Raw genomic sequence first — 60,338 nt, forward strand, 5'->3', positions numbered from 1 at the left:
TGATTGGGGAAGTGATAAGTGTCCATGAAATCTTTACAATTTATGTTTAGAGATTGCAGTAAAGACAGGCATAAGAAATTACAAAAGTATTAATTTGGAGAGCTAATAAATGTCCATAAAATATTCATAATCCACGTTCTTCTTTCATGGTTTCAGCCGGTCCCTCCGTTTGGGGTCCCTGACTTCCCACAACAGGTCATTGTAAAAAATAAGTCATTCATTTAGTTAAGCAGTAACTCAAAGTTTTCAAAAACTAAAAGCCAAAACCTTTCACTCTTTGAGACTTGCTTTCCCAAACAATAAGAGCTAATAAAGACAGCATGAAGCCAATCAAATCTTTCTCAGATATTATAGACAAATCTAATAAATTTTAATCATCTTGACCATAAGATACAACTTTTATAAACCTTTTCATAATCTTTCATAATTTTTTAATAAGAATGGGTTAATGATCCATGAAAACATTGTTAATCTGACATGGGGTCCCACATGCTGGTCTTGCATCAGTGTTCCTTAGATATTAACGTTTACTTTATAGGCTGGCTGTGGTGGCTCGCACCTGTAAACTCAGCACTTTGGGCGGTCTAGGCAGGCAGACTGCTTGAGCTCAGGAGTTTGAGACCAGCCTGGGCAACATGGCGAAACACGGTGTCTACAAAAAATACAAAAATTAGCCATGCGTGTTTGTGCACATCTATAGTCCCAGCTACTTAGGAGGCTGAGGTGGTAGGATCGCTTGAGCCTGGGAGGTGGAGGTTGCAGTGAGCTAGGACTATGCCACTGTACTCCAGCCTGGGTGACAGATCTAGACCTTATCTGGAAAAAAAAAAAAAACTCTTTAAATTAAATTATCTATAAATTATACAGAAACTGAACTAATTTTATCTGTTAAAATAGGTCCTTACAAGCTTACACACCCACTTCTTCTTCAATAGTCCCTGGGACTAGAGGGTTTGAATAGTCTTAATTTCTGGCGCCATGTCTCATGACTGCAGCTTATTCTGATTTTCATCTTCTCCTAGATCTGAAGATGAGGCTTCAATTGCTCTCAATTTAGCGGGAGTTAGTGACCTTTTTAGACTCAGGAGTCAAAGCCCTGAAAATTAGTAGCACAAGAACTTTAAAAGAAATACAGAAAGTTACATGGATATAATAACCTTAATTAACCTTAATTTTTTAAAATCTCAGTTTTCTTTTCTTTTTCTTTTTTTTTTTTTTTTGAGACAGAGTCTCACACTGTCACCCAGGCTGGTATGCAGTGGCTCGATCTTGGCTTACTGCAACCTTCGCCTCCCAGGTTCAAGTGATTCTCTTGCCTCAGCCTCCCTAGTAGCTAGGATTACAGGCACCCGCCACCACTTCTGGCTAATTTTTTGTATTTTTAGTAGAGCTGGGTTTCACTGTGTTGGCCAGGCTGGTCTTGAACTCCTGACCTCGTGATCTGCCTGCCTCAGCCTCCTTAAATCTCAGTTTTTCTGAGCAAATAAAAACCTAGTAATGACATAGGAATTATTTTGATAAAATGTAAAATATGTTATTCTCAGGCTGGCTACCAAAAGGCATAAAAGGATGTGCTTTTCCATATGGGATTCCATTTAGACAACCTTCAAGTCAAAACTAATGAAAAGGGCACTTGAATTAATTAGACATAGGAAGAGTGTGTCCCAGGACATAAGTGAAGTTTTTTGGTTTCATAGAACAATTTAGATATATTTTAAAAAGTCAAGAGCACAGAATGTTATATTGGAAGAATACATTTCGTTTTGATCCTAAAGATGAAGTGTTTTTTAGCATCAGACTACAACAGTTAAAACCTAAGGAAAAAAGTTAAAGGAGCTGACAGAAAAGTTGAAGGGAAAGTTATTATCTCAGGCCTTAAAAAGGAGAGAGGCCTGGCGCAGTGGCTTAAGCCTGTAATCCCGTCACTTTGGGAGGCTGAGGCAGGCAGATCACGAAGTTAAAAGATGGAGACCACCCTGACCAACATGGTGAAACCCCATCTTTACTAAAAATACAAAAATTAGCTGGGCGTGGTGGTGTGCACCTGTAGTCCCAGCTACTTGGGAGGCTGAGGCAGGAGAATCGCTTGAACCTGGGAGGTGGAGGTTGCAGTGAGCCTAGATCTCGCCACTGCACTCCAGCATGGTGACAGAGCAAGACTCCATCTTAAAAAAAAGACAGAAAATAATATTAATAATAATAAATAAATAATAGAGAGAAAGCTGAAAACATTGAGATGCAATAAAAGTTGAAAATTTGGGTAAATTAAAATATAACTTATTAAGAGTAAATAATATTTTACAAAAATGTTGTTCTAACCAAGTCTTTTGAGTATTAATGTATTTTTTTGTATCAAAGCCCAATCTCTAGAAAGACTGTTGTAATTTCCTTTTATTTATAGCCAACTAGATAACATAATTTTTTTTTTTTGAGATGGAGTCTTGCTCTGTTGCCCAGGCTGGAGTGCAGTGGTGCGATATCAGCTCATTGCAAGCTCCACCTCCCAGGTTCACGCCATTCTCCTGCCTCAGCCTCCCGAGTAGCTGGGACTACAGGTGCCCACTACCACACCCTGCTAATTTTTGTGTTTTTAGTAGAGACGGGGTTTCACCATGTTAGCTAGAATGGTCTCGATCTCCTGATCTCGTGATCCATCCGCTCGGCCTCCCAAAGTGCTGGGATTACAGGTGTGAGCCACTGTGCCTGGCCTAATTTTTGTATTTTTGTCAGAGACGGGGTTTCACCATATTAGCCAGACTGGTCTTGAACTCCTGATCTCAAGTGATCTGCCCCCCTTAGCATCCCAAAATGCTGGGATTGCAGACCACCACACCTGGCCTATCTCTCTCTCTTTTTTCGGGTTTCTTTTATCTTGTTTCACAAATAATCTGTGAATTAGACAAAACTATTTTCCTTTTAATAAGAACACTTTTTTTTGGAAAAATGTTTTCCTACAATTTTTTAAAAATTGGACATGACCTGGACATTTAATGACTATTATTTAACTTTAAGATTCTAAATTGTATGTTTACTTATAAGCATTTATTCCATTACATTTACCTAATTAATTTATTTTTTAAAATAGTTTACCTAGATTACTTATAAAATCTGTGATATTAGACAAAGCTAGCTATCATTTAAATCATGAAACCAGCTTTGCAAAATTTTAACAGTGAGAAAATATTGACAGTGACAGAGACCTGACCTAACGAACTCCATCTTGCCTTTAACCTCCAAACAGCCCTTGATCTGGGCATGGGCCAACCTAACTTAGGGAGAAATTTAGTTTATAGTTTATATGATAATAGCCCTTCCCAAAACTAAACCATCTTTGTAAAGCTGATGAAAGCCCACCAGTTTAGGAGGATGAGAAGGGCCTGATTTCTGCTAAGATGTGGGCATAGTTAAAGGATTACCAGCCATTATTCCAGAGGTCACAAGATTTGCAACTTCCCTAATTACTAGAACCTAGGTTTGGCTTTTTGAGATGACTTTTCAGACTTTGATGGCCCCAACAGCATCAGCCACTCCTCTGTGGCCACCACTCAAGAAATGGACTGAGTGCAGGAGGACTGTTTTCCACACCCCTGTGATTGTTCCTCAGCTGAGCAGCAGCACCCTTCTGCCAAACTATCCTTGAAAAACCTTGGCTTCTGAATTTTCTGGGAGGCTGATTTGAGTAATAATAAAATTCAGGTCTCCAATTTAGCCAACTCTGCACATATTAAACTCTTTATTGCAATTCACTGTCTTGACAAATCAACTCTATCTGGGCAACAGGCAAAATGAACATATGGGCCAGTTACAGTTATGTCCCTGTCAACCATTATTATAGACTGTGAATATCAGGTGTTTACCTAAGTAAGAACCTTAAGGCTAAATAAATGGATTTTTCTCTTCTGTCAGTAACCCAGGATTTAGCTGTTTTCTTTAAACCAATGATATTAAATGCCTTATTTACCAAAATTACATGAACAAAGATAATTCTGTTTGGGGTTGCATTTATAGATTTATAACCTTCATGCCAAATTTTCACGCCTTATAATATCTAGCAGAGATAAATCAGAAACCGCTGACCAATAAATCTAAACAATAATGTATATTGACAATTCTGAAGACATTTCTAATTTTATTTTACTGATAATTTTAAATGCAGCTTATTTGTCAAAGATTTACTTAAATCAAGTGAACCTGAAAAATCATTTGGGCTTAAAGTTTCTATTTTTCTGATAAAGTATTTAATTGAAGCCACCAACAAGGGCTGGAAAGCAGTCCCATATTACAGCTGTCCAATGAGTACTCTCCCAGTACTGGATAAAAAGGGAGAGGCCACTGCCCACAACCTTCTGAACCCAGAGCAGGTGGAGGCTGGGGCTTTGGCGCCACCTCTGCGGAATCCCAAGCCCCCTTCGCACAGCCAAGAAAACGTTGCTCCACGCTTAAGCCTTAGAGCAGGACACAAGCGTTTGTGCTGATCAACGAGGCAGAGCCTTCAGCACTCCCATTAGCCTGGATATTTATGCTTTCCGGAGGCCGTGGGCGGAGGCAAGCCAGGTATTATGAAACTCAATAGTAATGAATGCACAAAAATTAGTAGACAAAAGAAAAACGATAACATTTTAGAGATTACATAGAACCAAAACAAACTAATTCCGACAGATAAACATAGCGAGAAAAGAAACCGAAATAAAACAGACACTAAGCAAACCTTGCAGAGAACTAGCTTTACAGATCGCAGCGCTTCAAGGGCCACGAACCATCTGTTCCAGGAAATGAGCATTACTGCCACCTGAAAACTGTCCGCTAGGGCTCTGAGCTACTTACTACCGAAAGAGAAACTGGCGGCGCTGGGACTCAGCAAGCGCCGGCAGCTAGCGAATAGTGCTGGTGTTGCCAAAAAATACTTGTTTTGGTGCCATAAGTGGTGCTGCCAGAGAGAAACCGTGCTCTTGGGAAACAGCGGTGCTTCTACGCCTAAACATCCTCTTCGGAGGAATGAACCCACTCTGTTTAAATGTGTTGTGTCAGAAAAATGTGTTGAGACATTTTAATGTTTTAATCCTCTTAATGTGTTTAATCCGCTTACAGTATTTTAACCCGTTTTAATGTGTTGTGACAGAAAAAGCGCCAGCTAACGGTGCTATGAAATTACTAGTGCGTACAGCGGCTCCGTGCAGTCACCGTTCTGCACAGTAAAACATGGTTTAGGAAGTTCTTTAGCAGATATTAGCTGTGCGAGAACCAAGAAAGTGACAGCACAGAGAATATAAGGACCTGGCGAATGGGAAACGTCACACTGGGCTCTAAGAACGGTGCCGTAACTGAGAAAACGCTAGTCGGCTCTACTGGCAAAAGCGCTGATGCAAAACCATCAGCTCCGCATACGAAGGAGAGCCACCAGACACAACCTAGCACCTGACAGCAGGGAGACTGAGACCGAGCTCGGCTCCCCGGATCCTGAGAGAATGTAAGTGAAGAAGCAGGAAGCTGAGACGCTCAAAATTAGTAGAAAAAAATACATAACATTTAAATAAAATTAAAATTAAAAAAATAAAGGCTAAAATGCAAGTAAACATGGAAAGCAAACACATCGGTAACGTCGTTCTCAGAGCAAAAGACAAAGAGAGAATTTTAAAATAAGCAAAAATTACAGAGAACCAATCATAGAAAGAAGAAATTACAAACCTTGCTAAAAGATGCAATCCTACAATTGTGATATCTCTGTCAGATCTAAACCGGTACATGTTACACCTAAGTCTACATTTCCTACGAAAACAAAAACAAAAACAAACAACACCAACAAAAAAAAAGCAGTCACGGTTAAACCTTTTTGACTACGACTTAAAAATCGCAGTAGCTGGTCTATTCAGACTTGGTCCACAAGAGGAAAAAGTCGCGTTCGGCAGGACTTGCTATTGCCAAACGGAGCTTGGTAACCAGAAATCGCGTTTGCCGACATTTCCTGACTTCCATGGGAGTTTAAAATACACACAAGCTTAGCTAAGGTGGGACTCAATATTGCGAAAACAAACTTGGTATAAGAGCTCCCAGGCACTGCTAAACTGATCATCGGTAAACCTAAAAAAAATCGCATTCGCGGATACCCAGATTTCTTTTTCTTTTTCTTTTTTTTTTTTTTTTTTGAGTTGGAGTCTCGCTCTGTCGCCCAAGCTGGAGTGCAGTGGCGCGATCTCGGCTCACTGCAAGCTCCGCCTCCCGGATTCACGCCATTCTCCTGCCTCAGCCTCCCGAGGAGCTGGGACTACAGGGACCCGCCACCACGCCCGGCTAATTTTTTTGTATTTTTAGTAGAGACGGGGTTTCACCGTGTTAGCCAGGATGGTCTCGATCTCCTGACCTCCTGATCCGCCCGCCTCGGCCTCCCAAAGTGCTGGGATTACAGGCGTGAGCCACCGCGCCCGGCCGGTACTCCGAAGCCCTCAGATCGGCGACCTGGGCGCTGTAGGCACCGAGAAAATACAGGCACCGAGCCAGGAGCAGTGCCGCAACCAAGAGACCTCGACTCGGCGAAATGGCGGCGTCTGGAGCCTGCGAGTGACGCCAGCTGGTGGGGCTGTCAAGGAGAACATTCGTTACGGCGCAACCAATGGTACTGTCACCAAGAAACCGCCGTCTCTGAGAAAAAAAGAGACGTTCGGCCGCCGAGAAACTCCGTACAAGTGCTGTGACAGAAAAACCGCCGGCTCCGCGCAGCTGGCAAAAGAGCCAACGGGAACGCCGGGTGCTGCGACCATGACCCCGGCACTGGAGGACGTGGGATGGAGAATGGGACACACGGAGCGAGAAGGGAAACGTTTCGTGCAGACCAACTAGCGCCGCCGCCACCGGAAAACTGACTCGCCAGTGCTGCCAATGAAGTGCGTATGAGAAACCGATGATTGGTGGGAGGAGCAGCGCTGGGCGCTGGACCCGCGGGTGTGAGAATCTGGCGGCGCTAGGACCCTTCAGGCGCGGGCACGAGGCGAAACCCAGCGCTGTTGCCAAAGACAAATGCGCGTTCTTTTGGGCGCCATCAACGGTGCAGCCAGCGATCACTCCCAGGCTCTGAGAAACTAGAGATGTCAGCCACAAACCCTCCGTTCAGGGAAAGTTTGCGGCGCCGTGACGGATCGACTGGCACTGGGTGCAACATTCTCTTGTGGCCTAGAGACTAGAATATAAAAACAAAAACCAAATACAAAACTGCTGCTGGCATTACTCCTACTCTCCCCCCTCAAGTCAGTGGCTTCAGGCTTAAGAAAACCTGTATTTTTCTTGGCTGTGCCATAATCCGTAATTACCGAGGCCCCCAGCGACCCACCCAGTGGGATTCGCAGAGGGAAAGGAGCTGGAATAAGGACCGTGAATGGGGCGGATGTGGCTCGTCCTGGGAGAGAGCTAAAGCTTATGCGGGTCGCAAACAGCATTACATTGCAGGAAACTGCTCTTCCAATGGCCGTGGCTGGATCCTTCCACACCATCCCTCTGCCCCAGACCTTTGTCCCCGTTCAGAGCCATCAGAGATTCTAGGAGAGCTGTCGACAACCGCATCTCTTCGGAACTTGGAAACTCTAGGTTCAAGATCTCCGTGGAGAATGAAAGGCACAGTCCCCTGACCCAGGCATCAGGCTTGCCCCGCACATCAAGTCCCTCCCCTACTGGATGGAACTCTGTGGCAATCGCTCCTTATTCTGATGGTTCACTCTGTCAGATATCCTCGATATTTGGGGATAGTAGTTCAAAAACAGCCAGGGAGGAAAATGGGCTGAAAGACTCCAGCGTTGGATGTAGAATTGACAGCGAGACATACACCTCCTCTCTAAACCCAGAGAAAAGCTCAAGTTGTGGTTCTCTGTCTCTAGCAGCATGATCTTCAAAATGCATCATTGATTTCTTTCTATCTTCTGGGAAATGCAATGCAGGTGAATTTGTAAGTGCTCAAATCCTCCATCTCCTCACTTTTCAGACTGAGGCCTTTTTTTTTTTTTAAATCTGAGAAGAAATATGGGACTGCCACTGCTCAGTAGGAAAATGTCCTTTCCCACAAGCATTTATATTTTAATAAAAATCTGCACTTTGTGAGTTGAGCCCCCTCAAAGAGACCTACAAACCCTGCCACAAGTATCTCCAACCACACTCATTATTTCCGATTTTCATCACTGCTGCTCCTGTGCAAACCAAACTATCCTTTCCCTGGGGCATCCTAGGTAGAGGCCATGCCAGGACAAAGGCAGAGATATGCCCTGCCTGGTAAGGAAATCCATTTTGGCCTTGTAATTCTCACCCTCTCCCAAGATGTTTGCCTCAATATCTCCTTCCCACCTTACCCCGTCTTCAGCTAGCCAAAACATTCCCTGGTATTTGAGGATCTTCCAATTTCCTCCTGGTTTTGTGGGTGGGAGAATAAAGAAAAAACTGCACTGTTCCCACCCACATAGTTACAGCCACTTTATCAAACAGAAGAGCAGTCTGGAGCCATTGCAAAACAAAATACCTGCCACAACTCCTCTCTTCTCGACTCCAGCTTTTCATCTTAGCAAAAAAGTTGCACTCAGCACCCCCTAGACGGAAGGAATATCCTGTCTTAATGGGAGTCCATAGGAGGCTGCAGGCTGCTCCCCTACAGAGACTGACATCAAGGTAGTTGCAGAATTCAGATTCTAATTACAGTGTGGTTGGAGGCGGGGTGGATTCCAGGGAGGTCAGGAAGAGGTAAAGTACAGAATTGAGCTCCTTGGGAGGAGGTCATAGGAACTTTGCAGTATGAAAATGGCTAGAGATTGGGTAGAATTGAGCAGGCTGGCAATGGCAGTTTTGTGTGGGTGGTAGGACCTAGGATTCAAACTTGAGGGCAAATTGTGGAGCACATACGACAAATGATGTAGAGCCTTTCCTATTTCCCTTCCTGGTGTGTCATCCGAAACAATAAATAATAAAGAATTAACAAAGACTGATATTTTCGTTCAATTTCATGAAGAAAAATCTCATCAAACTAAGATAACTATAATGGCAAATCTTGTTAGAATATTATTAACCAAATGAAAGTGACACAAAACAGAAAAACGGTGGGAGGTGGGAGGGCCAAGAAAGAAAAAGTCCCCAACACTCAGGTGGTGTGTACAGGTGAATCTTCTGGTCAGTTGGTATGTTGCAGAAAGCTGGGCAACTAATAAATTAGGAGGCAGGAATTCATATGAATACTTTCCTGATACAGAGAAACTCTTGGTTTTAACAATCTACTTCTTTGTCAGGTATTGGTTCTTGATTTTAGGCTCAGAAAAGATGGTAACAGTTATAACTGTAGTAGAGCAGGTAAAAACAAAGATCATGCAGGAGTCTAGACAGAAAGTAAAAGGCAAAAATGTCCCAGGGTAAGTAATCTAGAGTAAGAAAGTGAAGAATTCTGCTTGGTGCCAACGGAGGGCTCCACCATGCCTCTGGTTCACCTACAAAAAATGAACTATTTGCTGTTGGTCTCTGGGATTGAAGATTCACCCTCCCAATTTCCTGCCTGTCCTAAGCTTAACCTGTAACTTAGAGGGTTTTGTGTCTGTTTTTTTGTTTGTTTTGTCTGTTTGTTTTGTAAAACACTCTCTACAAATGTTTGATAGATTATAAACCGCAGGATCCACTAGACCCTGCAAGGTGCAGGGGAGCCCTGTGACTACCACTCCAATGCACCTCCACACATGTTCTTCCTTCTAGTTCCTCCACAGAATTTCTTCTTCCTGGTTCCATTTGCTATAGTAATTTGGGGCTGTATTCACTGACAAGTTCCAAAAGTTTACCCAATTTTGGTGACCGATAAACTCTTGACTAACAATTATGTGTGTGTGTTTGTCTTTCCTGTAGGAGGAAATCAGTGGTGCTTCAGGATATTGTGAATTTGGGCTTCTGAAAGCAGAATTCTGATTTAACAGTATAATGGAATTCATGAATGTCATGTTGCTAATTTGAACCAACAAGCACCCTTGTGAGAGGAATCTGCTTTTCCTCAAGTCTGAAGAACACCAGGAGAATCTTTCTGTATGGAGTTACCAGGAATCCTCTGCTAAGGAAAGAGAAAGGGAAGATGCAATTTCTCCTGGGAAGGGGGGATGCTGATGTAGAGGGTGACAAGTAATATGCCATGAAGGATTCAGTCACCTGGTTAGATTTAGAGTTAGAGTTATGGTTAAGGAAGAAGGAAGGAAAAAAGGCAGAAGAGGAAGAAAGGAAGCAAGAAAAGATAAAATTTATTCTAAGATAAAATTTGTGAATTTTGCTAAACTATATATATATATATTTATTTATTTATTTAATTTAATTAATTTATTTATTTTTGCTGTCATTAGCCAAGATAAGGAATCTTCAAGTTGAGTAAGGCTGGATTTAGAATTGTCTGGGGGCTTTCAAAAGAGCCATTCAGTAAATAAGAAAGAATACAGGCCTGCAGCACCAGAGTCTGAGCTGGGGGCATAGGTTTGTGTGAATTTGGGCATGGTGGCTCAGGTCTGTAATCCCAGCACTTTGGGAGGCTGAAGTTGAGGACTGCTTGAGCTCAGGAGTCTGAGACCACCCTGGGCAACATGGGGAGACCCCATCTCTACAAAAAAATAAAAAATATTAACCCAAGGTGGTGGCATGCACCTTGCTGCCAGCTACTGTGGAGGCTGAGGTGAGAGGATTGTTTAAGTCCAGGATGTCGAGACTGCAGTGAGCCCTGTTTGTGGCACTGCACTCCTGCCTGGTCCACAGAGGGAGACTCTGTCTGAAGGTGGGGAAAGAAAAGATTTGTATGAATTTGGTGTTGCTTTGTATTTCAAAATAGGAAAGTGGATATACGAATATATGGCATAAAAGGTCCAGATACTGGACTCCAGTGAACTCAATTGTTTTCAAGGTCTGACTTTAACCTTGCTAGGCTGAAGAATCTGGAATGGCTCAGATGTTTCTAGTGCAGCTATAACTTTTGCCTCCTTTAGAGTAAAGCTGTGGGGGACTTGAGTATACTCAGATTGGATCTGAGAGGTATCTGCTTCCAGAATGATTTAGAATTCCTGGATTTGAATCATAATCAGATGGCTATTAAGGGGTTATTGAAGACATATGGCTCTTAAGTTCACAATATTGAATTCAGGTGAACATTATAAATATTTGTAAGTTGGATTATATTATGGAAGCACTTGGTAAAAATTGCCGTGCAGGGATAAATGTAGGAAGGGGATTGCAGAGTCTGATATCTAAAAAATAAGTGGAGCAGCATTTGGAAACCCCTGTACACATTTCCAATCTCTTTTCTCTCATTAGACCCTAACTGCTATCCTCTAATACCTACTTTTGAAAAAATGTATTTAAGGCTGGGCGTGGTGGCTCACGCCTGTAATCCCAGCACTTTGGAAGGCCGAAGTGGGTGGATCACGAGGTAAGGAGATCGAGACCATCCTGGCTAAAATGGTGAAACCCCGTCTCTACTAAAAATACAAAAAATTAGCCGGGCGTTGTGGTGGGCGCCTGTAGTCCTAGCTACTCGGGAGGCTGAGGCGGGAGAATGGCGTGAACCCAGGAGGCAGAGCTTGTAGTGAGCCGAGATCGCGCCACTGCACTCCAGCCTGGGCGACAGAGCGAGACTCCGTCGCAGAAAAAAAAAAAAATATATATATATATATTTAAAAACTCAGCAAACATTAATGGAGATATTCCAAGAGCCAGGCTCCTGGTTCCAAGACCCCACTCAGAGGACTAAGCTCAAATCTAATAAGATGTGTAGGCTTGGGGCCAGTGGGGTGAGGGGATATCCACAGGAGGGCCAATCGAGCAAGGCCTCAGACTCATGAGCCTCAAATGCAGATGTTAGATTTTTCCTCCAATTGAGATTATACATACAGCCACAGAGCTTCATGGATGCGAATGAAAATGGTCATGTCTCAACTTTTAAACTGTGCTCAATTAGAGGAACTCATTGCCTATGGCATAGTGTCATGTAATAAAATGGTTTTTTTGTTGTCTAATCTTGTAGTTAGTACAGTGATAGTACATTGGGTTTTTGTGTTAAAAGAAGTCATTTGTTATCCCAGCACTTTGGGAGGCCGAGGCAGGCAGATTACCTGAGGTCAGGAGTTCAAGACCAGCCTGACCAACATGATGAAACCCCATCTCTACTGAATTAGCCAGGCATGGTGGCGCATGCCTGTAATCCCAGCTACTCGGGAGGCTGAGGCAGGAGAATCGCTTGAATCGGGAGGCAGCGATTGCAGTGAGCCAAAATTGCGCCACTGCAGTCCAGCTTGGGCAACAAGAGCAAAACTCTGTCTCAAAAAACAAACAAACAAACAAACAAAAAAAACAAAAGGCTGGGTGCGGTGGCTCACGCCTGTAATCCCAGCACTTTGGGAGGCCGAGGCGAGCAGATCACAAGGTCAGGAGATCGAGACCATCCTGGCCAACACGGTGAAACCCCATCTCTATTAAAAATACAAAAAAATTAGCCGGGCATGGTGGCGGCGCCTGTAGTCCCAGCTACTTGGGAGGCTGAGGCAGGAGAAAGGTGTGAACCTGGGAGGCGGAGGTTGCAGTGAGCTGAGATCCCGCCACTGCACCCCAGCCTGGGCAACAAAGCAAGACTCCATCTCCCCCCACCAAAAAAATCATTTTTAAAATTTAGCTTTTAAAACACATTTAGTCTTTATTTTACTGTGTTTATTCTTCGTGGTCAGGCACATTTATGCCTTTTTGTTTCCTCCCTTGAGTTGTGGGCCTGGACTCCTAAAACCTCCATTTCTAAATTTGCCTTACCAACAGGGTCACAATGGTAGGCAGGCTTAGTGGGACATGAGGCAATAAAAAGATGAACAGTCATTCTGGTTATGGCTTGGCAGTGGGATGGCAGCACATTAGCTTGGCTCTCACAGTGTGGGCTGCTTTGGTTTCTTTTCCTAACTGAACTCTGACAGGTAGTGTCCTCATGTCCAGGAATAATTCCAGAAAACAATTAAAAAAAAAAATTGGTTTTCAGACCAGGACACAAACATAACCATAGTAGATGAGGGCTCATTCATTTACTAAACTTGAATGTGGTTATTACTTCATTGCTATTGTAAACCAAAAATAAAATTTGAAGCCCCCCGCCACCAACATCTGAATGGACCCCTCTTCTCAGCCAAGGGCATTCCAAAGTTAGCCTGAAAAAGTAGTTTCAAGCCATGCTGGGAAGGGGGAGTCAGACATGCCTCATTATATTCTCCTCTCTTTTAAAATTATTGATAGAACAGACTCTTTAAGTCTGGTTAGAAATATTTACAATCTATCTCTCTGAAGTCTTCCACCTGGAGGCTTCATCTGCGACACCTTTGTCTCTGGAACACCTTATGGCAACCCAGGCATTCCTTTCTAGAGATAATAGTTATTGCAACAAATTGCCAATCATAAAATTTTTGAACCTCTCCAACTTGAAAGATCATGCTTCCAGTTATACTGCCTTTCTGGACTGACCCAATGTACAACACCTTAAATGTATTGATCTCGACTTCCTAAAATATATATAAACCAAGTTGTGCACTGACCACCTGAAGCACATGTTCTCAGGATCTCCTGATGGCTGTTTCATGGGCTAGTGGTCACTTACATTTGGTTCACAATAAATATCATCAACTATTTTACAGAATTTGACCCTATGTCTGCTGGACCTCCCAGAAGAGCAGCAGCACATGTGCTGATTTCTTTGGCTTTCAAAATTGACAACAGTCAATGGAAAACTGGATTCCAAATTCTACCGGAGAATACTGTGCCAGGTGCTTTCAGTGGGACCCTTGCTGTCTCTGGGATTTCAAGTGCTATTACAATGGTCTCCCCCAGGGCACATTAAAGGACTGGTGAGATCCCTAACTGTCATGGCTCCAGAAGTGATGTGGAAGTTAGGAAACTCAGGCAGTCATTGATTTCCCAGCCCCACTGACGCTTTTCCTCTATCTCCTCGCTGAGAAAAGAAGACCAGGAAGGGCCGTGAGGGACTTCCAGGGTGGCATGTGGCTGTCTCCAGCACACATAGATAACCTGGATTATATCTGTAACAAGCTATGCTGATGGATCAGCAGGTTAACCCAAGCTGAAAAAAGCAGTCAAGCACTTCCTTTGGTGTGTGAGGCAGAAACCAGGGCATCTGCTGGTCCACCAGGGGACAAAAATCAATCCTATTTAACCAATGTGTCTCCTCCGTGTGGGGAGTATAGGGCATTGAAGGTGGATGAGAATCACCATCCACCTTCTGCTGCACAGGAAAGACAAGGGAAGACTCCAGGGAAGACAGAGGAGGAAAACGTCGAGCAGCCCCAGGTGGATGTGTCTGTGTGTGTGTGTGTGTGTGTGTGTGTGTGTGTGTGTGTACCTTGACAGTGGGTAGAGGAAGGGAGAGGAGGGTTGAGGTCTTCCCACTAGAGGAGTGAAATGAGCAGAACTGAGAAAAGAGGTCAGAGAAAAGAAAGAAGAACCTACAAGCCACCAGAGAACTTTCTTTCCCCAGAGAATGGTCTCTTGCCCGACTAGGGGCTGGGTATCCTTGTGAAGTCACTGGAGGTTTTCAAGGGGTGGGCTTCCTGGCTTCAGCAGACTCAAGGTCCCTAGGGTCCAGTTAGGATAGGCGCCTGTGAGGGCTCCCGAGTTGGAATAAGAGTCGGAAGAACTGACAGGGCTGGGGGCGCACTAAGCACACTCTACTCCTGAGAGTTGAGGGTGGGGATGTTGGAGGGAAAAAGGGCTGCTTTTTCCTGCGTGCAGGCTTCAGATTCACAGGGGATGTGAGGAGAGGGCGGAGGAGGAGGAGGCAGCGGCTGTTTATGCTGGGAAGATGGCTCAATAGAGAAGTGAGGCAGATGTGGCCTCAGAGGGTCTGGCGGATGGCTGCCGGGATCACCGGGGGCTGGACTTTGAGATGTCCAGGACGAAGTGTTGCCCTTTCAGTGCTGCCCTCCCTGTGTCTGCTGGAACTGTTGGAGCCGCAGTGCAGCCTAATTTTGACTTCAGGTAAAATAATTCAATATACTGAGGCCCAGGGGGAACAAAGCAAGGTCTACTCCATATCTCTGAACAGCTGGTGTCTTTCAGTGCCTAAACTCAATCAGAAGCCTGGGAGCAAAAGTAGCTCTCCAGTGCAGTCCATGCAGGTTACTTCTTGCAACATAGAGGTGACTGAAGCATGGTAAGCAGATCTAGAAAGGCAAACATCTCTAGCAGATCTAGAGAGGCTAGCCAATGTTAGCTAGCAGTGTCTTTATGTTGATAAACCTATTCAGAATGTTAACTTTGTTTGTTGGTTTGTTTGTCCGTTTTTGTCTCCCAGGCTGGAGTGCAGTGGTGCGATCTCGGCTCACTGCAACCTCCAGTAATTCTCCCGCCTCAGTCTTTCCAGCAGCTGGGATTACAGGCTCCCCATCGCCACACCCAGAATTTTTTGTAGAGACGGGGTTTCGCCATGTTGCCCGGGCTGCTCTCAAACTCCCGATTTCTTAGTCTGACCCAGTCAGGGTTTAGCTATTTCTTAGCGTAGCAAGTTGAGATTTATTCCAGTTTCGATTTCTAGTTGTAACAATGCTGGCTTTAACCGTGCCTATATAGTCGTTGCAAGTTCCTGTTTTGTAATAGGAACCCCCATTATAGCCGTGCGTACGGTTTTTAAGTCTTGTAGAAATCTGGGTACTGGAGAATGTAATTTAAAAAAAAATTTAGCAGTGCCTGAAATCTTTTAGTCATACCAAGTGTGATTTCACAATAGAGATTCTCGCCCTGGCTGTGCTTGTGATTTTTCACTCATGCAGAAGTTGAGGTGTCTAGGCTACAGGAACTTTTTGGTGTCGCAAATACCGGTTTAGCCATGGCTGTTTCTTCTTAATCCGAGGAAATTTCGAATAGGCGCAAGAGGCACAGGTTTAGTGCTAATACAAATATAGCCGTAGGATCGCATCGTTCAACACTGCAATTTCTTTGTAGGGTTATTTGTATGTTTTGTATACTCAAAATTTTTTGATGTGTCTTTTTCTGGGAGCTAGGTTACTGGTGTATTTTATTTTCATTTCTGTTTGCTTTAAAAATTTATTTTATTTTTTATGTAAATGTTATGTATTTTATTTTTTCTTACCAACTGCCTTCCCCAGAAGAGTAAATGTGGCATAATTTCTTCTACTGATTTTGAGTACCATGTCTCAGCTTCCTACTAATTAGCCTTCTCCCGTGAGCCGGAGAGCAGAGCTGGTGCCTGGTCTCTAGGGTTCTCTTCCGCGGCTCTGTGCCTATGTCGAGCCAGCAGTTTCGCATCAGCACTTTCGCCAATAGCGGAAACTCAGTGTTTTCTCGGCTGCTGCACCGCTGGAAGCGCTGAACACAACAGAACGTTTCGGCCGGGCGCTGTGGCTCACGCCTGTAATCCTAGCACTTAGGGAGGCCGAGGCGGGTGGATCACTCGAGGTCAGAAGTTCGAGACCAGCCTGGCCAGCGGGTGAAACCCCGTCTGTACTAAAAATACAATAATTAGCTGGCCGTGGTGGCGCGTGCCTGCAATCCCAGTTACTCGGGAGGCTGAGGCAGTATGCTTGAACCCAGGTGGCGGAGGTTGCAATGAGCCGAGATTGCGCCACTGAACTCCAGCCTGGGTGACAGAGCGAGGCTCCTTCTCAAAAACAAAACAACCCAGAACGTTTCTTGTTCACAAGACTCAGAAGTGCTTTGTGGTAACGCTTCCCCTCTCCTAGCGCCGCCACTTTCCCCGGGCTGGCTTTCTCACGGTCTCAGCCCAGTGATTGGCCGAGGAGGCGCTCTTTCAGCACTTTCGCTGGAAGGGCTTGGGCTCGGTTTTTCTGCCACAGGCGTTTCATTGGGTAGGTGCTTTCTCGGTGGAAGCACTGTACAACCTTCCAAGCCTCGATATTTCTCAGAGACGACGATTTCTTAGTGGCAATACCTTAACTGCACCAAAAACTAAAGTTTGTCGCTGGGTACTCCGCTAGTCGTTCAGTGTCCGCATTTGCTATTGATGCAGGATTTTTGCTTCTAAGCTCAGCTATATCCGGGTCCTTGTCTCACGATCAGGAGGAAGTGGGCACGCGGATATCGAAGAGTGAGTGGAGTAGAATTTATTAAGCGTAAACGAAAGCTCTCATAAAAAACAAGGGTCCTGAAAGCAGGTTGCCGGTTGCTCCTTAACAGTTGAATACAAAGGCTTTTATATGAAAGCTAAGGAGGCTGGGTTCCCTGTTTGTATAAGGCGAGAATTCCGGATGGCTCCATCCCATTCCCCCAGTGCGCATGCGCGCTCTCAATCCGCAGCAGGCATGCTTAGGCAAGTCCCTTGTGCAAGTTCCCTTATCTGCACAAAACACCAGTCGGAGGTTCTCTGGGGACCCTTCCCTTACAGTCTCCCTAAAGCTGGCTAACTCCTTTCACTATGTCCCAGTATCCCTGGTTCCTCGGACTGGCACTTTCTGAGTCATAGCACCGCTCATTCGTCCGAGCAGAATTGATCTCGGTGGCAGCACCTCTGGTGGGTCGACCCTGCAGCTTCTCCTGAGCAGTTTCGTTAGTTTTTGGGTTCTAGAACCGCTAGTGGTACCATAGCGGCTCTTCATGGGTTGCAGGACGTTTGCCAACTCCACCCCACGCTGCCTGCCTAGGTTCGGCTACGGGGCAAAAAGAACAGACTCCTGCAAAGGAAGAACCCCGAGGGTTGGCTATTTAGGAAAGACGTCCTTTGCAGTGCCAAGTCCGCGGATGCTGCACTTGGCTTTCTCCTCCCTCCTGGGGAAGAATTGATGTTTACCTCTCCCCACTCTCCGGGCCGCATTATCCAGGGATTTCGGGGACTAGACTACCTGAGATTTTAGCGCTTCTACTGGATCATCCTTTTGGAAATAATTATCACTTACAATAATGTCTATCCGGGCCAGGTGCGGTGGCTCACACCTGTAATCCCAGCACTTTGGAAGGCCGAGGAGGGTGGATCACGAGGTCAGGAGATCGAGACCACCCTGGCCAACATGGTGAAACCTCGTCTCTACTAAAAGTACAAAAATTAGCCGGACGTGGTGGCGCGCGCCTGTAGTCCGAGCTACTCGGGAGGTTAAGGCAGGAGAATAGCTTGAACCGGGAGGACTAGGTTGCAGTGAGCCGAGATCCTGCCACTGCACTCCAGCCTGGCAACAGAGCAAGACTCCGTCTCAATAATAATAATAATAATAATAATAATAATAATAATAATGTCTATCCATGTTCTTTAAAAAAGTTTGCCTTCACTATTCTTTGTCAACGTTTGGTTGTCTTTCTCAATAAAATAAGAGAGAAACATCAAATGCCTTTTGTTTCTTTTGTTTTGTTTGATTGTTGTTGTTTTAGGATCAAGACCAAGTCAGAGGTCTGTTGCTGGGTAAGGAGTGCAGGTAGGAAAGAAGCCAGGACTCCTCCCACTTACATTCCTTGATTCCTCAACCCAAGCACATACTTGGTAGGACTGTCTTTGGCCAAAAGCTTTTATCTTTCCAAGTTCTTCCTGGGCTCTGACAAGTGCCTGGGAAGTGGTACAGTAGTCCCCAGCTCTACAAATTGCTGTTCTGGAGGGTGGGTTGGCAGAAATGTTGGCTAGTTGAAATGTGAGTGGGGCAGCTTAGGTAGGCAATGATTACCTAAAGACTGTAAAGCCAGGCGACTAGACCTGTATACCTTGGTGGTGAAGACCTAGGAAACCAGGTCTCCATCACTTATACACTATAAGGTGTAACATTTCAGAAGTAAACTGAAATCTTATGCTTCATATTCCTTTTCAGTAAACTCAGTGGCATATTACACTAATCATGGTGTCCACTTTTTTTCCTGAGTTATATACTATTGAAAGATCTTAGAACACTCTAGCACAATGTAAATGTTCATTATATATTAATTACAATTACTTTATATAACTGTTCTTTTTCAGTGATTTTTTTTTATACCTCAAATCACCAAACACAAGCCTGAATCCACTAAAATGTCCTTTCTAACACCCTCATTTTGAGACAGCTCGTGGTTCTCCATGATAAGTTCTTGGGTGAGGAGTAACAAATTTAGTTTCTTCAACTGCAAATTCAGTTTCTGATGGTCTTTGGCTAAAGCATATTCACACATGCGAGGAATTGATGAAAATGACATCTAGCAGGGACGTTAATGGTTCTTAAATACTTTGGGTTCATTTCTGATTGGCCTTTATTTCTAATAAAGGTATCTGAGGCTGGGCGCAGTGGCTCACGCCTGTAATCGCAGCACTTTGGGAGGCCGAGGCGGGTGGATCATTTGAGGTCAGGAGTTCAAGAGCAGCCTGGCCAACATGGTGAAACCCCGCCTCTACTAAAAATACAAAAAATTATCCGGGCGCGGCGGCGGGAGCCTGTAGTCCCAGCTACTCCGGAGGCTGAGGCAGGAGAATGGCGTGAACCCGGGAGGCGGAGCTTGCAGTGAGCCGAGAGATCGCGCCACTGCACTCCAGCCTGGGCGACAGAGCGAGACTCCGTCTCAAAAAATAATAACAATAAAATAAATAAATAAATAAATAAATAAAATAAATAAAAATTAGCCAGGCGTGGCGGCGCTTGCCTGTAATTTCAACTACTCGGGAGACTGAGTCAGGAGAATCACTTGAGCCTGGGAGGTGGAGGTAGGTTGCGGTGAGCCGAGATTGCACCACTGCACTCCAGTCTGGGTGACAGAATGAGGCCCTGTCTAAAAAAAAAGTATCTGAGAAAGGCAAGAAAGAAGAAAGTTTAGAGGGTGCCAGGAATTTTTAAAAAATCTTTACTTCCCCCAAATTTGGAGAGTAATACTTCATCATTGGGAAGGGGAAGTAGTTTCAAATATTTCTGTAATTATTTGAAAGTGGAAGTATCGAATAGAGTCCCATAATAAGTTTCCTTATTAACAACTTGGAAGTTCCTAGAGTTTTGAAAGGTAATGTTTTGGATTTTTTTAATAGAGTATAAATTTTGTCTCTATACTCATTTGCAAGGAGATCCTGCCCTGAACTATGATAAGGCTATGTATTGTGATTATTGTTTTCTTATTGTTAGAAAGTCTTCTCTCTTTAAGTTTTGTCTGTCACCATTCTTTCCATGTGGGAAAGCCTTTAAAGGATACAGTCCTCAAAGAAAAATAAAACCCTCTGATTATGACTGTGTATGTTAAGTTTAATTGATACTCCTATATTGTTCTTGAAAATATAGTACTTAATTCATAAAATACTTGTCAAAACTAGAGTGTATTTTGCCCCACACCTTCAGTAACATTGGGTATAATAATTTAAATGATCTTTGTAGTTGCTGAGGCAAAATTATATAAATACTTGTGTAAAAATAGAGTGCATTTTGCCACACATCTCTAGTAATATTGGGTATAATTAAATGATCTTTGTAGTTTCTCAGGGAAAATATACATGTTGCTTTTAACTTTCACTCATTTAATTTGGAAGCATCACATTTCTACAGGCATAAGCCACCTCACCAGGCCTTTTCTTCTTCATTTTTTTAGTAAAGAAAGATAAAAATAATGTCCATTCTTTGTAAGATACTGGAAAATAACTTGGTTTCCAAAGAGTTTCCATCCAGTCCCAAATTTGGAGAAATGAACCTGCACACTCCAGTGCAATGTCAAATCTAGACAAACAAGAGGCAAATGTTATTAACATTAGAAAATGTGTAGTCTCCATTAAAAGCAAGGATGGGAATTCCTTGGGACCAGAAATGCAAAGAATTCCTGGAAGTGGACTCTAGGTGTCTGCAGAATGAACCCTGAGAGAAGAAGCAGCCCCAGATGGCGAGTGTTTATTGGGGGAATTCTCCTGGTGACCCCAGGAAGCTGGCTTCAGATTCTTGCAAACTCCAGTTCTTGCAAACCACTATTCTACTTTGTTGCTATAAATTTGTCTACTCTAGGTACCTCACACAAGTGAATCATGCAGTATTTGTCCTGTTTGACTGGCTTGTTTCACTTAACATGTTGTCTTCCAGGTAAATCCATGTTGCAGCATGTGTCAGAAATTTCTTCCTTTTTGAAGCTGAATAATGTTCCATTGTATATACATACTCCATTTTGTTTATTTATTCATCCATTGATGGACACTTGGGTTGCCTTCATTTTTTCGGCTTTTGTGAATAGTGCTTCTATGAACACAGGTTTATAAATATCTATTCAAGTGTCTGCTTTCAAATGTTTGCGTATATCCCCAGCAAGAGAATTGCCGGATCTCATGCTAATTCTATTTTTAATTTTTGGAGGAGCTGTTATGCTGTTTTCCATCGTGGCTGCATCTTTTTATATTCCTACAAACAGTGCACAAAAGTTCCAAGTGCTCCACATTCTTCTGGTTTTTTTTAATAGTCATCTGGTTTTTTTTAATAGGTAGTTACATTCATTTTTGCACTTGGAAAACTGGGGGCAAAAACCAAGGGCATGGCAAAGTATAAAATGTGTAAAAAATAAGAAAAAAATTATGTATGTATGTATTTATTTTGAGATGGAGTTTCACTCTTGTTGCCCAGGCTGGAGTGCAATGGCACGATCTTGGCTCACCGCAACCTCCAGCTCACAGGTTCAAGCAATTCTCCTGCCTCAGCCTCCTGAATAGCTGGGATCACAGGTGCCTGCCACCACGCCTGGCTAGTTTTTCTATTTTTAGTAGAGATGAGGTTTCATCATGTTGGTCAGGCTGGTCTCGAACTCCTGACCTTAGATGATCTGCCCACCTCGGCCTCCCAAAGTGCTGCGATTACAGGCATGAGCCACCGCGCCCGGTCAGCATTACCATTTCTATCTCAGCAAAGGCAAGAAAATGAGTGGTGTTAGAGAAAGCAAGAAACTGCTAAAGGAAAGGGTCGCTCCTCAGTATTTTTTTCTTTCTTTTTCTTTCTTTCTTTTTTTCTGGTTTTTTTTTTTTTGTTTATTGTTTTTTTTTTTTTTGAGAGAGAGAGGGTCTCACTCTGTCACCCAGGCTGGAGTGCAGTGGCACAAGCATAGCTCACTGCAGCCTCAACCACCTCAGCTCATGGGGACTCCCATGTGGCAGAGACTACAGGTACGTGCCACCATGCCTGGCTAATTCTTTAATTTTTTGTGGAGACAGGATCTCACTCTGTTACCCAAGTTGATTTTGAACTTCTGGCCTCAACTGATCCTCCTGCCTCAGCCTCCCAAAGTGCTGTGATTTCAGGCATGAACCACCACAGCCAGCCTATTTTTGACTTTAGATAAAATAATTCAGTACCCTGAGGCCAGGGTGAACAAAGCAAGATAATAAATTACTACTCTGTATCTCTGAACAACTGATGTCTTTCAGTGCTAAACTCAATCAAAAGCCTGGCGGGGAAAGTAGATCTCCAGTGCCGCCCCTTTAAGTTACCTCTTGTACCATAGTGCTGACTGAAGAGTGGTAAGCAGATCTAGAGAGGCAAGCTGATATTAGCTACCAGTGTCTTCAGGTTGATCAACATATACATAGTGGTAACTTTTTTTTTTTTTTGAGATAGAGTCTCACTCTCTCACCCAGGCTGGAGTGCAGTGGTACAATCTTGGCTCTCATTGCAAAATCCACCTGCCAGGTTCCAGTGATTCTTGTGATTCAGCCTATTGAGTAGCTGGGATTATAGTCATGCATCACTATGCCTGGCTAATGTTTTTGTATTTTTAGTAGAATTGGGGTTTCCCTATGTTGGCCAGGCTGGTCTTGAAATCTGGGCCTCAAGTTATCCACACACCCTAGTCTCCCAAAGTGTTGGGATTACAGGTGTGGGCCACCCTGCCTGGCCTACAAGGGTAACTTTTTAAAATGGTCTAAAAACAACTCTATACTCATAAATTTAACAAATTGGATAATATGGATCAATCCTGCAGGATCCACAGTCTACCCAAATAACACAAAATAATCTGTATTTTTTTGAAGTTATTAAAAATACTGAATTCATGGTCAAATGTCTTCCAAAAAACAAACCTAGAGGTTCTTACAATTTCACTGACTAATTTTACCTAATATTCAAATAATTAATAAGATGAATTCTACACAATTTATTCTAGAAAATAGAAGAATATGGCATACTTCCCAACTTATTTTATGAGATCAGCGTTTTCCTGGCAAACACAGTACACTAGGAGAAAACTGCTGACTAATATTGCACCTACATATAGATGCAGAAATCTTCACCAAAATACTAACAAATAGAAATCAGAAATGCATGTTAAAGAACAATACCATGCCCAAGTAAGGTTTATTCCACATGTAAGGCTGGTTTAATACTCAAAAGTCAATCAATATGATTCACCCTATTGATTGTCTAGATTGGAAACATCATACAATTCTATCAAATGATTCAAAAAATGCTTTTAAGAAAATCTATACCCATTCATGATTTAAAATTTAAAAACCGACTCTCAACAATGTGGGAATCGAGGGAATTTCCTCAACTGTGCAAAGAACATCTACAGAAACCTATAGCTAAATTGTATGTAATAGTGACAGACTCAATGCTTTCCCATGAAATCAGGAACAAGGCATAGATATCCTCTCCAAGTTTTTCTATTCAACAAGGTACTGGAATTGTTTGCTGGTGCAATAAGGTGAGAAAAGGAGTTAAAAAGCATATACATTGGAAGTAAAAAAAAAATGAAACTATCCATAATTGCAGAACATGAGCCTATCTTAAAGAGTCTAAAAGCAAACTTCCAGAACTCATGAGTGAGTTTAGCAAGGTCTCAAGATAGGAGGGTGCAAAGCTTCAGAGGGAAAAAGTTCCAGGGCCTTAGAACAGGAGAATTTCCTGCAGTAAGTTCTCAGGTCCTCTGCCTGTTCACTTGATTTCCTGTAGGCTCAGCCTGTGAGTCCCCCACCCTGCATGACCCCGGGCCGGTCCTCCCCTCCAATCTCTGCATAAGACACACCACTTTTTGTATTTGATTTTGCTCTGCAACCAGCAAATCCAGGCGACCCAGGTTTCCCTGCCAGTCCTGGCAACAGCAACCAGACACCCCACCCCTGAGCCTCATCCTTACCCAACGTCATCAGCAGGAACCCAGGTAACAGGAATTTCACATTTGTGTACAATTTTATTGAGAAGAGGAAGGAAAAAAGGCATAAAGTGATCTGAAGGCGAAACTTCTTCCATCGCATTTGAGAGAACTCAGGTATTATTGTAACTTTATTTATTTATTTATTTATTTACAAGAGGATCATCCAATGGAAGGTCTCAGAGGAAGTTCCAGGGCCCAGGATTCCAAAGGCGGGCCGTGGACACAGTCTCAGGGCGTCTGTCCCCAAGCTCATGCCATCTGCAGCCAGCAGTCTTGGAACTTTGGTTGGTGGCACCAGGGGACAGCAGTAGGCTGACACTCTCAAAGGTCTTCTCGGATGGAAGTCTCCGGCTCCAGTCGTCTGTCCACTAAGCGAGAGGCGAGTTGCGAGGGAGGCTGCGGGGGCGGGTGGGCATATGTTGAGACCCTATGCAGCCTCCTGCTCTCCCGAGGGCTCCTGCGGCTCCTCCTGAATTGCCTGCGCCGGATCCAGAGCAGGCGACTCTGCGCCCCGCCTCCAGGTACTCTGAGGCTTGGGAAAGAGATCTTTTCGCCGGCAGTTTCAGCAAGGAAGCACGCAGGGAGCGGAAAGTATGTGGCAGTGGAAATCTAGGCCGGCCCAGGAGAGATCGCAGTGGTAAGCACAGGAAGGGAGCATCCAGGACACCGAATGTACTGAGCTCCGGGCTGGGGGCATCTGGTCCCGCCGCCTCCTTTGCGGAATCCCGGGCCTGCCAAACTCGGAGGGGACAGAGCAACACCATCGCGTCCTTTCACCAGCGGATACAGGGTATCTAGGACTCATAAGTCAACATCTTTTGCGTTTTTGTAATCTTCTGGTCTCATGGGCCGTCCAAATCAGACTGCAGGGAGGTGGGTGTGAACCTTATTCTTAGGAGCAAGTTACATCAGGACATGGAATTAATGAGATTAACATAAAGTCCTATCATCTGAGATGAAGTTATCTAGTTAAACAATTTGCTTTAGGGATTGAAAAGAAAAAATATCACCTTTCTTGTACAGAGAAAGCCCTCTTGGGGCACCCTGGTTAGAAAGTTCATTATTGTCCCCAAATGCATTGCTAGTACTAGAGCAGACAGGATCCCTTTCTGCCTCAGAGTAATGCTTGTCAGATGCCTAAAGATCGCTATGTTACTGAGGAGCAGGCCAGGGTAGTTGCCCATTTTTAAAATTAGAAGATCATTTTTTGGGGAGATATTTTATTATTGTATTATTCTGTGTTATGTTGACTCATGTTACATTTTAATTTTAGATTCAGGAGGTACATGTGTAGGTTTGTTATGAGAATATATTGCGTGATTCTAAGGCTTGATCTCATCACCCAGAGAGTGAACTAAATCCCCAGGAGGAAGTTTTTCAGCCTCTACCCCCTTATGTCCCTCCCTCCTTCCTTTCGGAGTCCTCAGTGGTCTATTGTTCTCATCTTTAGGTCCCTGTATACCAGGCTGAGCTCCCACTTCTAAGTGAGGACATGTAATATTTGTTTCTGCATGAATTTGTTTAGGATAATGGCATCCTTATAGAATAGCTTGAAGCTGGATAATGTGATGCTTTGGGCTTCATTATTTATTTATTTATTTATTTATTGCTTGGGATGTTTTGCCTATTCATTGTCTTTTTTTTTTTTTTTTTTTTTTTTGAGACAGGTTTTTTGCTGCAGCTCAGGTGGGAGTGCAGTGTCATGCTCTTGGCAACCTGGACCTCCCAGGCTCAAGGGATCCTCTCCGTCAGCCTCCAGAGTAGCTGGTGATCCTCCCCCCTCAGCCTACAGAGTAGCTGGGAATACAAGTATGTGCCACCATACCTGGCTAATTTTTCTTGTATTTTTTGTAAAGATGGGTTTTCACCATGCTGCTAGGTTGGTGGTTGCCTCAGCCTCCTGAGTGCCTGGGACTACAGACAGCTGGGACTGCAGGCAGGAACCACCACATCCAGCTAATAATTTTTTTTTTTTTGGTAGAAATTGTGTTTCACTGTGTTATCTGGTTTGGTCTTGGACTTCTGGCCTTAAGTGATCCTCCTCCCTCAGCCTCTCAAAGTGCTTGGATTACAGATGTTAGCCACCATGCCTAGCCCATAATAAAGTTGTTCTAGTCTTAGATTCTTCTCTCATGATGGTAATTCCACCTTCAGTTTTTGGGTTTTTTTTTTTTCGTTTTTTTTTTCTTTTTTTACAACATCTTGCTCTGTTTCCCAGGCAGAAGTGCAGGGGCAGGATCCCAGCTCACTGCAACCTCTGCTCCCTGGGTTTAAATGATTCTACCACCTTAGCCTTCCGAGTATCTGAGATTACAGTTTCATGCCACCATGTCTGGCTAATGTTTGTAGTTTTAGTAGAGAGGGGGTTTTACTATGTTGGCCAGGCTGGTCTCAAACTCGTGGCCTCAAGTGATCCTCCTGCCTCAGCCTTCCAAAGTGCTAGGATTACAGATGTGGGCCACTGCACCTGGCCCAGATTTTTTTTTCGCTTTGTTCATTGCATTATTCATATCGAAGTGGAAGTATCGCAGATAATTCTAGTCTTACTATACTACCTAATATAGCATCCTACTATACACTTATGTTAAGTTTCTTGATAGCATTTATCACGGCCGAGCGCAGTGGCTCATGCCTGTAATCCTAGCACTTTGGGAGGCCGAGGTGGGTGGATCACCTGAGGTAAGGAGTTCAAGACCAGCCTAGCCAACACGGCTAAACCCTGTCTCTACTAAAAATACAAAAATTAACCAGGCATGTTGAGCGCCTGTAGTTCCAGCTACTCGGAAGGCTGGGGAGGGAGGATTGCTTGAACCCAGGTGGCAGAGGTTGTAGTGAGCCGAGATCATGCCACTGCACTCCAGCAGTGGAAACAGAGAGAGACTGTCTTAAAAACAAACAAACAAAACTAAAACAACAGCGGAAACAGAGAGAGACTGTCTTAAAAACAAACAAACAAAACTACAACAACAGCAACAAAAAGCATTTATTATATAAATACTGTCTTATTTATTTCTTGTCCTGTTTACTGTCTTTTTTCAACTCATGAAGGTGTCAAACACTTTGTGGCCAAGTCCATGTCTACTTGTTGATCACTTATTTCTGGGACCTTGATCCCTTTGTAGTATAATATAGATGCTTAGCATTTGTTAATGAAGAAACAATAAATGTATTAAAAGACTGGGTGTGGTGGCTCATTCCAGAAATCCCAGCACATTGGGAGGCTGAGATGAGAGGATTGCTTGAGCCCAGGAGTTTGAGCCGAGTCTGGGTAACATAGGGAGACTCTACCTCTACAAAAAATTTAAAAATTAGCTGGGTGCCTGGTGTGCCTCTGTAGTCTCAGCTACTTGGGAGGCTGAGGTAGGAGGATTGCTTGAGCCTAGGAGATTGAGGGTAAATTGAACAGTGATCATGCCACCACACTGCAGCCTGGGTGACAGAATGAGACCCTATCTCAAAAAAAAAAAAAAAAAAAAAAAAACAAGAAACAAAAAACAGTCTCAGAGGTCTATAGCTGATTATAATCCTATAAAAGGATCAAAGTAAAACAATAATTGTCGATGGCAAAAGTATTAGAATAGCAAGGGTTAAAGATGCAATGGACAAGGAAATTTGGTTATAGCTATGGTATACAACAATTTAATATAATGATCTTAATTAGTTCTGATAACATACACTAACACATTTCAGAATCACAGGAATCTCATACGATTTTGTAATACATACTAATGAGACATTCATATAAATACAATCTAAAGAAAGTTAAATATCATTTCATATTTGATAATGCATCTTATGTGATCTTATTATGCCAAATAAGCCAAATGTATCTCTTTGGATTTCAGGGGACTTAATGTCAAAAAAAATTAATGAGGTAAAAAAGACCGAATTTAGAATTGGATTTTAGAAAGTTTGTCAAATACTTAAAACAAGGTCAATGTTTAAAACACTTGATATCACAAAATAGAATCACAGGTCATTGTAAAAGTAGTCAGTCGTTTACTCAAAGTGGTAACTCAAATATTTCAAAAACAAAAAGGCAAAACCTTTTACTCTTTGAGACTTACTTTCCCAAAAAATAAGACCTAATGAAGATAGAATGAAGCCAATTAAATCTATTTCTCAAATCTTATAGACAAGTGTATTAAATTTTAATCATCTTGACCAGAAGCTATAATTTTATAAACCTTTCATAACGTTTTATAATGTTTAAAAAAAGAATGGGTTAATACCTCAAGAAAACATTGCTAATCTGACACAGGGGCCCACAGGCTGGTCTTGCATCAGTGTTCCTTTTATATTAATCTTTATAGGCTGGCCATTGTGGCTCACATCTGTAATCTCAGTACTTTGAGAGGCATAGGTGGGTGGATTCCTTGATCTCAGGAGTTTGAGACTAGCCTTGGCAATGTGATGAAACACTGTCTCTACAAAAAATACAAAAATTAGCCAGGCATGGTGGTACACACCTGCAGTCCCAGCTACTCAGGAGGCTGAGGTGGCAGGATCGCTTGTGTCTGGGAGATGGAGGTTGCAGTGAGCCAGGATCATGCCACTGCATTCCAACCCAGGTGACAGAGCTAGTTCCTGTCAAAACAAAACAAAACAAAACAAAACCACTGTTTATAGAGAAATACTGAACTAACTTTCGCTCTTAAAGTAGGTCCTTACAAGTCCAAACACCCACTTCTTCTGCAATAGTCCCTGGGACTAGGGGGTTGAATAGTTTAATTTTCTGGACCCAGGTCTCGTGAATGCAGCTTCTTCTGATTTTCATCTTCTCTTAGGTCTGAAGATGAGGCTTCAGTTGCTGTTAATGTTTAAGATTTAGTAGGAGTTGGTGACCTTTTTCGACCCAGGAGTGAAAGCCCTGTAACCTGGTAACAAAAAAACTTTAAAAGAATTACAGAAAGTTATGTAGATATAATAACCTTTTTTAATCTCAGTTTTTCTAAGCAAATAAAAACCTAGTAATAATTACACAGGAATTATTTTGATAAAATGTACAGTATGTTTTTACCTTTTTCCTAAATAACTTTTGAATTAGATAAAACTATTTTCCTTTTAATAATAACACTTTTTCTTTGGAAAAATGTTTGCCTACAGTACTTTTGTAAAGTTGAGAATGACCCAGACATTTAATGACTACCTATTATTTCATACAATATAACTCTAAGATTTTTTTTTTTTTGATGGAGTCTCAGTCTGCCTAGGCTGGAGGACGGTGGCACGATCTGAGCTCACTGCAACCTCTGCCTCCGAGTTCAAGAGATTCTCCTGCCTCAGCCTCCTGAGTAGCTGGGATTGCAGGCATGCACCATCACCGGCTAATTTTTGTATTTTTAGTAGAGATGGGGTTTCACCACTTGGGCCAGGCTGGTCTCCAACTCCTGACCTCAAGTGATCTGCCCATGCTGGCCTCCCAAAGTGGTGGCTCACACAGTAATATCACAGTCTTCTGAATTCAAAATAGGCCGAGGCTGGAGCTCAGGCACCACCTCTGCGGAATCTCAAGCAGGCTTCACATAGCCAAGAAAATGTTGCTCCATCGCTTAATTAAGCCTCAGAGCAGGAGGACATAAGCGTTTGCGCTGATTGACGAGAGGAAGCAGAACCTTTAGCACTACCATCAGCCTGGGTATTTATGCTCTCCGGAGCTCGTGGGCAGAGGGCACCCAGATATTATGAAACTCAATAGTAACGAATGCACGAAAATTAGTAGACAAATGAAAACCGGTAAAATTCTAGAGAGCACATAGAAACAAAACAAATCGTAATTCCGACAGAAAAACATAGCGAGAAAAGAAGTCGAAATGAAACGGATACTAAGCAAACCTTACAGAGAACGAGCGCTACAAAACGCAGGGATTAAAGAGTTCTTCAGGGGCCAAAAACCATCTGTGTCCGGGAAATGAGCATTGCTGCCACCGGAAAACTGTCCGCTAGGTCTCTGCACTGCTCTGGACCTCGCTAGCAAGAATCTGGCGGCGCTGAGACTCAGCAAGCGCCGGCACCTAGCGGATAGCGCTGGTATTGCCAAACAAATATCCGTTTAGGCGCCATAACGGTGCTGCTAGAAAGAAACTGCGGATTCTTAGGAGGGGTGCTTCCATGCCGAAACATACTGTCTGGAGGACTGGACCGACTCTGTTTAAATATGTTGTGACGTTTTAATGTGTTTTAATCCGTTTAACGTGTTTAATCCGTTTAATGTGTTTTAACACGTTTTAATGTGTTGTGACAGGAAAAGAGCCGGCTAACGGTATTACGGAAGTAGTAGTTGGCACAGAGGCTCGGTGCAATTACCGTTCTGCACCGTAAAACGGGTTTAGGAAGTTCCTAGGAGATACTAGCGGTGCCAGAACCGAGAAAGTGACGGCACAGACAACTTATGGACTCCGCGTACGGGAAACGTTCCGTTGGGCGCTAAGAACGGTGCAGCAACTGAAAAACCGCCCAGTGGGCGCTACTGGCAAAAGCGTTGCTGCAAAACCGCCAGCTCCGCATTAGAAGCAGAGCCGCCAGACAGAACCCGGGACCTGAAACCACCGAAGCGGAGACCGAGCTTGGCTCCCCAGCTCCTGAGAGAATGCAAGTCAAGGAGTACGAAGCTGTGATACTCAAAATTAGTAGAAGAAAAATGAATAACATTTAAATAAGATAAAATTTTAAAATAATAAATTCTAAAATTCAAATAAAAAGGCAAAGCAAACACACTGGAAACTACCGGTAACGTTGTTCTCAGAGCAAAAGACACAAAAAGAGAATTTAAAAATAAGCAAAAATTAGAGAGAACCAACCCTACAAAGCAGAAATTACAAGTATTGCCAAATGAAGCAATTCCGTGATTAGGATATCCCTGTTAGATCTAAACCGGTACATGTTACACCTAAGTCTACATTTCTTAGGACAAAAACAAAAACAAACAACAGCAACAACAAGAAACCAACAAAACCCAGTCATGGTTAAACCTGTTTACGACTAAAAAATCGTAGTAGCTGGTATATCCCGACTTGGTCCACAAGAGGAAAAAGTCGCGTTCGGCGGAAATTGCTATCGTCAAACCGAGCTTCGTAAACCAGAAATCGCGTTTGCCGGCATTTCCTGACTTCCATGGGAGTTTAAAAAACACCAACATAGCTAAGGCGGGACTTGATGTTGCGCAGCTAGCCTTGGTGTAAGAGCTCCCAGGCACTGCTAAACTGGTCATCGCTAAACCTAAATGAATAGCATTCTCTGGTACACAGATTTCTACAGGAGTTAAACATCTCCTGCGCAGCTAAAGCAAGCCTTACTAGTAGGAAGCCGGAACTTGCCACGACTTAGAAACTTGAGGCTTTGGAAGGCCAAGGCGGGTGGATCATCTGAGGTCGGGAGTTTGAGACCAGTCTGGCCAATGTGGCAAAACCCCATCTCTACTAAAAATACAAAAATTAGCCGGGTGTGGTGGCGGGCGCCTATAATCCCAGCTATTTGGGAGGCTGAGGCAGGAGAATCACTTGAACCCGGGAGGTGGAGGTTGCAGTGAGCCGAGATCGCCGAGATGGCGCCGCTGCATTCTAGCCTGGACGAAAGAAACTCTGTCTCAAAAAAAAAAAAAAAAAAAAAAAAAAAGAAAAGAAAAAAGAAACTTGAGGCAGGGCTAACTCTGCGTTTGTTATGATTAGGCTACAGGAAACCCGGAGTTGCTGGGAAATGAGTCACAGGGTCACTCAGCCTTTCTGTGGCGAAACATCGACTTCCTACGACCTAGAAATCGCCGCCAGGCCTAGGCTGGTGTTTGTCCTAAGTGGGGACTTGCTTGGGTTGAGAAATCACATTTTGGCTATTCCCCGACTTGAACCAGGGGGTAGAAATCGTAGTCACCGGCTGGGCGCAGCGGCTCATGCTGTAATCCCGGCAGTTTGGGAGGCCGAGGCGGGCAGATTATTGAGGTTAGGAGTTCGAGACCAGCCTGGTCAATATGATGAAACACCGCCTCTAGTAAAAATACAAAAATTATCCGGGCGTGGTGGCGAGCGCCTGTAATCCCAGCTACTCAGGAGGCTGAGGCAGTAGAATCCCTTGAACCTGGGGCGCGGAGGTTGCAGCGAGCCAAGATCGCGCCACTGCACTCCAGGCTGGGCGACACAGCGAGACTCTGTCTCAAAACAAAACAAAAGGAAAAGAAGAGAAAAGAAAAGGAAACGCAGGCACCCTGAAATCGAAACTTGTTAGGACCAACAAGCCAACGACAGACGAATCCGCGGGGTCCTGCGACAGACACGCCAGCCCCGCCGCCACAGCACAGGGTTCTGGAGGTCGAGCTGTTCTGCGGGTTCTGCGGCGGCGCTGGGAAGAGACGGCGCCCGGGCAGCTCCCCTGTCACCGGCTCGGAGGAGCGGCGGGCTCCCCTAGCCCAGCGCCGCCGCCGCCGCCCGGGAACGCCAGGCTCACCCCAGCTGGGGAAGCTCCGAATCCCTCAGATCGGCGACCTGAGTGCTGTCGCCCCGAGAAAATGGAGGCATCGAGCAACGAGCTGTGCTGAGACCGAGAGACCTCAGTTCTGCGAAATGTCGGTGCCTGGAGCTTGCGAATGACTGCAGCCGGCGGGTTGTCAAGGACAACATTCCTTATGGCGCAACCAACGGCGCTGTCACCAAGAAACTGGACTCTGAGAAAAAAGAGGGTTTCGGCCACCGAGAAACTCCGTGCCACATGTGCCGTGACAGCAAAACCGCCCGCTCCGCGCCGCTGGTGAAAGAGCTAACGAACGCCAGGTGCTGCGACAGTGACACCGGGACTAGAAGGCCTCGGATGGAGAATGGGACGCCCAGAGCAAGCAGGAAAACGTTTTGTTTGGCTCAACTAGCGCTGTCGCAACCGGAAAACTGTCAGGCCAGTGCTGCTGCGGAGGCGCATGTGAGAAACAGGTGATCCGAAGGAGGAGTGGCGCTGGGCGCTGGACTCGCTGGTGTGAGAATCTGGCTGCGCTAGGACCCGGCAAGCGCGGGCAACAGGCGAACGCCAGCGACTTTGCCAGACAAATGCATGTCTTTTTTGGTCGCCATTCAAAGATGCAGCCGGCAGTCAGCCCCGGCTCTGAGAAACAAGTGGAGGTGTCAGCCATAAACCCTCCGTTCAGGGAAAAGAGTCGCTGCGACGGATCGACTGGCCGTTGGGTGGAACTTTCTTTGGTGGCGTAGTGACTAGAAAATAAAAACGAAAACGAAATAAAAAACTGCTACTGACATTACTCCCACGCTCCCTCCTCAAGTCAGTGGCTTCAGGCTTAAGAAAACCTTTATTTTTCTTGGCTGAACCGTGATCCCTAATTACTGAGGGCCCCGCGACCCACCAAGTGCGATTCGCAGAGGGAAAGGAGCTGGAATAAGGATGCAGAATGGGACGGTTTTGGCTCCTCCAGGAAGAAAGCAAAACAAATGCAGGTCGCGAACACTTTACATTGCAGGAAGCTGCTCTTCCAGTGGCCGCGGCTAGGTCCTTCCACACCACCTCTCTGTCCTAGGCCTTCGTCCCGGTTCAGCCCTCACGGATTCTAGGCTAGCGGTCAACAACAGCATCCCTCCGGAACCTGGAAACTCTAGGTCCGAGATCTCGGTGAAGAATGAAAGGCACAGCGCCGCTCAACCCAGGCTTCAGGCCTGCCCCGCTGGTCCCGTCCCTTCCCTGTGGGATGGAACTCTGTGGGAATCGCTCCTTATTCTGATGGTTCACTCATTCAGATGTCCTTGATATTTGGGGATAGTTCTAAAACAGCAGGGGAGAAAAATGGACTGCGAGGCTCCGGTGTTGGACGTGAAATTGGCAGTGAGACATCCGCCTCTAAGCCCAGGGAAAAGCTTAAATTGTGGTTCTCTGTCTCTAGCACCGTGATCTTTGAAATGCGTTATTGATTTTCTTCTTTCTTCTGGGAAATGCAATGCAGGTGAACTTGTAAGTGTTGAATCCTCCCTCTCCTCACTTTTCAATCAGACCGAGGCCTACTTCCTTTCTGATAAGAAATACGGAACTGCCATTGCTCAGTAGGAAAATGTCCTTTCTACAAGCATTCATATTTCAATAAAAATCTGCACTTTGTGAGTTGAGCCCCGTCAAAGAGACCTACAGACCCTGCCATGAGCATCTCCATCCACACTCATCATTTCCCATTTTCACCACTTCTGCTCCTGTGCAAACCAGTACTATCCTTTTCTGGGGGATCCTAGGCAGAAGCGATGGCAGGACAAAGGCAGAGAAGGCACTGCCAGGTAAGGAAATCTATTTTGCCCTTGCAATTCTGTCTCCCAAGGAATTTGCCTCAATATCTCCCTCCCACCATACCCCTTCTTCAGCTAGCCAAAACCTTCCCTGCTATTTGAGGCTCCTCCAATTGCCTCCTGGTCCTGTGGTTGCAAGAATAAAGGAAAAACTACACTGTTCTCACCCACATAGTTACAGACACTATGAAATAGAAGAGCAGTCTGGAGTCATTGCAAAGCAAAATACCTACCATCAGTTCTGTCTTCCTATTTCTTTTTTTTTTTCTTTTGAGACAGAGTCTTGCTCTGTCACCAGGCTCGAGTGCAGTGGCGCGATCTCGGCTCAGTGCAACCTCTGCCTCCCGTGTTCAAGGATTCTCCTGCCTCAGCCTCCTGAGTAGCTGGGACAACAGGAGCGTGCCATGACGCCCAGCTGATTTTTGTATTTTTAGTAGAGACGGGGTTTCACCATGTTGACCAGGATGGTCCCGATCTCTTTACCTAGTGATCTGCTGGCCTTGGCCTCCCAAAGTGCTGGGATTGCAGGTGTGAGCCACCGTGCCCGGCCCTCTCTTCCCATTTCTACTCCAGCTTCCCATCTTAGTAAAAAAAATCTGTGAGCAGCACCCTGTAGCGGGAAAAGGTAACCTGTCTTGATGGGAGTCCATAGGAGGCTGCAGGCTGCTTCCCTACAGAGACTGATATCAAGGTAGCTGCAGAATTTAGATTCTAATCCTAGTGTGATTGGAGGTGGGGTAGATTCCAGGGAGGTCAGAAAGTGATCAAATACAAAACTGTGCTCCTTTGGAGGAGGTCATAGGAACTTTGAAGTATGACAATGGCTAGTAATTGGGTAGAATTGGAGCAGGCTGGTGATGGCAGTTTTGTGTGGGTGGTAGGACCTAGGAATCAAACTTGAGGGCAAATTGTGGAGCACATATGACAAACGATGTAGAGCCTTTCCTATTTCCCTTTCCAGTGTGTTATCCAAAACAATAAATAATAAAGAATTAAGAAAGACTAATATTTTTATCAATCTCATTAAGAAAAATTGCATCAAATCAAGATAACTATAATGATAAATATTGTTAGAATATTATTAACCAAATGAAAGTGACACAAAACAAAAACAGGGGGTGGATGGTGGGAGGGATCAAATAAAAGCAGTCTGCAACACTCAGGCAATTTGCACAGGTGAATCTTCTGGCCAGTTGTTATGTTGCAGGAAGCTGTGCAACTAATGAATGAGGAGGCAGGAATCCATATTAATACTTTCCTGATACAGAGAAATTCTTGGATTTAACAATCTGCTTCTTTGTCAGATACTGACTTTTGATTATAGGCTCAGAAAAGATAACAGTTATAATCACTTAGTCTAGTAGAGTAGGTAAAAGAAAGACCATGTAGGAGGCTAGACAGAAAGCAAAAGGTAAAAGTGCCACGGGGTAAGTCATCTAGAGTTGAAAGTGAAGGACTGTGCTTGGTACCAATGGAGGACTCCACCAGGTCAGGTTAACCCACAAAAAATGAACCATTGGCTGTTGATCTCTGGGACTGAAGATTCACCCTATCCCATTCCTGTCTAGCCTCAGCTTTACATTCACTGTGTAGCTCAAAGGTTTTTTTTTTTTTTGTAAAACACTCTCCACAAATGTTTGATAGATTATAAAACCCTGTCCTAAGACTTTGTCATCCACAGACAATTGTCTTATTTTCAGTCCTCTTCAAAAGGTTGTTTATAATTAGCTATTGGACTTTGATAGGTGTTTTTGAATGCAGGTTTCTAATTACTCTGGAGATAGTGACATTAGAATAAAGAAAAATGTGACATGAGTCTGCTTGGGAACATTATTTTTTTAAAAAGTGGAATAGAGGAGTAAACTTTTAGGACTCTCATGGAGAGCTGAAATATTCGTGAATATCAAACAGGAGTTAATTGCATGGACTGAACAAATAGAAGACTGAAATGATATTGTTGACTTTTTTGCTAAAAAATTGCTGATCCTTAAAAAATTGCTGATCCTTTTTTATGTTTTCCTGAGTCAAGGAAACTTTACTTTTGAGCTATTGACAGCTTTTAAAAATTCAGTAAAGTATACTCCAGTGAACAAAATTTGGAGCATATTTATTTCTCTTTACCTGATTTCTCCAGAATTTGGAAACTATTTGTGAATATTCTTAACTTATGTCAATGTAGTTATTTGCATAAGTGCAATAAGAATGTTTTCTTTTGCAACAGAACACCATTGGAGAAACTGGTTATTTTACCAAGGCTTTGACTGAAATGGTGTGCTTTTCTTTAAGGAGTCAAACTTGACTTACAGAGCCAATAAAAGCCCCTTGGGAAAACAGGCCCCAAATCTTGTCTACACGGTCCCTATACAGGGTTTCTGATTTGTGGTAAGTAAAGAATGTCACTTTTTGACAAGCCCAGGAGCCCCAAGTGATCTTGGGACCTCTAGAGGAGGGGAATTTACCCAACTCATATGTATTCGATGGTACAAAGCCATGGCTGGGCTCGGCTTTTAAAAAGTCTTATCTGAGACTTTTTCTACGGAACAGAGTTCCATCAAAGTCATTTAAAAAGGCTTGTGTGAAAAATAATTGTTCTTGCGGCACTTTATACAAATAATTAGGCCAAGTATAATAAAGCGAATAGGTCCTACCATGATTTCTCTTTAGTAAAAATGGGAAACTGGAGAGAGAAAAATTATGTTTCAACAACTACAGTATACATGCTGTTAGATTCTAGTCTTGCCTAATGTTATTTAATTTTTATTATTTTCTACAGTTTGGACTGAATTCCAAATTTTTTTTCTGGCTAAAAGTCTCCAAAATGATGTTTTCAATTATTTTCTTCTTTCTTTTCCTTTCCCTTCCCCATTTTTCCTAATTTTAAATCACTGAAAACGAAACTGTGCTTTCTTAAAGCCCTGCAAAATGAAGCTAGACAACTTAAACTTCAGAAGTAAATAAGAACAACCTATGTACATACATAAACCACTCTCATACCTGCCTGCTGATGTATGGACTTCAAAGTATTATGGCCCATATTGATTTTCCAGAATTATCTTTTTTGGTTTGTTTGTCGCTGTTTTTCTCCTTTCCTACCCATATTTTCTCTTCATAGGATGTGAGACTTCACAACCTGCTAAAAATGAGCCCTCCTAATAATGTGTGTCCTACCCAACTGGGAATAAACCATCGTAGCCATGAGAGATCAGATGACTCTTCTCCAAATATCATGTTAGAGGAGATTCACTTTCTTGTAAAATGCTTTATCTGAAAGAATTTAAAAAGAAACGGGAGGAAATGTGAAAGGAAAATAAATCCAGGGACCCCCAAATCACTAAGCCAAAAGGAAAAGTTAAGCTGGGAGCTTTAGGGCAAACCTGCCTTCCATTCTATTCCTAAAGAATATAGCTGCTAAGTTGAAAAAGTTACATACCGGCCAGGCAAAGTGGCTCACGCCTATAATCCCAGCACTTTGGGAGGCTGATGTGGGCGGATCACCTGAGGTCGGGAGTTTGAGACCAGCCTGACCAACATAGAGAAACCCCGTCTCTACCAAAAATACAAAATTAGCCGGGTGTGATGGCACATGCCTGTAATCCCAGCTACTCGGGAGGCTGAGGCAGGAGAATTGCTTGAATTTGGGAGGTGGAGGTTGTGGTGAGCTGAGGTCCTGCCATTGCACACCAGTCTGGGCAACAGGAGCAAAACTTGCTCTCAAAGGAAAAAAAAAAGCCACATACCTCCCTCACCCTCACAAGGAATTTCTTTGTGGACAAAGCACAGACAGAACTCGAAGTCATCCCTCTGCTCACTGAGATAAATGCATATCTGATTGCCTCCTTTAGAAAGGCTAATCAGAAACTCAAAAGAATGCAACTGTTTGTTTTTTACCAATCTATGACCTGGGAGCCCCCTCTCCACTTTGAGTTTTTCCGCCTTTCCAGACGGAGCCAATGTACATCTTATGTATATTGTTTGATGTCTCATATCTCCCCAAAGTATATAAAACCAAGTTGTGCCATGACCACCTTGGTCATATGTGGTCAGGACCTCCCTGAGGCTGTGTTATGGGTGCGTGCCCTTAACTTTGGCAAAATAAACTTCCTAAATTGACTGAGACCTGTCTCAGATATTTGATGTTCACACTATAATGGATAACTGAGACTGATTAAATTATAAAGAAAAGATTTTTATTTTGGCTCACAGTTTTGTGCTGTACAAGCATGACACTAGCGTTTTCTGTTGAGGGTGTCAGGAAGCTTCCACTTATTGTGGAAGACAAAGGAAAAACATGTGTATCACATGGTGAAAGAAGGAGCAAGAGAGAGAGGGAGAGGTACCGGGCCTCCTTTTAAACAACTTGATCTCCTGTAAACTCATTATGGCGGGGAGGGCACCAAGCCGTTCATGAGGGATCTGCCCCCATGACCCAAACACCTCCTACCAGACCCCATCTGTATATTGAGGATTACATTTCAACATGATATTTGGAGGGGAAATGTCATCTAAACTTTATCAGAGAGAAATGAATGTAAACTCCGCAGGTAGCATGTATTAGGCTATTATTGCATGCTATAAAGAAATACCTGAGACTGGGCATTTTGTAAAAAACAAAACAAAACAAAAGAAGGTTTAATTGACTTATGGTTCTGCAGGCTGTACAAGGAAGCATCGTGGCATCTGCTTCTGGGGAGACTTCAGGAAGCTTCCAGTCATGTTGTAAGGCAAAGGAGGAGCAGGAACATCACATGTCAGAGTGGAAGCAAGAGAGAGAGAGAGTGGTGGAGAGTTGTCACACACTTTTAAACGATGAGATGGTGCAAAAGCTTACTATTGCAAAAACAGCATCAAGCCATGGAGGAATCCACTCCCATGACCCTGTATCTCCCACCAAGTCCCACCTTTAACATTGGGGATTATAAGTCAACATGAGATCTGAGCAGGGACAAACATCCATACTATATCCCAGCACACTCAGCATTAATCATTAGGTCAACTTGTCCCTGACCTGCTTCCTTATAGTTGTTTACTGCCTATTTTCTCAGAAGTATGTAGACTCTGCTACAAGATCATAGTTCACCTCAACTACTTTATAGATAACAACTTAATATTAAGGAAACATTAAGTTTTCCCTTTGAAATATTGTTTCAGGTCCTGCATGCCAGTAAAACTACTCATGTCAGCTGTTCTGCAGGATCCCATGAGAAGGTGAGTCACCAGAAAATGCAGTTTCCACATCCTGATGATTTCATCTCCCTACCCCAACTGATCAATTTCTCCAATTTTCCAGCCTCTCACCCTCCACAATCCCCTTAAAAACTGTAGCCCAGAACTCTCTGGAATGATGAATTTGAAGGTTTGCTCCTGTCTCCTCACTCAGTAGCCTGTAATCATTAAACTCTTTCTCTGATGCAAACTCTGCTGTCTCAGTGTAATTGGTATGTAAGTGTGCAGCAGGCATATGAATCTGTTGGTCCTGTAACAGTTGGGATGCAGTGGCACAATTGTAGCTCACTGTAATCTCTACCTCCTACACCTAAGGGAACCTTACCACCTCAGCACCCGGAATAGCTAGGACTTTAGGTCTGTGTGCTACCACCCATGGCTAATTTATAAAATAATTTTTTTGTAGAGACAGGATCTTTCTATGTAGCCTGGGCTGGTCTCAAACTCCTGGCCTCAAGGTATCCTCCCCACTCTGCATCACAAAGAGCTGTCACTACATGTGTGAGATACCATACCCTGCCCATGGTAGAATATTAACACATGGGTGTGAAATGTTGGCTTCAGTCTGGCATGTTATTACTTTATTAACAGTAAAGAATAATATCTGATCATGAAATTCTGTTTTTTTTGTAAATAGAATATTTTCCATTTACATTGATGCTTTTGTAAATAGAATATTTGACTCTGATGAAGACATATTATAATTTCACTATGGATATGACCTGAAATGGAAAAAATTGACTTACAGAAAAAATACACCAAAGAAGTCACCATTTTATATTTGTTCTTATTACAATTATCTTTCAAGCCATAAAAAACAAAAATTAGTGATTTTATTAACAACTGAGAAGATTATTTTCTGCCAAGCAATCTCTAAACATTAACTTTTACTAGGAATGTGTTCATGAAAGGGACTTTGTAAAATAGGAGCAAATTTGACCTCTTATTTAATAATTCAGAGATGAAATAAAATATAATACATTATTTGAAAAGATATCCAGGAAGCAGGAAGTACAGTCAGGGATCCCAGGAATGGGTGTGGTGATGTCTGTTGCACCAGGGCTTAGAGGGCAGGATCTTTCCTCTAGAAACTCTGTGTGTCAGGCATGCCTAGACAAAATACACTTATATTTGATGTTTTAGCATATCAAAGAGGTATTGCTTGGTTTAAAGATGAGGCTCAGTGAGTTTACACCACAGTCCAAGATCACAAAGGTAGTTCATGCTGGAGCTGGATTGAAGTCCCAGGTTATCAGGCATTCATATCAAGTAGGGAAATGAGTAAAGAAATAATTAGGTTGGGTTTTGAAAAAGAAGAATCCTATGCCTTACATAAAATTGTACCTTAAAAATTTTTTTGGCTGGGCGTGGTGGCTCTTGCCTGTAATCCCAGCACTTTGGGAGGCCGAGGCAGGCGGATCACAAGGTCAGGAGATCGAGACCATCCTGGCTAACACGGTGAAACCCCGTCTCTACTAAAAATACAAAAAATTATCCGGCGCGGTGGTGGGCGCCTGTAGTCCCAGCTACTCCGGAGGCTGAGGCAGGAGAATGGCGTGAACCCGGGAGGCGGAGTTTGCAGCAAGCCGAGATCGCGCCATTGCACTCCAGCCTGGGCGACAGACCGAGACTCCATCTCAAAAAACATAAAAATAAAAAAAAAGGGCAAATATGTTGAGCTAATATGATGCTTTTTACAGTATTTTTTTGCAAGACCCTTATATGTTATGTGATTATATGCATTTTTTTAAGTTATTCTCCTTCTTCTGTTATTCCTACTTCCACTGCAATTCCTCTCATCAGTAACTACCAGTTTTAACATTTCAGTATCCAAAAAAGAGGTGGATGGAGTCTCGGCTGCATATGCTCATGTTGCACCATGGACGAGTGATGTAATGCCTTTTGCCATTTTGCATTTCCAAATATACTCTCAAATGTATTCCTAACAGTGGCGTTTGCTACACAATGAAATAATAGAAATAAAATATAATACATTATTTGAAAAGATATCCAGGAATTATTTCAACATTTTTCCTTTAAATTAATTTCTGAATGGAAATGACAGTCATGAAACCATTCCTATAAACTTTATAAAGTTAATCAGGGAAAATGGGAGAAGGAGAATAAAAAATATATCAAGACTGCAGTACATTCAGCATTAATGATTAGGTCACCTTGCTCTCTGGCCTTCTTGCTCATAGTTCTTTGGTGCTTATTGCCCCAAATTATGAGAATAATTATGCAGAATAATTATACCCTCTCAGAATTATGCAGACCCAATCACAAGATTATAGTTTCCCTTAACTGCTCTGTAGAGAACACCTTTAACATTGTAAAATGCCAAGGTTTTCATTTGATATATTCTTTTATGTCCTGAAGACTGATAAAACTATTGATGCCAGCTAGTCTGAAAGACCCCATGAGGAGCTGGCTCACCGAAGAATGCAGTTTCTATATTTTGATGATTTCATCCCCTTTACCCCAAACAATCAATGACCCCAATTTTTCAGTTTCTTGCTCTCCACAATCTCCTTTAAAACTCCAGACCTGGGCAGGGCATGGTGGCTCACTCCTGTAATCCCAGGACTTTGGGAGGCTGAGGTGGGCAGATCACCAGGTCAGGAGTACGAGACCACTGAAACCCCATCTCTACTAAAAATACAAAAATTAGTCGGGTGTGGTGGTGCACACATGTAATCCTAGCTATTCAGGAGGCTGAAGCAGGAGAAGGCTAAGGCAGGAGAATCGCCTGAACCCGGGAGGCAGAGGTTGCAGTGGGCTGAGATCACACCACTGCACTCCAGCCTGGGTGATGGAGCAAGATTTTGTTAAAAACAAAACAAAACAAAACAAAACAAAACAAAAACAAACACCTCCAGACCAGAATTTCTCAGGGAGGTGGATTTGAGGGTCCCTCCTGTTTCCTCACCTGGCTGCCCTGCTATCATTACATTCTTTTTCTGCTGTAAGCCCTGCTGTTTCAGTGTTTTGGTGTATATTTATGTTACTGCACAGCAGGTATCCAAACCTGTTGGTCCTGTAACTATCAGGCACATCTTTTGTATTGGTTTATCTTGTGTTTTTTGTTTGTTTGTTTGTGTTTTTCAGATGGCCTAATTGGATTATTTCAGCAAGCTAAGTAATTTGAAGAGAGAGGCTAAGCCAATGTAGTACTAGAGCTACACTGGCCTTCTTTGGCTTAACATTTGTCTGGAATTATAATTTCCTCAATCTAAGAAACTAGTCATTGTAAGATGTGTCGTTATTTCTTTTTTTATTTTTTATTTTCTTAGCATTTATTTATCATTCTTGGGTGTTTCTCGGAGAGGGGGATTTGACAGGGTCATAGGACAATAGAGGAGGGAAGGTCAGCAGATAAACATGTGAACAAAGCTCTCTGGTTTTCCTAGGCAGAGCGCCCCGCCGCCTTCCGCCGCCTTCCGCAGTGTTTGTGTCCCTGGGTACTTGAGATTAGGGAGTGGTGATGACTCTTAACGAGTATGCTGCCTTCAAGCATCTGTTTAACAAAGCACATCTTGCACCGCCCTTAATCCATTTAACCCTTAGTGGACACAGCACATGTTTCAGAGAGCACGGGGTTGGGGGTAAGGTTATAGATTAACAGCATCCCAAGGCAGAAGAATTTTTCTTAGTACAGAACACAATGGAGTCTCCTATGTCTAGTTCTTTCTACACAGACACAGTAACAATCTGATCTCTCTTTCTTTTCCCCACGTTTCCCCCTTTTCTATTCGACAAAACAGCCATTGTCCACATGGCCCGTTCTCAATGAACTCTTGGGTACACCTCCCAGACGGGGTGGCGGCTGGGCAGAGGGGCTCCTCACTTCCCAGACGGGGCGGCTGGGCAGAGGCGCCCCCCACCCCCAAGACAGGGCCGCGGCTGGGTGGGGGCTGCCCCCCACCTCCCGGACGGGGCGGCTGGCCGGGCGGGGGCTGCCCCCCACCTCCCCGACGGGGCGGCTGCCGGGCGAGACGCTCCTCACTTCCCGAACGGGGCGGCTGCAGGGCGGAGGGGCTCCTCACTTCTCAGACGGGGCGGCCGGTCAGAGACGCTCCTCACCTCCCAGACGGGGTGGCATTGGGGCAGAGACACTCCTCAGTTCCCAGAGGGGTCTCGGCCGGGCAGAGGCACTCTTCACATCTCAGACGGGTGGCGGGGCAGAGGTGCTCCCCACATCCCAGACGATGGGCAGCCGGGCAGAGATGCTCCTCACTTCCTAGATGGGATGACGGCCGGGAAGAGGCGCTCCTCACTTCCCAGACTGGGCAGCCGGGCAGAGGGGCTCCTCACATCCCAGACGATGGGTGGCCAGGCAGAGACGCTCCTCACTTCCTAGACGGGGTGGCGGCCGGGCAGAGGCTGCAATCTCGGCACTTTGGGAGGCCAAGGCACGCAGCTGAGAGGGGGAGGTTGTAGCGAGCCGAGATCACGCCACTGCACTCCAGCCTGGGCAACATTGAGCACTGAGTGAGCGAGACTCCGTCTGCAATCCCGGCACCTCCGGAGGCCGAGGCTGGCAGATTACTCGCGGTCAAGAGCTGGAGACCAGCCCGGCCAACACGGCGAAACCCCGTCTGCACCAAAAAATACAAAAACCAGTCAGGCGTGGTGGTGCACGCCTGCAATCCCAGGCACTGGGCAGGCTGAGGCAGGAGAATCAGACAGGGAGGTTGCAGTGAGCCAAGATGGCGACAGTACAGTCCAGCTTCGGCTGGGCATCAGAGGGAGATGGTGCAAAGAGGGAGAAGGGGAGGGGGAGGGGGAGGGAGAGGGATGTGTCGTTATTTCAATACTACTAAGAAAAATCTGCTAATTAAACTATGTCACAGTCCTGAAAGATCACCAGATTTAAAATGTATACCTGTTTCAGAGATATGAAAATGGCAAACGACTTATCTTATGACTTACCTTAAAATTTAATTAAATTCAGGTATTCAGTTCTTTATTTTTAATTCTTGGTGTCATTTTACTTTGTTTACTTCTTGTCAATAACAAGGAACTTAGAGTTGTAATTTTAAAAATATATTAATATGATTGCATTTCTCTTTTTACAGAGTAGTTCAAAACATTGAAAAAAATTGTTTATGTGGGGAAATGATTTCCCCCCTCCAATTTCCATAAAGTAACTTCTTATAAGCAATTTTATATTCTTGCCCTATTTTTTAGTTCTCCCCCAAGATTGAATGGTAATTTGTGACAGGCCCTCTGCCAAGTGTAGTTTCTACTTTACCTTATTTACTTCTCAACTGGAAATCATGGCACAGAGAATTATCTAACTCAAATATTGTCTGACGTAGAGCTTGGGAGCAGACCTGGACTTAAAAAGTTTGGTCCCTCCAATTCTGTTCCCTTTCTTTTAGCCTGCTTTGCTTGGAAAATACACTTTGTTGTAGTTTTGTAGTGTGCATGCTTTTCCATTTTCTCTATTTTGTAGAGGCACAGCCTCACTCAGGGAGATTTTAGGTGGTACAGTTTTGTCTGTGGATTGATGGGTAAATGTGATTTTGCCATTCAGTGTTAAGAAATTCATTTTTGGTGTAAATTTAAGGTCTATCTTTCAATTTAATTTTTTGTGGATATAATTTTTTGTATCCCTTCTCCCAACTCTCTAAATCAACATAACCAGGGTGAATTCTGAGTTCGTTATTCAATTGCTTATTTTTAATTTAGATTTATTTATCAATATGTATCTACATATTTTAATGGACATTTAAAAAATATTAACTTTATAAAATATAACCATGATTTATGTAGTCTTATCAACCATTTTTTTTTTTTTTTTTACTGAACATTATATTCTTATGGTGCAACCAGACTTTTGAGTAATTTGATTTACTTATTTGGACTTTGTAAAATACTCCATTTTGAAAATATACCATAATAATTTTCATCCACTCTCCTAATAATGGAGTTTTGGATCCTCCCATTCCATCAGGTTTTTGTTACTGTTAAAAGCGAAGATACCAACATTCTTTTACATATTTCCTGGTATGCATTTATGTGCAAGAACTTTTCTTGGGAGTGTGCTCTGAAATGGAATTGGTAGGTTTTGAGATATGTGACTTCCAGCTTCATAAGATAACAGATTCTTTTTCAAAGTGATGGTACCACACATGTTCCCACTTACAATACATAAGGTACTCTAAAGTTTCATATACTCTCTAACACTTGGTATTGTCAGGTATTTTAACATTTAATCACTGAAAGGGTGAAAATAGCAGCAGCCCACAATTGTTGAGTCAGGCAACTTCACCCCATATGGATGTTGTTGATCGCCAGAGGATTCCCTCCACAGATGCCCATTCCTGATTCACCATTTTGATTTATCAGATTCTGTTCATGATTACAATTGTTATGAGATAATCCTGGCACTGTAACATCTTCCCAAACTGAGAAGAAGCTAAGGCCCATTTTCGTGCTCTTACCTTTTATAATACTGCTAATTCAAGGCTATTGGAGAGCTTGTTTTTTGTAGGCCGTTCAGCCAGTTCTAGCTAAGAAGTAAACATTGGAAACGTATTTGAAACAAACAAACAAACAAAAAGGTTTAAGAAAGTTTTAAAAATAAAACTGCTTTGGAAACTGCTTTACCCAAAGTTTTTGTCCACAGCATTAATTGGATTACCTATCAGGGCAGATAAAGTTTAGCCATGAGGATAGTTCCCAATTTTGTCAGAAATAATTCGGATCCAGCTGTCTTCTGTAAAATAATGAGTTTCTGATGCCATGTCATGGCTAGAGTTTCACGGTAACATCCATTTGATCTTTGTGTGTATGGATACGTCTTTCTGTGTATGTTACATGTATTATCTGTTATGTCTACAATGGCACCACATTGGTTTATAAGTAAATGAGTGCTCATAAATTTAGTAAGAAAGCCCAAATTCTTTTCAAATTTATGTGAATTTAGTAATCTTTAATAATAAGCTTGCCTTAAAATTATTGACAAAATAAAAATAGAAATGTCTTCAGAATTGTAGGCATACATTTTTGTCTGGGTTTACTAATTAGATGAGTTTTATATTTGCCTTTGCTAGATATTTTAAAGAGCAAGGATTTGACATGAGTATTATAAGACCGTAAACTCAACCAAAAACAGAATCCTCTTTCTTTGAATGACTTTTTTGATAAATAAGACAAATTTAACATTGTTGGTTCCATAAGAACAGCTAATTTTTCTGAATTATCAGCAAAAATGCCTGTGTGTTTAAGATTTTTGCTTAGGCAAACACCTGATATTCACAGGCTATGCAAATGGTTAACAAAAAAAAAAAAAACTTTGAGCGATGATTGTCTAATGTCTCAATTCTAACAACTAATCTAGATAAACTGCTACAAATAAATAAATTGAGTAAATATAAATAAAATCAATGCTTGTAGGTTAATTTTTTTTTCTCTCTCTCTTTTGAGACGGAGTCTTGCTCTGTAGCCCAGGCTGGAGTGCAGTGGCGCGATCTCGGCTCACTGCAAGCTCCGCCTCCCGGGTTCACGCCATTCTCCTGCCTCAGCCTCTGGAGTAGCTGGGACTACAGGTGCGTGCCACCATGCCCGGCTAATCTTTTGTATTTTTTAGTAGAGACGGGGTTTCACCATGTTAGCCAGGATGGTCTCGATCTCCTGACCTCGTGATCCGCCCGCCTCGGCCTCCCAAAGTGCTGGGATTACAGGCGTGAGCCACCGCGCCCCGCCAGTGATCTTTTAATGTAACTTAAAATCTTAAAATTATTTCAGATACCATTGAATGTCTGAGTTATTTCCGAGTTAAAAAGAATTATGACATAGGGCATTGGTCACACTTTTGAACCAATTAATATGAAATAAAGTCTATGCTACGAGTTAAGCATTAGTGAATCTCAATGAGCTGAATAAGGTCCAGTCTGGAAGGTAATCAAGGAATAAACAGGGATGGACCCAATGGATGCCTGTATACTTGCCCCCATATAGGCGAGCAATGAATGTGAAACAATACCACCTGCCACAGGGACTCTCTGAAATAACCCAAATAATCCAGGGTGTTAGAGTGAGACACTATCTCAAAATTAATTAATCAATTATTTTATTACAATAAATTAAAATAAATTTATAAATAAATAATTTAGTGTCAACATCTAGTTTATGGGTGTTAAATCGGAACCCATAAACTAGATGTTAACATTAATTAATTTATTAATTAATGTATTTGAGGGAAGAGGAGAGTTTAAAAGTCCCAAATGGATGTATTCTCTATGGCACATTTTTATATCACAGTCTTCTGAAATGCTTGCAGAAAGAAATGAGTCTTAGTTGCTGTAGGTCCTGAGATGGCAGAGATTATGAGAGCGAGCATCACATAGACTTGGTGCTATGGACAGAATTGTGTTCCCCAAAATTCATGATAATTTCGTTTAGCTAATCCACAAGGTGATGGTATTTAGAGATGGGGCCTTTGGGAGACAACTGTGTTTAGATGAGGTTATGAGGGTTGGGCTTTCATAATGGGATTAGTGCCCTTATGAGAAGGGGAAGAGATATTATGTCTCTCTCATTCTCTACCCTTCTCCATCTCTCACTTTCTCCCCCTTTCTGTCTCTCCCTCTTTCTCTGTGCCATGTGAGAACACAGCTACAACATGGCGATCAGCAAGACAGGAAGACAGCCCTCACCAGGAGCTGAATCACTGGCGCTTTGATCTTGCACTTCCAGATCCTGGGCAAGACCCACCAGGGCAGACTTCTGTAGCTGCCTGGAATTGTCAGATCTGGAATTGTCTGATCTGGAATTAATGCCCTGGAATGCTGTGGTTGTTAACTCAGAAGGCACAAGGCTAAGAATCTTCCTCTGGTCCTCTTTAATCTGCCCCCACTCCTTGTTATTTGTCTTATTTTGATTTTCAAGTAAGGAATTTATTTTCCCAGTTAACGTAACCAACCAGCCCATGCCACAGCATATTAAACCAAGAAGTACAAATCCAAGAAAGGTAATGTCTTTATTCGGTTGCAAAACTTTGGGAAATCAATGTAGTACTTTTTATTACAATAAAAGCATATTTTTATTAGAGACATATATTATTCTAGTGATAATTTTCGCTCTAAATATATTTAAGTACTAAACCAAAACACTGGTTTTTAATAATGGTTTATAGCAGAGCAAGTTATTTTATACGAATTAAGGTCTTTGAAAACTACACAGTTTCTCCTTTTAAATTGAATTCCTTCATGCAAGCTGTTGAAGTTTACAGCAACAGGACAATTGTGTGTATATGAGATGGCTCTGCTTTGTTCTGGCATGGGACCAAAGCCAGGTAGGGGTGCAATGTGTGAAAAGTTTTAAAATTCTATCTTGATTCAACATCAATGCCACCTTCCAAGCACTTTAAAAAAATGTTAAAATGTTGTTTATACACCATTGGTGAGTGTAAATTATTTCAAACTTAGTGAAAAACAGTGTGGTAATTCCTCAAAGACCAAAAAACAGAAATATCATTTGACCCAGAAATCCCATTACTGGGTATTACCCAAAGGAATATAAATTGTCATATCATAAAGACACATGCATGTGTATGTTCATTGCAGCACTATTCACAATAGCAAAGACATGGAATCATCCAAAATGCTCATCAAAGGTAGACTGGATGAACAAAATATAGTACATATACACTATGGAATACAATGCAGCCATAAAAAAGAACAAGATCATGTCTTTTTCAGGAACATAGACAGAGCTGGAGGCCATTATCCTTACCAAACTAATGCAGGAACAGAAAAGCAAATACCATATGTCCTCACTTATAAGCTGGAGCTGAATAATGAGAACACATGGACACAAAGAGGGGAATAACAGACACTGGAGCCATTGAAGGTGGATGGTGAAAGGAGGGAGAGGATTGGGAAAAATAACTAATGGGCAGGAGACGTCATAATTGGGTGATAAAATAATGTGTACACAAACCCCTATGACAAAAGTTTATCTATTTAACAAAGCTGTACATGCACCCTGAAGTTAAAATGAACGTTAAAAAGGATTGCTTTCAAAAAATCGTTAAATTTTCACATAAATACTGGAATCCTCAAAATCAGACAGTCATTTCAAGCAACACGAATTTCAGGTGGCCATGCATCTCTTTGTTTTGATGTAATGTCACATTCTTATATCAGCCTACTTTAAAAAATTCTACTTAAAAGATATTTATATTTTTAAAATAAATATATTGCCAGCTTGGAGAGACGTGGAGTACTTGACGTTGTCTTCACATTTTCATTATCAATTCTCTACAAATGCTGCCGCCGCCGCTGCCATCGAAGTTCTTATGCTTCCTCTTGGCGGAAGCTGTCAGTTCTTCAGTCTTAACATGTAATTTATGTATGACCCATTTCAGTGCTTCCCGGCCTTTATTAGCATTTGAAGGTATAGTTCTTGCCATCAGTCCTTCAAGGTAACTGCTGAGGCTACCTCTCTTCAGTGATTATGGCTTCTTGAGTCAAAATAGTTTTTTTGGGAGTCCCGATGATGTGGTTTGTGTATAAATCTCTCATCTACTGAAATCATATTTGTAAGTGAAATATTAGTAGATTTAAGTTCCATTGTTTTCTCTACAGGATTAACTACAGAATATTCTAGTATATATGTTTTGCGTTTTGCTGCACCAGTAAGAGTTTTGCAGTTCCCACTGTGCGGAGAAGTCTGTGCAACTCTCTGGAGGGATCTATACGTCTGTTTAACACGTCAACCCACACCACGCTCGGGTTCACAGGGCTTGGATATTTCTGCATTGCAGCTGTTGTAACAGTTTCCCACGGGTGCTAAAACCGTGCTCTGAAGCCCGTATCTTGATGCTGCAGACAGTCCGAGAAATATCTGGGGACCGCAGGGGAAGATGAGGCAAAGAGGTTACATCTGCCCCACGCCATAAAGAGCACTCCAGCCAGCCTCGCAGTATGCGGGCACCATCGGCCTCACGCGAGGGACTTCCCAAACCCCTCTTTCACCCCTTATGACAACGTAACCTTTAAACCATTTAAAGCGGGGATCCCCAACTCCCCAGGCAGCGAACCTTAGCGGTCGGTGGCCTGTTAGGAAACCTGCGACACAGCAGGAGGTGACTGGCAGGCAAGCGAGTACTACCGCCTGAGCTCCGCTTATCTGACGTGACTTAGATTCTCATAAGAGCGCCAAACCTATCGTGAACTGCGCATACGAGGGATCTACCTTGCGCACTTCTCCTGAGAATCTGACGCCTGATGATCTGAGGTAGGACAGCTTCATCGCCAAATCATCCCTGTCTCCCCAACCCCCCACCCATGGAAAAATTGCCTTCCCCAAAACCAGTCTCTGGTGTCACAAAGGTTAGGGGCCCCTGATGTAAAGAACACTGTTAATGTCTATTTCCTGGCTTCATCTGGAGGGCCACAGTCAGTTCTGAAGCAACTCCAGCAAGTGATCCAACCAGCTGTCCCCTCCCACTGTGTTAGTATCCACAGCTCCTTAAAGGCCCCCTGGAATTTAGACTAAAGCAAGATTGCGCCACTACACGGAAGCCTGGGCGACCCAGTCAGCAAGACACCATCAAAAAAAAAAAAAAAAAAAAAAAAAAAAAAGGCCTCTGAGCTGGGTCCCTGTCCCTTTTCTGTCTGCTTCAGGCCCATCTATACCAATCTTGATTTACCAGCTTGAAATCAATTCCACAGGTGGAGAATAGGGAAAGGCTTTATTCAATACATGTACAGTTTCAATGGAAGAGCCATAGCAATTTTGAGTACATCTACAAGAACAGTTCTTTAGCATATTGCATAATATTCATTACATGAAGAGAGTTTCTCTAAATAAAAAATGTTTAGGACATTCAGGAGAGGAAGAACAAATTAAGGAATGATCTCCACAGCAGAGACCTCCAGGCTCTTGTGGGTGCAGGGCACAGTTCCAGTGTAAAAGTCCGCAGGGACAGAATGAGGGTCCCCACTGGTATGCCTCAGGCTCCTTCCAGCACAGTGTTCGTTGAAGCAGGTAGTGTCGCAGGCTTGCAGAAAGGCTGGGGTTCCTCTCCTTTCCGGGTTCCTTCCTGATGGAACCCTGGGTTTTCAGCAGCTTCCGGGGGCGGCCTGAACTGCAGAGGGCGCCATGGGCTTGTGTCCTTCCACCTCCGCAGGCGCTGGCATCTCCAGGCTGCATCAGGCAGCTTTGGACTTCGCCGTCGGTAGCATTTGCGTCTTCTTGAGGTGACTGGAGCCCGTCTGTGGTTTCAGCCTTTGATTCCTCGACATGGAAGTCTCGAGGCCGTTTTTGGCCCCTCTCATCTCCGGGAAGGGCTCCGTGCCCGGTGGAGGCGCGGTGCAGCCAACAGCTCCCAGCAGAGCTCCCGTAGAGCTGATGGCATTGGCAGGAGTGGCGGCTCAGCACAGGGAAGTTATCCAGTGCCCAGGCCCACGCTTGCTCTCGGTTCAGGTCCCGTGGTATATGGGACTCTGGACCTGCTTGCCTCCAAGACAGCTCTTCCAAGGTTGATGGATGGAACTCCATAGCTTCAGCCTTCGGAGACTTGACCAGGCCTAGCTAGTCTAGGAATAGAGCAAATGGCTCAATCCATCACTGACTGTGGGTTTTTATAGCATTCTGTCTTGTACAGGAAGTCGGACATAATCCAATCATGTGGGGATTAACACTTATTTGCCTTGCTCATTGCTTCAGACCGTGAAAGGATTATGGTGAAAATGTTATCATTTCGGAAGGTCCTATTGAAAGTCCTTGGGTTTTTATTGGATCAGGTAGTAACAGGGTGGGGGGGCGGGGGTGAGAAAATGGGTCCAGTTATTGGCAGTTTTTTTTCATTTCAATAAGAAATTGGCAGTTTTCAATATTTCACGATTAGATGAGATGTTAGGTGTACACCTCTTACAGATATGTTTTATCAGATTAAAGGAATTCTCTTTTTCAATTTGCTATGAAGATTTTTATATTAATAATAAAACAGGGTTGAATTTTCAAATAGCTTTTTTTTGTATCTTCTGAGATTATCATATATTTTTTCTACTGCTAATGTGGACAATAACAAATTGATTTTCAAATGACAGACCCAAGTTGACTTCCTGATAAACTCCATTAGATTATGATGCATTTTTAAAAAGTATATTACTGGATTCAGAATGCTAACATATTATGATTTTGCCCTGTAATTTTGAGAAATATTCCCTGATGAAAAAACTGAGGGGACACTAGAGTGATGAATGAAATGTGCATATAAATACTTAAACTTGTTGATATTTAAAAAGGCCTTTCTATGTATGTGGTTGTCCCACTCAGCCAAAGACTTTTCAAATACAGGGGCCATGTTTCATTTGCAGCATGTCAACAGTCAAGATTGGCCTCAGTCAATTCTATTTTTGAAGAGACTCTGAAACAAATTTTAATACAGGGTGAATTTTTGAGTATTCCAACAGCAGGGGAAAAGCACTGAGGTATATGAGGTGAGCAGAGAGACATATTTTATTTCCTGGCTTTTCCCTCAAAATATTACTGAAATAAACACTTGTGTGAGATTGCTTTATTAAAGAGTGCTGTCCTTAGAAAGTGGGAGTGAGAAGAAAGAGGAGAGGGGCAGGGGTGAGCATATTCAATGCTGTGCTTCCTAGTTGCTCAATCTTGTATCAAGCATGACCAGAGGTGACTTTATTATCAAACCAATAAAGTTTAACTTTAAGGCAAACTTCCAAAGAGTTTGTAAAACATTTGTCCTAAAGCATTTTTGTAATTCTCTCAAAGAAAATCCTCTACTACCTGTATGAATACTGATTCCACAAATTTGAATCCACTCTGAACACCACTGATTTTTCGATCTTATGAACCATCTTCTGAGAGGCCGTATGAATAACTGCTTCTCAGTACAGTCCACTTAGGAGGAATAAAAGGATGGAATATATCCACTGTTGGAGAGATAACACAGTTCTCCCAACAAAAGACCCCAGTGTACCAAATAGAAGAGAGAGGGAATACTAGTATTGAGTTGGCATTTAACATGCATGTAAGGTAGCCTGAGAGCTACAAAGTTAGGCGTCATCTCACACATTTTCAGCAGAGCAGGGGGAAGCAGGATAAATTCCTTTCTTTCTTCAAATAGAGAACACCTTACAATAGCATCTTGCTATCTGCTGAGAGACCCTCAGCTCATTGTAGGGGTACTTTCAAGAAATGTCTACATATTATTTGTCCCATAACCTTGGATAAATTGCTACATTGTAAAAACTTGAGATTCAGCTTTACCTTTAGAAGGACTAATCTAAATTCCAATGGCTCAACTACGGATTAAGACTCACCATATTAAATGTGATGTTACTGTTGCATTTTTATATGGTGTGTAGGAAAAGAAACAAAACACTCTCAAATAGTATAAGCATAAGAAGATTTATTATGGGATAAAAGTCACTTAAAATCTGATAGAAAGGTGTAGACACAGATTTTAGGCTGAATGTCAGGGAATGATTTTCTGAGCCACATTACAAACTGGTTCCCTAAAAGAAGTTGCTGTCAGAAATTAGTAAACACTGTAATTAAACAATTCAATGAAAACTAAATCAAAACTTCCATCTTTATCTAATTACGTATCATGTTTGCCTAGAAGCCAGTAGGCCATCTTGTGCAGAAGACTACAAGATTCTTTTAGTCTAGATACCTCCCACTGAGGTCACTGATAGCCATTATTTGCTTTCTCTCTGTCCATGGCTGTAATAAACTTTTTAAAAAATTATCATTATTATTATTTTTTATTATGCTTTAAGTTTTAGGGTACATGTGCACAATGTGCAGGTTAGTTACATATGCCATGTTGGTGTGCTGCACCCATTAACTCGTCATTTAACATTAGGTGTATTTCCTAATGCTATCCCTCCCCCTTCCTCCCACCCCACAACAGGCCCCCGTGTGTGATGTTCCCCTTCCTGTGTCCATGTGTTCTCATTGTCCATTTCCCACCTATGAGTGAGAATATGCGGTGTTTGGTTTTTTGTCCTTGTGATAGTTTGCTGAGAATGATGGTTTCCAGCTTCATCCATGTCCCTACAAAGGACATGAACTCATCATTTTTATGGCTGCATAATATTCCATGGTGTATATGTGCCACATTTTCTTAATCCAGTCTATCATTGTTGGACATTTGGGTTGGTTCCAAGTCTTTGCTATTGTGAATAGTGCCACAATAAACATACATGTGCATGTGTCTTTATAGCAACATAATTTATCATCCTTTGGGTATATACCCAGTAATGGGATTGCTGGGTCAAATGGTATTTCTAGTTCTAGATCCTTGAGGAATCGCCACACCATCTTCCACAATGGTTGAACCAGTTTACAGTCCCACCAACAGTGTAAAAGTGTTCCTATTTCTCCACATCCTCTCCAGCACCTGTTGTTTCCTGACTTTTTAATGATCGCCATTCTAACTGGTGTGAGATGGTATCTCATTGTGGTTTTGATTTGCATTTGTCTGATGGCCAGTGATGATGAGCATTTTTTCATGTGTCTTTTGTCTGCATAAACGTCTTCTTTTGAGAAGTGTCTGTTCATATCCTTTGCCCACTTTTTGATGGGGTTGTTTTTTTCTTGTAAATTCGTTGGAGTTCATTGTAGATTCTGGATATTAGCCCTTTGTCAGATGAGTAGATTGCAAAAATTTTCTCCCATTCTGTAGGTTGCCTGTTCACTCTGATGGTAATAAACTTTTTTGTTTTGTTTTTTTTTTTAAAGGAGTCTTGCCTTGTCACCCAGGCTGGACTGCAATAGCGATCTCGGCTCACTGCAACCTCCGCCTTCAGGTTTCAAGCGATTCTTCTGCCTCAGCTTCCTAAGTAGCTGGGATTACAGGTGACTGCCACCACGCCCGGCTAATTTTTTGTATCTTTAGTAGAGACCAGGTTTCACCATGTTGGCCAGGCTGGTCTCAAACTCCTGACCTTGTGATCTGCCCACCTTGGCCTCCCAAAGTGCTGGGATTACAGGCGTGAGCCACTGCACCTGGCCAACTTTTTTTTTTTTTTTTTTTTTTTTAATTTTAGAGACTGGGCCTCTCACTCTGTAGCTCAGGCTACAATGCAGTGGTACCATAATAGCTCACTTCAGCCTCCAACTCCTGGGCTCAAGCAATCCTTTTGCCTCAGCGTCCTGAGTGGCTAGCATTACAGGTGGACACCAGCACATCCAGGTAATTAAAAACTTTTTTTGTGTGTGTAGAGATGGGGTTTCACCATGTTTCTTGGGCTGGTTTTGGGATTCTAGCCTCAAGTGATCCTCCTGCCTTAGCCTCCCAAAGTGCTGGGATAACTGGTGTGAGCCACTATGCCCAGCCCATAATAAAGTTGTTCTAGTCTTAGAATCTTTGTAATTTATATTCTCTCATGATGGTAACTCCACCTTCAGATTTTTTTTTTTTTTTTTGAGACAGGGTCTTGCTCTCTTGCCCAGGCTGGAGTGCAGTGGGGTGATCTTGACTCTCTGCAACCTCCACTTCCCATATTCAAATGATTCTCCCACCTCAGCCATTGAGTAGCTGGGATTATAGGTGCGGGCCACCATGCCCAGCTAATTTATTTGTATTTTTAGTAGAGATGAGTTTTCATCATGTTTGCCAGGCTGGTGTCAAACTCCTGGCCTCAATGATCTGCCCACCTTGGCCTCCCAAAGTGCTAGGATTACAGGTGAGCACTGCACCTGGCCCGGATTTTTTTTTTCTTTGCTTTGTTCATTGCATTATTCGTATCAAAGTGGAAGTATCTCTGATAATTCTGTTTTTACTACACTAGCTAATATAGCATCCTCCTAATTACCTTTCCATCTAACTTGCGTTAGGTTTCTTGATAGCATTTATCACATAAACACTGTCTTATTTATTTGTTGTCATGCTTACTGCTTTATTTTTTTTCAGCCCCTGATTGTGTCAAACACTTTATGGCCAAGTCCATTTCTGCTTGTTGATCACTTATCTCTGGAACTTTGATCACTTTGTAGCACAATATAGACACTTACTATCTGTTAATGAAGAGACAATGTATTAAAAGGCCAGGTGTGGTGGCTCATGCCTGTAATCCCAGCACTTTGAGAGGCTGAGGTGGCAGGATTGCTTGAACTCAGGAGTTTGAAACCAGCCTGGGTAACATAGGGAGATTCCATCTCTACAAAAATTTTAAAAATTTTTGGGTGTGTGGTGTGCACCTGTAGTCTCAGCTACTTGGGAGGCTGAGGTGGGAGGATTGTTTGAGCCTAGGAGACTGAGGCTGAAGTGAACAGTGATGCCACCCCACTGCAGACCGGGTGACAGACCGAGAACCCATCTCATTAAAAATAAAAGCGAAAGAAAAAGAAAGAGTAGTCCTCAGAGCTCTATAACTGATTATAAACCACCGTAAGAAAGTATCAAAGTAAAACAATGATTGTGGATGACAAAAGAATTAGAACAGCCATGGTTAAAGACACAATTGATAAGGAAATTTGGTTGTATCTATGGCACATAACAATTTAATATAATAATCATAATTAGTTCTGATAACATATTCTAAGACATATCAGAATCACAAGAATCTCATACAATTTTGGAACACATACTAATAACACATTTATATAAATACAAGCCAAAGAAGTTTACACATCATTTCATATTTGATAATGATGATTTTATTATACCAAGTAAGCCAAATATGTCTCTTTGGATTTCAGGGGATGTAATGTCAAAAAAATTAGTGAGACCAAAACCCTGAATTTAGATTTAGATTTTGGAAAGTTTGTCAAACATCAAAGGTTGAAAACACAATATCACAAAATAGCATCACAGGTCATTGTAAAATAAGTCATTCATTTAGTCAAAGTGGTAACTCAAATATTTTAAAAACAAAAAGGCAAAAACTTTTACTCTTTGAGACTTACTTTCCCAAACAATAAAACCTAATAAAGACAGGATGAAGTCAATTAAATTTACAGACAAATCTATTAAATTTTAATCATCTTGAGTGTAAGATATAATTTTCGTAAACCTTCTCATAACCTTTTATAATTTTTAAGTAAGGAATGTGTTAATGCTCCAAGAAAACATTGTTAATCTGACACAGGGACCCACATGCTTGTCTTGCATCAGTGTTCCTTTGACATTAATGTTTAATTTATAGGCTGGCCACGGTGGCTCATGGCTGTAAAATCAGCACTTTGGAAGGCCTAGGCAGGCGGATATCTTGAGTTCAGGAGTTTGAGACCAGCTTGGGCAACATGGTGAAATCTTGTCTCTATAAAAATACAAAAATTAGCCAGGCATGGTGGTGCACCCCCGTAGTCCCTGCTACTTGTGAGGCTGAGGTGCCAGGAGTCTTGCCAGGCAGAGGTTGCAGTGAGCCAGGATAATGCCACTGCACTCCAGCCCAGATGACATAGCAGGACTGTCTCAAAACAACAACAAATGCAACTGTTTAATTTATAGAGAAACTCTGAACTAATTTTATCTCTTAAAATGGATCCTTACAAGCTCACACACCCACTTCTTCTGCAATAGTCCCCGGGACTAGAGGGGTTGAATAGTTTTAATTTCTTGACCCATGTCTTATGGCTGCAGCTTATTCTGATTTTCATCTTCTCCTAGGTCTGAAGATGAGGCTTCAATTGCTGTCAATGTTTAAGATTTAGCCAGAGTTGGTGACTTTTTTAGATCCAGGAGTCAAACCTGTGTGACTTAGTAGAACAAGCAATTTAAAAGAAATACAGAAAGTTACATGGATATAATAACCTTAATTTTTACAAATCTTCCCAAAGAAGAAGTGTGGTGGGGAGGGTGGGGAGAAGAGGTTGAGGGAGGAAGCAGGTCACAATTGAATTCTTGGCTGTTCCAGGATAGCTGGCACAAGTATGGGGGCCACACAAGAAATAGAAAGTGAGAGGACAGGGCCTAGAATATACTGAGCTTAGGGCTTGCAGCGTCTGGGGCCTTGGGGCCTCTTCTGCAGAACCCCAGGCCTCTGGCACATGGGGAAGAAAGTGCTGCGCTATCGCTTGTGTCCAGGAAAACCAGGAACTCTTGGACTCAGGAGCCATGAGCTTTTGCAATTTTATACTCTTCTGGCTCTGGGTGTTCCACATAGGTTAGGAACCTGGCTGGTGACATTAATCCTAGAAGCAGATTGCATATGAAAACGGAATTAATGACATTAACATCAAGTTCTATCATCTCATGTGAAAGCTATCCAGAGTCAAATAGTTTGTCTCAGGGGATGAAAAGAAAAATTAGTACTGGGCCTATGAAGAGAAAGCTGTTCTGGGGGACCCTGGTTTATAGAAAGTTTATCATTTCCCCAAGTCAGATTGCTACTCCTGAGCAGAGACTGGAATTCTGTTCTGCCGGGAGAAAAACACTTATGGGTGACTATCTATAAATGGACATTTGGGATTTTAGTGAAGAGAATGCAAGAGCGGGTGCCCAGTTCTCTCTCTCTCTCTCTGTAAAATACACATAAAATTTACCATCTTAACCATTAAGTGTACAGTTCATAATGCTTTGCAACCATTGTCATCATCCATCTCCACAACTCTTTGTGTCTTCTAAAAGTGAAACTCTGTATCCTTTAAAGAATAACTCCCCACTTTCCTCTCCCCCATCCCAGGCAACCACCTTTCTGCATTGTGTCTATGATGTTGACTACCCTAAGTACCCCATGTAAGTGGAATCATACAGTATTTGTCTTTTTGTGCCTGGCTTATTTCATTTAGTATAATGTCCCTTAGGTTCATCTGTGATGTAGCATATTAACATTTCCTTCTTTTTAAAGGCTGACTGTCTGTATGTACCATGTCTTGCTTATCCTTTCATGTGTGAATGGACACTTGAGTTGCTTCCTCATCTTTGCTATTATGCGTAATGCTGCTATGAACTTGGGTGTACAAATATCTTCCTGAGACTCTGCTTTTAATTATTTTGAGTATATGTCCAGAAGTGAAATTGCTGGGTCATATGGTAACTCTATTTTTAATTTGTTGAGGAACTTTCTGTTTTCTACGTTGGCTGTACCAATTTACATGCTTACAACAGTGCATACATAGGGGTTCCAAACTCCTTATGTCCTTGCCAACTTTTATTATCTTTTTTTTTTAATAGTAGCCATCCTAGTGGATGCGCAGTGGTACCTGTATCTCATTGTAGTTTTGATTTGCATTTCCCTAAGAATTAGTGATGCTGGACATATTTTTTTCATGTGCTTATTGGCCATTTGTATGTCTTCTTTGGAGAAATGTCTATTTAAGTCCTCTGCCCATTTTTGAAATGGGTTGTTTGTTTTTTAATGATGAGTTTTAGAAAGTGTTAATTTATTCTGGATAGCAATCCTTCATCAGACATATGTTTAAAAATATTTTTTCCCATTGTAGAATTGTATTCAAACTCTATCAGTGGTTATTGGCAAGCAGTCTATTATCAGTGCATTCAGGGCTATTCATTCTTTCTCTGCTCCCTCACCACACCCCATTGATCAGTTATTGTTTCAGAAACCAGAAAGTAAGAGGCAAGGGGAAAAGTACACAAGGGAATTTCTGGCAATTTTTCATCTTTAATGATTTTTCTCTTCCCCCCCCCACCATTTTTTTTAAAACATGTATTCCATTAGGGTCTTAACGCCCGCCAAAAGAACATTTCTCTCTCTCTTCTCTCTCTCTCTCTCTCTTAAGACGGAGTCTTGCTCTGTCACCCGGCTGGAGTGCAGTGGCACCATCTTGGCTCACTGCAACCTCCGCCTCCCTGGTTCAAGTGATTCTCCTGCCTTAGCCTCCAGAATAGCTGGGATTACAGGTGTGCACCACCACGCCAAGCTA

General features: G+C 42.8%; 1 protein-coding gene, 1 long non-coding RNA gene and 1 pseudogene across 2 annotated transcripts; 2 read left to right on the forward strand and 1 right to left on the reverse strand.

Moving 5' to 3' along the window:
• Positions 1-5,360: 5,360 nt before the first annotated feature.
• On the forward strand, positions 5,361-7,315 carry LOC130541574 (uncharacterized). The gene is made up of 3 exons (XM_063604737.1): positions 5,361-5,467; positions 5,871-5,932; positions 6,362-7,315. Exons 1-3 carry the CDS (start codon positions 5,361-5,363, stop codon positions 6,832-6,834), a joined length of 642 nt encoding a protein of 213 aa, XP_063460807.1. The 3' UTR covers positions 6,835-7,315.
• Positions 7,316-28,922: 21,607 nt separating this feature from the next.
• LOC129397780 (uncharacterized) lies at positions 28,923-39,708 on the forward strand. Its single transcript, XR_008625383.2, has 2 exons — positions 28,923-34,286; positions 39,444-39,708. It is a non-coding gene; the product is annotated as an uncharacterized LOC129397780 (long non-coding RNA).
• Positions 39,709-49,781: 10,073 nt separating this feature from the next.
• On the reverse strand, positions 49,782-50,783 carry LOC117980468 (PRELI domain containing protein 3B-like; annotated as a pseudogene).
• Positions 50,784-60,338: the final 9,555 nt, after the last annotated feature.

This window comes from Pan paniscus, chromosome 4, assembly GCF_029289425.2.
Source record: "Pan paniscus chromosome 4, NHGRI_mPanPan1-v2.0_pri, whole genome shotgun sequence".
Taxonomy (NCBI): domain Eukaryota; kingdom Metazoa; phylum Chordata; class Mammalia; order Primates; family Hominidae; genus Pan; species Pan paniscus.

What these genes read in the sequence shown, in the direction of transcription:
- LOC130541574 (XM_063604737.1), top strand. Translation starts at nt 5,361, where the DNA reads ATGCAAAACCATCAGCTCCGCATACGAAGGAGAGCCACCAGACACAAC. An exon ending in TCCCCGGATCCTGAGAGAAT is followed by an intron (nt 5,468 to 5,870) that starts GTAAGTGAAGAA and finishes TGGTCTATTCAG; the next exon opens with ACTTGGTCCACAAGAGGAAA. An exon ending in CTATTGCCAAACGGAGCTTG is followed by an intron (nt 5,933 to 6,361) that starts GTAACCAGAAAT and finishes TCTCCTGACCTC; the next exon opens with CTGATCCGCCCGCCTCGGCC.